Source organism: Etheostoma spectabile, chromosome 23 (assembly GCF_008692095.1).
Source record: "Etheostoma spectabile isolate EspeVRDwgs_2016 chromosome 23, UIUC_Espe_1.0, whole genome shotgun sequence".
In the NCBI taxonomy this organism is placed as follows: Eukaryota; Metazoa; Chordata; class Actinopteri; order Perciformes; family Percidae; genus Etheostoma; species Etheostoma spectabile.
In genome coordinates, this window is record NC_045755.1 from 19,871,461 (window position 1) to 19,937,233 (window position 65,773).

Below are 65,773 nucleotides of genomic sequence, written 5' to 3' on the forward strand. Positions count from 1 at the left end.
TATCAACAATATTTTTGTGTATGGTTATAAAAATGTACATAAAGTTGAAGACACAAAAGGTTTTACTCACGCTTTTAGCTTATCTATCTCATCAGGAGTGTACCTTAGGGAGATACAATTTAGAAGAAATGAATATTCTGACTGAGAAAACAGAGTTTCAGCATGTTTCCCACCATCTTTCCGTCGTAAACTCACTTTCCGACGTGGTTGCGGTTGTCGTACATTCGTAGAACTCGTCTGTAGACGGCGAACAGCGGCCTGTTTAAGCCCAACGCGACGGAGCGGTAGAAATCCTTCCTCTCCTCTTTGGACATCTCAAAAATAATCTCTGCTGGGTCCTCGATGCCTCGGCCCTGAAACGTAGAAACACAGAGGCAGCCACGTAAACTAACGTTAATACGTACAGGACAGACATAATGCTGCATTCACGTGGTGTTGGAATAATCGGTTCATGTGAACACACACCTGTCCACATTATGACTTAAAGCTCATGAACACAAGAAAGTTGGAAGAACGAGTTCCCAGCTCGGGAATTGGGACCATGAAGGAGTACATGAATGCACCATGAAGACAGAAAGTAACGTACTTTAACATATTGATCGATGTTGCTCATCAGAAGGTCGATCTCCTCTTTGGACCACATGCCCTGTTTCCACTTGTGACCTAAAGTGGAAGAAATGTTGAACAGAGGATAGTTCAAAAACCCATCATGACTTTTGCGTAAACATACACGCCCGCTTTCACCAGCCATGTGGCGTGTCAACGGGGGCCAAACGGCGTTAACAAAACGCACAAAAAAAGCGAGTAAATGTCTTGATAACACGCCAATAAGGGCATACGAATCAGCGTGTCATACATCCGCCATTTCATGAGATCAGTGTGAAGAACCATTAACAGAAACCATGTTTAGTTTCCTTGACAAAGACCATAGACTGTATATAGATATATAGATGATATTAATGGACAGCGTCCATTGGGTGACGTCCCCCATTAGTTTTGAGAGGGAGGAGCTGCTTACAGTCTGCGTTATAGTCTACATTATATACTTTCATAGCCACGCCCAACCCCCCCCCCACCCCCCCGCTTTAGCGCCGATTTTCAAAATCAACAAGACCATGATTGAAAAATTGAACATCTTTCTGTGTTGCACAAGACTTAAAACTAGCGATTGAGACCATAAACTCATAATGAAAATGTTTCTTGAGGTAATAAATCAAGAGAGAAGTGGGTCACCTTCTCACAGACTTCTACAGAAACAGACTTCTTTTTGCAACCGCACATAGACGTAGATGTATTTATTTGATTAGGACAATGCACATTAATCACACATTTCTGTAAATGCGCCAGTGTTAGCCGACCGGCTAGTTTTCAACTGTAGTCCTACCTCGCATGCATGGCTTTATGGTGGGAAGAAACCGGAACACCGGCACTTCGACCAGTTATTCATAAACATTTCGTCAAAATGGCTATAATTTAATGGTCTGACTCTACAAACTCTTTTATTATTTCTTTTTTGCACATGTCACCCCCTGCCGGAATTCAGATAGAAAGCAGGTTTAAGGCACTTCCTCAGTTGCAGCTTTTCACCGAACCGGATGCGTTGTCCATGACTATTATGCAGTTTATGATAGCGTCTCCATGTCTTAAGTCTCCATGAGGCCCCAACAACCTCCATCATGAGGCGGAGCAGCCTGTGGGTGTGTGAGTGGGAACTGATGCCCGCCGTGTGTCTACCTTTGTTAGCCAGCGTGTCTTTGTCTTCTTTTGTAGTGAACCAGGCCTGACTGACAGGAGACACCTCTGTCTTCTGATCTGGCGAGAGAGAGTCCTCATCCTCCTGCAGAATCTACACACACACACACACAACACACACACACACACACACACACACACACACACACACACACACACACACACACACACACACACACACACACACACACACACCAACCAATGTGTAACGAATATACACAATTGTTTGTTTTCACTTAATATCCCTCCCCATTTTATTTTGTCGTTACTGTACTGTTCTGTTTTATGTACTTATTTTATGTAAGTTTTGTGTATAATTTCAAGAGCTTTCTAAAATGTGTTTTGCCGTTGTGTTGATGACGTTTAAGTAGAATAGGCAGTTTTCACCGGATGTGTTTTGAGTGTGATTTGAAACGTTGGAGTGAATCGATGTTTCTAAGATGAATTCCAGAGATTTGTTGAGCCTGCTCGTTTTTTGCTGCATTGTATTTCCTATCTGCACCGATGAGCGCCCCCCCGAAAAAAGGGGCCGGGGGGTCCCACCCCAGCTTGTGTTTTTAACCTGGGAAAGGGGGGGGTTTTTTGGGGGAATATAAAGGCCCCCGGTTGGTTTTTATTTTTTTGAAGGGTTGTTTTTTTTTGTTTTTTTTGTTGTTTTGGGGTTTTTTTTGGGGTGTGTGTGTGGGGGGGGTGGTGGTGTGGGTGTGGCGGGGGTGGGGGGGGGGGTTTATGACAGGTGCACAGGGGGGAAACCCCCGGAAGGTGCCACAAAAGGGGGCTGTGAGCCCCTGTTCTTGGAGGGCCAGTTTCTTCCCACACCCACACACACACCCACACACCACCCACCACAAACCCCACAAAAAAAAACAAAAATAAACAGGTGTTCAAAAGTAGTTTTTAGGGGGAGTTAGCGGGAGTTTTAGTAATTTTTTTAAAATTTTTTTCCCCTTATCGTCGATTATTTACCCTGATAACGAGGGTTGGGTTTTAAAGTCGAAAATGAAAATTTAAAGAGCCCACCGACGTAAAAAACGAAAACAGTCGAACCTCAATTTTGGGGGTGGACGATACGCTTGGCCCCCATTTGGCTTTCACGATCCGGCGGGTGACGATTTAAAGTGGGTTTCCATTTTCTGCACTCACAAATAATAACAATATTAATAATACATTTTATTTAACAGCGCCTTTCTGAGCACTCAAGGTCACTTTACAGACAATAAAAGACGGATAAAGGGAACAGAGAAGTATAAACAGTTATGAGAAAGAAAGAAAAATATGGAGTATTGCGATTTGCTTTTCCTTCTTAACAAAAACTAAAGTTGAATAATACACTTCCGGAGGCAATATACCATGAGACATTTCAAAAAACTAACTTTTCTGAACCGAATGCACATCACATGTCCGTCTGACATGTAGTCCATTTAAAAAAAAAAAAAAAAAAGGATTTTCTGCCTATGTTTCGCTGGACACGAATATGATGTGTCGGCAGCATGAGCACAAAACATTTAGGTGAATCAGTACAGAGTTTTTTAGATAGGTTAGCGAACAACAACAAAACCGGCGATACATATGATTTCCGATTTATTTATTTTTTTCTACCCCTAAAAGATATTCAGCTTAACATCGCATACAATAAACACAATTCTGACAATTGTGAAGTTTTTTTTCCACTTAAAAAGAGACGAAAATAGTTCCAGATTGTTATTTAGAACCTACATTACTCCGGTAAAAACGTCACCATTTTAATTCTAATATTCCTGATGTTTGCGTAAAATGTGGTGTAGATAAGGGCACTCTTCTTCACTGTATGTGGCAGTGTCCGGAACTTCAGACTTTTTTGGAAGGAGGTTACTGCATTTATTCCCCGTTTGACTGAATGTAACACGACGGTAAACTCTGCTTGCTGCACATCTTTCCTAAAGGGACTACAAAAAAAGAGGACTCTTGTTAGTTTCTGCTTATTGCAGGCTAAACATGTGATCGCTCTGAACTGGAAGAACACAGAAAGACCAAAGGTAAACCAGTGGATCAAACTAATGTCTAACAACCTGGCCCTGGAGAAACTGACCTACATTGCGAGAGGAAAACTTGAGGAATTCAAAGATATGTGGTCGCCTTTCTTGCACCTTGTAAAAGCCTGTGACGTGTAAACTATAATTTCTTTTTCTTTTTTTTGCTTATGGAGTGAGCACGGGGTTCTAGGGTAGGGGGGGAGGCTGTGTTTTTTTTATTTTTGTTTTATTTATGCTCTCTATTTTTTATGTTTGTCTTTATACATTCCTTCTTTTGTGTGTGTCTGGAAAACATTTAAAATTCAAATAAAGATATTTGTGACGTAAATAGTTCCAGATTAAATTTTCTAACGGCTGCAGCTCTGCATTAAACACCTCGTCAACCGTGGGTTTAATCAGCATCAGATTCAGATTGATAACGTCTGGTATGCGACGTGGACTTTGCTTCGTTAATGAGACTCAAAAAAGGAAACGTGTGTGTTGACCCACCGTTGGGGGGGCAGTGCAGTATGATGCTCCCGTCGCTGTCCCGCGTGAGCGTGAGCGACTTGACGGTTTCTGACGCCGAAGCGTCCTCGTCCTCGGCTGCTGAACTCATCGTGCACCTGGAGAGGAATGACCACATCCAACACCTTTAGACCTCTCCACCCGTTCACCACAGACCGGCGGGAACCAGCAGAACCGGCAAAGGTTGGAGACGTGAACCTGACTCACAGCTAGAGCTCGACCGATAAAGGATTTTAAGGCCGATACGAATATATCGCGATTTACCAATCCGATATGCCGATATTTAATTTAAAAAATATCCAGAAACACATTATATAAAATGTAAGCAGACTTCCCTGAAATTAGTTATATGTAGTTATTTATGAATTCTCACTAATAATAATAATTTGTTTTATTGTCACAACAGAACATCAAAATGTATTTAAGTTCTGATAAATAAAATGAATAAAACTACAAACTTAAGATATGAAACTTAAAGACTATGCAACGCCATCGCTAACGGGGACGTTGTAGAGCGTCCTCTGGTGGACAGACTATGCAACGCCATCGCTAACGGGGACGTTGTAGAGCGTCCTCTGGTGGACAGACTATGCAACGCCATCGCTAACGGGGACGTTGTAGAGCGTCCTCTGGTGGACAGACTATGCAACGCCATCCTAACGGGACGTTGTAGAGCGTCCTCTGGTGGACAGACTATGCAACGCCATCACTAACAGGGACGTTGTAGAGCGTCCTCTGGTGGACAGACTATGCAACGCCATCACTAACAGGGACGTTGTAGAGCGTCCTCTGGGGACAGACTATGCGACGCCATCACTAACAGGGACGTTGTAGAGCGTCCTCTGGTGGACAGACTATGCAACGCCATCACTAACAGGGACGTTGTAGAGCGTCCTCTGGTGGACAGACTATGCACGCCATCACTAACAGGGACGTTGTAGAGCGTCCTCTGGTGGACAGACTATGCAACGCCATCACTAACAGGACGTTGTAGAGCGTCCTCTGGTGGACAGACTATGCAACGCCATCACTAACAGGGACGTTGTAGAGCGTCCTCTGGTGGACAGACTATGCAACGCCATCACTAACAGGGACGTTGTAGAGCGTCCTCTGGTGGACAGACTATGCAACGCCATCACTAACAGGACGTTGTAGAGCGTCCTCTGGTGGACAGACTATGCAACGCCATCACTAACGGGACGTTGTAGAGCGTCCTCTGGTGGACAGACTATGCAACGCCATCACTAACGGGGACGTTGTAGAGCGTCCTCTGGTGGACAGACTATGCAACGCCATCACTAACGGGGACGTTGTAGAGCGTCCTCTGGTGGACAGACTATGCAACGCCATCACTAACGGGGACGTTGTAGAGCGTCCTCTGGTGGACAGACTATACAACGCCATCACTAACAGGGACGTTGTAGAGCGTCCTCTGGTGGACAGACTATGCAACGCCATCACAAACAGGGACGTTGTAGAGCGTCCTCTGGTGGACAGACTATGCAACGCCATCACTAACAGGGACGTAACGTACGTTAGTTTCTATACAAACTAGTTATAAAAATGGCCAAGACAGTTCTCTTGCAAGGCATTCCATGCAAGTGGAAGTAGGAATAAATATTAAGATTGTATTACTACTGAGTAATTTTAGCAAAATTATTATATAAAATATATACATGCTGAGTGAAGAGATTAGATTATTTTAGTGTACTTGTTGGTTGCGGTACCGTGGATACAGGTGCTTTATAATAGTAGACACAAGTATTAAATGCTGAAAAACAGCAGTGTGACACACCTAAAATAAGTAGAGTATTTTTTAAAGCTCACTCTGTAATGTATAATGACAGCAATTCCAAAACAATTTTAATACAATTGTTTATTGTCTTGCTTAAATATACACCAAACTCCATTCACAAATGTACCAATTTAAGCCAAATTGCAAATCAGCAACGACTTTCACCTCCTATACTACTGCTGTGACATTACACTCGTCAACAGATGGGATCGGCTAACTTCGGGTGAAAAATATTTAGTTTTTATTATCATGACATAGCTATTTAAATAGCTACGTCATTATAATAAAACTAAATATTTTTCATACGCAGCACTGCCAGTAGATGTGGGCTAAATATTTGTCAAAATGCGACAAATTGCAGACAGAATCACTTCTAAAAAGCTTCTTTATTAAGTTAAAATCAGTAGGGTTTATGTTGTTTATCAATCAGACAGTCTGTGTAGAATCGGCCTATTTTTACATTGAGTTTGGCGTAAGATTCATGCGCCGCTATTTAAAAAAAAACTGACGTAAAAACACAGGGATTTGGCGCAGATGGATGCGTGACTTTACGTGATGCAGGCTCCAAAAAACAAAACAAAACCCTTTTTCATTCACACAATCATTCTAGCTGAGTACACACAATCAGTAACTGTGGTAAATGTTAAATGATGTTTCCCTGGAGACAGACAGACAGACAGACAGTTAGCTCCGATGCTAACCGTTAGCATCCACGAAGCTAACCGGCTAAATGAAAGACAACAAATCTCCGGCGCCATGTTCGCTGACAGGGTAAAGCTTATGGCGTCTGTGTGCGGGTTTTGACTGTCTTTTGGCGCTTTATTCTCGTTTTTTCTCCCGCTTGCGGTGTCTCTGCGCCGCCCCGGGCTCCGACTAGCAAACAGAAAGTGAATTTTACTTTTGATTTGGCTACTTACTTCCTGTTTTTGGTCCGGGGACTTGCGAGTTACCAGGATGAAGGTAAATGCCAGGATGGAGGAGTCGAGGGCCGACGAGGTTGCCAGGTTTGAAGATAATCCGTAAACTAGATGCGTGTTCTGCGTGTAAAAAAAAAAGAAATAAATAAATAAAATAACAAAATGGAAAGAAGTCATATTACATTTTTTAATTTAAGAAGTAGTTTTACTTCCCTTGTGTACATATTTTTTTACATTGCGGGATTAATAGGGGATTTTGAATAGGAACTAAAATTACAAAAAAAGAAAATCAACAACTGATTCGTTTTGTCAATAAAAAAAATGAACACTGGCAACCATTTTGATAATTTATTAATTTATTAATTGATTAAATTTAAATACTTTTGTTTCTGGCAAAAATTACAAATAATTGGTTGCAGGGGTTTTCAACTGTGATGAGTTTTAGTAATAATAATATATAATTTTATAATATAATTAATATACAATATTAATACACATATAATATATACACCATATAATATAATTATTAATACATATAAATACACATATAATAAAAATATATAATACATATAAAGTAAATATACAATAATATAATACACATAAAAATCAATATACATAATAATATAATACACATATAAAAAATAAACATATAATACTAATATAATAAAATATAATATAATATAATATAAAACCCCTATAAAATAATATAATACATATAATATAAACACATATAATATAATATAACAATATATAACATATAATATAATACACATATAAATAAAAATACATTAATATAATACACAATTTTATATATAATATCCCTATAATAAATACACATATAATATAATACACATATTTAATATACATTAATATAATATATAATACAATTTAAAATAATACCATATAAATAATATAAATACATATAATATACATATAAAATACCCCTATAATATAATACAACAAAATAATATAAGATATATATAATAATAATATAATTAAAAATCATATAATATAATAAACCCCAAAATTTAAAATAATATAATATACACATATAATAAATATAATATAATATAATATATAATACATATAATTAAATACAATAATTAATATAATATACATAAATATCAATATACATATAAAATATAATTATTTTACATAAATAAAAATCTACATATAATATAATATACATATAATATAATACACATATAATATAATAACATATAATTAAATATAATAACCCTATAATATAATATACATTTTAATAAATACACATAAATAATAACATATAATATAAATAATAAAAATACCCATAATATATATATATAAAATAATCAACATATAAACCTACATATAATAAAATAAATTAATAACATAAAAATAATATAATAACATATAATATAATATCATAATTTTATTTATTATAATACACATTAAAAAATAATAAAAATACCATATTAAACATAAATACCTATAATAATAATATAAATACACATATAATAAAATATCCATATAATATATAATATCATATAATAATATAATATACATATAAAATTTAAAATATAAAAATACACCTATAAATAAAATACATACATATAATATAATTTTTATAATACAATATAATATAATATAATTTTACAAAATAAACTATAATAATATAATATAAAAAACACATAAAAAATCAAAATATAATTAAAAAATATACTAATTAATAATATAATATAAAAATACATATAATAAATACATAAATAATAATATACATATAAAATATAATAAATATAATATATATAAAACATATATATAATATACATATAATATAACCACAATAATATAATAAATATAATATAATTAAAATAATATAATTTTAAAATATAAAAATAATAATTAATAATAACATATAATAAAATTATAATAATCAATAAAAATAATAATAACATATAATATTTAATTATACATATAATATAACACACATATAAAATAATACACTATAAATAAAATAAAAAACATATAAAATAATATAATACATTAATATAATACAATATATATACAAATATAATATATACATATAATATATATACATATAATATATACATAATAAAATACTAAATATAATATAATATAATATAACACACTATAATATAATAACTCTAATTAATAATTTAAAATAAATAATTATAATACACATATAATAAATAAATAATATATACATATAATAATATAATATAATATAATACATCAAAATAATTAAATATATAATATACCATATAAATATAACCAAAATAATAAATATAATATATAATATAAATAATTAACAAATATAAAATAATATACATATAATATAATAACAGATAAATTTAAAATACATATAAATATAACACATATAATATAATATACATATAAGATAACACATATAATAAATATAATATAAATATACATATAATATAATATACATATAATATAAATACATATTATAATATATACATATAATAATAAAACCCTAAATAAATATAATATATACATATAATAAAATATTAAATATAATAATTACTATAATATAATACATATATATAAATACACATATAAAATAAATTACTATATATAGAATATAAATACACATATAATATAATAACATATAATATAATATACATATAAATATACATATAATATATATCATTTAAATATAATACTTAATAAAACAATAATATAATATACATATATAATAAATAAAAAAACATATAATATAATATACATTAAAATAATATCATATAATAAACTACATATAATTAATACCCCATATAATATATATACATAAATAATATATATATTAAAATCATATATCAAATAATACCATATAATTAATATACATATAATATAATATTAATAATAAATTAAAATATACATATAATATAATACAAATATTAATATAATATAATAATATCATATACATAATAAATAAAAAAATATACATATAATACATATAAATATAATAATATAACCCCTATAATATAATACACATATAAACTAATAATATACAATATAATATAATATACATAAATAAATATACATAATATACATAAAATATATCATATAATATACATAAATAATAATACATATAATATATACCATTAATAAAATATACATATAAAATAAAACAATATATAATTACTATAATATAATAACATATAATATAATAATATATATACATATAATAAATAACAATAATTTTAATATACATATAATATAATACACATTATATATACATATAATAACATTTTAATATAATAACATTAATATAATATACATATAAATTAAATAAATCACATATAATATAAACAAAATAATATTATACATATAATTATACATATAATATACATATAATATAATACACATATAATAATATACATATAATATAATATACATATAATAATACACATATAATATAATATATACATATATATAATATAACATATAATAATATATACATATAATATAATATACATATAATATAATATACATATAATATAATATATACATATAATATAATATTACATATATAATACATACAGTTGTGGTCAAAGTGTACATACACTTGTAGAAACATCACAATGTTATGGCTGTCTTGAGTCTTCAATAAGTTCTACAACTCTTATTTTTCTGTGATAGAGTGATCGGAACACATACATGTTTGTCACAAAAAACGTCATAAAGTTTGGTTCTTTCATAATTTATATGGGTCTGCTGAAAATGGTCACCAAATCTGCTGTGCCAAAAATATACATACAGCAACATTAGTATTTGGTTACATGTCCCTTGGCCATTTTCACGGCAACTAGGCGCTTTTTGGTAGCCATCCACAAGGTCCTGGCAAGCTTCAGGTCGAATGTTGACCACTCTTCTTGACAGAATTGGTGCAGTCAGCTAAATGTGATGGTTTTCTTGCATGAACCTGTTTCTTATGCACTGTCCCAATGTTCTCAATGGGTTTAAGTCAGGACTTTGGGAAGGCCATTCTAAAACCTTAATTCTAGCCTGGTTTAGCCATTCTTTACCACTTTTGATGTGTGTTTTGGGTCATTGTCTGTTGGAACACCCACTGCGCCCAAGACCCAACCTTCGGGCTGATGGTTTTAAGTTTTTCCTGCAGAATTGGAGGTAATCCTCCTTCTTCATTATCCCATTTACTTTCTGCAAAGAACCAGTTCCACTGGCAGCAAAACATCCCCAGAGCATAATACTACACCACCATGCTTGACAGTAGGCATGGTGTTCTGGGATTAAAGGCCTCACCTTTTTCCTCCTCCAAACATATGTGCTGGTGCTGTGGCCAAACAGCTCAATTTTTGTTTCGTCTGACCAGAAACTTTCCTCCAGAAGGTTTTATCTTGTCCATGTGATCAGCAGCAAACTTCAGCCGAGTCTTAGGTGCCTTTTCTGGAGCAAGGGCTTCTTTCTTGCACGGCAGCCTCTCAGTCCATGGCGATGTAAAACACGCTTGACTGTGGAGACTGAACCCTGTGTTCCATCAGCTTCCAAATCCTTGCAGACCTGCTTCTTGGTGATTCTTGGTTGACTCTTGACCATCCTGACCAATCTCCTCTCGGCAGCATGGTGATAGCTTGCGTTTTCTTCCTGATCGTGGCAGTGACACAACTGTTCCATGCACTTTATACTTGCGTATAAGTGTCTGCACAGTGCTCTTGGACCTGTAGCTGCTTTGAAATGGCTCCAAGTGACTTCCTGACTGTGTTCAAGTCAATAATTCGCTTTTTCAGATCCACACTGAGTTCCTTTAACTTTCCCATTGTAGCTTTTGTAGCTGAGTCTAATCCTGGGTCAAATGAGCCCTATTTAAATGGGCTCATGAGAAGTCAACAGCTGTAGTCAATCAGAATCACTTAGAAGAAGTGAAGAGGCCATGACATAAAGCTAATTTGATTGACACAACTCGCTACATCACCAAATTGACATATTTTGTTGCTGTATGTATATTTTTGACCCAGCAGATTTGGTGACATTTTCAGCAGACCCATAATAAATTTATGAAAGAACCAAACTTTATGACTGTTTTTTGTGACAAACATGTATGTGTTCCGATCACTCTATCACAGAAAATAAGAGTTGTAGAACTTATTGAAGACTCAAGACAGCCATAACATTGTGATTTTCTACAAGGTATGTACACTTTTGACCACAACTGTATAATATAATATACATATAATATAATATAATATAAGATATAATAATAACATATAATATAATACACATATAATATAATATATACATATAATAAATATATACATATAATATAATATACATATAATATAATATATATATATATAATACACATATAATATAATATAATATACATATAATATAATATATATATTAATACACATAAATATAATATAATATATATATATACACAAATATAATATAATATAAATATATATAATACACATATAATATATACACATATAATATAATATACATATAATATAATATATACATATAATATAATATATACATATAATATAATATACATATAATATAATAAATATATATATAAATACACATATAATATAATACACATATATATAATATATACATATAATATAATACACATATAATATAATATAATATATACATATAGTATAGACACAAATACAAATTAACAGAATAAAAGCATTAACATCATTTTCTGTAAGAATAGCAAAGGAAATGTTTGTAAATAAACAAAAAAACATTTATAGTTTTTAACTAAATTGGGAATAATCCAACCTGGCAACCTCCTTCTCCGCCGTCACATGTGTCCGGGTAACCACTTGACTTGTTTTTCTATTTCAGACTGACTGAGGTAATGGGATTTAGCTGTCAACAATCTGCTTTTACATTAACTAAATAATCTCAGGTGTTTTATGTTCGCGGTGCAGCTACATTTTGTAGTTTAAACAACTTGCGCTGTCGATGGTAAACAATCGGGATTTGCTGAGACGGGAATGGTTCCGCTGTTGTTTCGATCGGACCATTATCAGCGACGAACCACACGTTCAAGTTGCAACAAAAAAAAAAATCCAAATCGCGTATTTTAAACAATTGCAGCAGCTAATATTTAATATTTGGCCAAGACATGGCGGAACAACCGATAAGAGTGTAAGTTAAACTTGAGTATTACTTAAAATGTGCCTTTAATGTCGTGTCATCCCATTAAATGTTTAATATGAGATGTTTTTCTCTAAGCTGTGTTTCATTTTCACCATGATGTGACATGTCGACATGTAGTAAAACGTGTTATATAATACTTAAAACATCATAACAATGTTGTTTTAAATATACTGGACTGTTGACGGTTACGTATTTCTATTATTAAGCAGGTAGATTTTGCCATTTTTGTACCAGAATCCGATTAATTTGGTACAAAAACGCGACGACCGACCGAACCTCATTCACAATTTACGTAATTTAAGATCTTGTTGCTCATTAGCGCATTTATAAACATCGTAAGATGAGAAAAAGATGCATAATCGTTATCAACAGTGGGAACCGAAAATATCGGCATGCATACACTTCACCAAAATAACTGAATTATAAGAGATTTTCTAATCTGACCCCAACAATATGTGAGAGTTTTAACCAGTTCCGTTACAGTCTTTCTTAATGATGCCGGTGTAAAGGGCACGTGTTGTTCATGTTGTGTGTGTCGAATTAAAATGTTGTCTTTTAATATCCACCTGTACATTTTTATTTACGAACAACACCTTAAAAGTAAATGAAATAAGTAATTAAAAAGTCTTATTTAGGGTGTAATGAAAACGCCCTTGCTAACCTAAGTGTTTGAGGAGAAAATAGAGAATTGAGTTTGAGTTTTGAAAATTGAAAATCAACAATTTTAAATTTTTCTTACGTTTTTGTCCCTTTTTTTTTTCAACACTTTTGATGCTTTTTTTTCTTCCATTGTTTGTCCCTTTTTAGACGTTTTCAACACTCAGTAACACTAACTTATTAACTTTAGTTTTACAGTTATTTTGGGAATTTCTGGTCAATAAACCTCATTTGTAGGAAATTATACCTAATGCTTGAGTTAGAAAAGCAGAAATTAGGAATTATTGAGACTAAAGTTAAAGGAATGGATGTTGATGATAATCCCAGACTGGAATATGTCAACTTTTACTCAACACTATTTCAACAACACTTCACTTTGTTTTACAATGCTATAAAATATAATAAGACCCAAAATTAATGAAAGTAGAGATGTGTACTTGGCAAAGAGCGTTGTGTGGAATCAATCATGTTATTTTGGGGAATTAAAAAGAACATTGATATAGGACAACATGGGGGACAACATGGGGACAACATGAGGACAACATGAGGACAACATGGGGACAACATGAGGACAACATGAGGACAACATGGGGACAACATGGGCCACATGAGACAACATGAGGACAACATGGGCCAACATGAGGACCAACATGGGGACAACATGAGGACAACATGAGGACAACATGGGACAACATGAGGACAACATGGGGACAACATGAGGACAACATGAGGACAACATGGGACAACATGAGGACAACATGGGGACAACATGAGGACAACTGAGACAACTGGGACAACATGAGGACAACATGAGGACAACATGGGACAACATGGGGACAACATGAGGACAACATGGGGACAACATGAGGACAACATGAGGGATAAAGGAATATTGTGTTTATTTGGACAAAGAGTGACTGTATGTTGATTTAGAGTCCTTACTGTTTTATGTCCGATGTGTTGCTGTGCGGTTTATATAAAGACACATTAAAGTATTAAAGGTGTGTCTGTTTGCAGCTTGGCGTGTGGAGATGTGGAGGGCAGGCTGACCGCGCTGTTCAATCGAGTCCAGACCATCCAGAAGAAGGCCGGACCGTTCGATGTGAGTCAGTAAAACTGCGTTTTCAAAGGTGCAGATTATGTGTAATGTAATTCTGATGTTTTGGTGCTGTTTTCCCTGCAGCTGCTGCTGTGTGTTGGGGAGTTTTTTGGGACGACGCCGGAGGCCGAAGCAGAGTGGCAGCAGTACAAAACCGGAGCCAAGAAAGGTAGGACGAACATCTGGGTAACCAGACAGCTGTAACACTCATTTCAAAATGCGTGAACTTTCCCAGGAAACATTTTAGGAGTTACGTAAAGCTGGTTAGACATTGTGCATTTGCAGTTTTTATCTGAGGGAAACTATTGTGCAGCAGTTGCAAAACAAAGTGGGAAGAACATTGCAAATATACAGAAAAATGAAAACTTTGCACGGGCTTTAATATCACCTGTCAGATATTTGTACATTTTGAGTTCATCCAAGAGACAAGTGGAAAACAGGCTAAGTGAATTCTGGATTCCACACTTTGATCGGCTGATATGTAACTCAGTTTTCTGTTTCTTTGTGTTTTTTTGTCCCTCCTCAGCTCCCATCCACACGTACATCCTCGGAGCAGCGAGCCAGGAGACGGTGAAGAGTTTCCCCAGCGCCGATGGCTGCGAGCTGGCCGACAACATCACATATCTGGGTAAGGGACTCCACCCTCTCCTCCGTGAACTCTGGCTTCTGCATCCAACTGTCCCCAATCCGTGAACCCGTTGATCCCTGCGTGGTGTAGGTCGGCGCGGCGTGTTCACGGGCGTGTCGGGGTTACAGATCGCCTACGTCAGCGGTCGGGAGGCCCTGCAGGAACCGGCCCCGGCTCACTGCTACACATCCAAAGATCTGTCGGCCCTCGTGGCCCCGCTGACCAGCAGCTCCAAGTTCAGAGGGGTGGACATCCTGCTGACGTCACAGTGGCCCCGGGGCGTGTGGCACTATGGAAACAACCCGGTAACAAGTCCTGAATATATAAATATTATTTATTTTATTTTATTTTATTTTATTTTATTTTATTTAATTTTATTTTATTTATTTTTTATTTTTTTAATTTATTTTTTTAATTTTTTTGTATTTATTTATTTTATATTTTTTCATTTTTTGTATTTATTTATTTTATTTTATTCTATTTATTAATTTTATTTATTTATTTTAATGTTATTTTTTATTTATTTTATTTATTTTTTATTTTTTTTATTTTTTAAATTTATTTTTATTTTATTTTATTTATTTAATTCAGGACAATGCACATTAATTAACAAGCACAACAGTACACGTAAATGAGCCAGATTGTAGTCCGAGGGCTAATTTCCATCTGCAGTCCAATAGGCAGGTTGGAGATACAGTAAAAAAAAAAAAAAAAAAGACACAGGATAGAAGCATTTAGTATGTAAATACAAGAAGAAACAAAAAGAAAAGAAGAAAAAAATAAAAACTGGACAATTCATTAGTAAAAGAATGAAAACACAAGTTATCGGTGGTGAGCTCTAGGCCGCAGCTTTACCCGGCTCTTAAAGGAGGCCTGAGTGGGACGCTCCCTTATAGTTGGGGCAAGTGTTTCCCATAATGCACTGCCTTTAATATATTATTATTATTATTGGCAAACATACAGTGTTTTCCCTGGCATGTGGAAGTCTTAGGTGCACTTGTGTATCTTCACACTTATACCACCGCGTGGAAGAAAGACCACCAGACTCTTTCCTGACTAACTGGCACCACTATTATATCATATTGACTGTCGACTGCAGGGGTCTTCAACGTTTTCCAGGCCAAGGACCCCCAAACTGATGGCGAGATGGAGCGGGGACCCCCTAATTATATATATTGTATAACATTGTGTTATATCAAACTGGTCCTATAGTGCCATGTGTGCATTGATGACTGAAAGACATCTTCTGCCTCCATTTATCTGTTTACTACAGTGTGTCGAATTCATGTTAATGTGGATTTAAAGACATTTCAATTAGGAAAAAATTGCAGAGGGGGGGGGGGGGGGGGGGGGGGGGAATATAAAAAAAAGTCTAATCAACTAAAACTTTCGCGACCCCCCATCCCAGTACCTCCGCGGGACCCCCTAGGGGTCGCGGACCCCCTGTTGAAGACCCCTGGTCTACTGTATGCGTAATTGCACATTTTCAACTCAAATTTTGGTGCTCTTATTTTCCTCATTGTATGTGCCTTCTTATGTTTTACTTTTTATATTGTTTACTTGAATGTTATGTTTTGTCTGTGGACCTAATTGGTTAAAAATGTCTCGTCTCCACCGTGGGAGAGAGGGAAACGCAATTTCGATCTCTTTTGTATGTCTTGACATGTGAAGAAATTGACAACAAAGCAGACTTTGACTTTGAAAAAAGCTTTTAAGACAAAATAATATGGCTGTAAATGTATTGAATTGTTTGATGTGCTGCAGGAAGTGAACACAAAGTTGTGTGGGAGCAGCTCCGTCGCCTCCCTGGCCGACAAGCTGAGACCACGATACCACTTCGCTGCACTAGAGGGCGCTCACTACGAAAGACTCCCATACAGGTGCTGGATGAATACTTTTACTTTTCGCCAAGAGATTTGTTTTTTACATTGTTTTATACTTTTACTGAAGTAAAGACTTAAAGCGTCCATATTCTGCTCATTTTCAGGTTCATAACTGTATTTTGAGGTTGGACCAGAACAGGTTTTTACATGGTTTCATTTTCAAAAAACACCATGTTTTTGTTGTAGTGCACATTGCTGCAGATCCTGTTTTCCCCTTGTGTGTGTTTAGGTCTCTGTTTTAGCTCCAGAGTGAGACATGTCTCTAGTTTTATCTCCAGAGTGAGACATCTCACTAGATTTATCTCCAGAGTGAGACATCTCACTAGTTTTTATCTCCAGAGTGAGACATCTCCCTTCTATCCTATCTTTGTTGGGAGCTGCACATGCTCAGTAGCTCGGTAAGATCCATCAGCTGAGAACTCTTTCTCCAGCTTTGGTCAGTCCAAGGCAGGATCAGCTGGGAGACTTCTTCTAGACCAGGGACACAACAGGGACAGGAAGTAGACCAGGGACAGGAAGTAGTTCTTTTGGAGATTATGGTCAACTAGTGGCTGTTGTAGCAGTGTTTTGCCATTGAGAACGAGCTAGCATGCTAACGCTAGCATGCTACGGTTAGCCGCCTCGTCTCTAGTGACGTAGAAAGCCGTGCAGATGTTGGACAGCTCACCCGGAGACTGAAGACAGAGGACACTCAGAAACCAGATCAGAGGACACTCAGAAACCGGATCTCACTCAAAACAGCATGGATGTTTTTTTCCAAGTGTGTCTGCGTGTGGACGCACCAGAGACACAAAATAACCCCCCAAATCCAAGAACAAGGGATTTTTTTCATAATATGGGCACCTTACATGGGTCTTCCACCGCTTTTGACTGACTGACCAATTTTTATTCTTCCCTCTGTGTTATACTCTGTGTGTGTGTGTGTGTGTGTGTGTGTGTGTGTGTGTGTGTGGGTGTGTGTGTGTGTGTGTGTGTGTGTGTGTGGTGTGTGGGTGTGTGTGTGTGTGTGTTGTGTGTGTGTTGTGTGTGTGTTGTGTGGTGTGTGTGTGGTTGTGTGTGTGTGTGTGTGTGTTTGTGTGTGTGTGTGTGTGTGTGTGTGTGTGTGTGTGTGGGTGGTGTGTTTAACAGTATTGTACATGTGTTTTCAGGAACCATGTCATTCTCCAGGAAAATGCCCAGCACGTCAGTCGCTTCATAGCCCTGGCAACCGTCAACAACCCGCCAAGAAGAAGGTGCTGTGTGTGCGTGTGCGTGCGTGCGTGTGTGTGTGCGCGTGCGTGAGCGTGTGTGTGTGTGTGTGTGTGTGTATGCGGCGTGCGTGAGCGTGTGTGCGCGCGTGTGTGTGTGCGTGTGTGTGCGTGTGTGTGTGTGTGTCCGTCCTGTACCACAAAGATTGTTGATCTTTAAGTCAGTCAAATCTGAACACACAGACGTAAGACACATATTTTCAGATTCAGGGTGACCTACACTTCCCCAGGACAACATTGTCTCCGACGTCCATTGAGAATAAATGTCCAGAGAGTCCAGTGATAGTTGTCTGTACGTCCATGGGTGCACCACAAAGACGAGCTGCTAATAGATCATTTGGCATGCTTTTATTGGTGCCAGTTTGCCGAAATGTGAACAAATACACAACACACAAGGGGGGGCCCCACAGTGCTAGACTGTGAAATCCTCCTGTGATCAACATCACATCCTGAGCTGTCTGTCTGGTCTGTCTGTCTGTCTGTCTGTCTGTCTGTCTGTCTGTCTGTCTGTCTGTCTGTCTGTGTGACGGCTGCAGTATTTGTACGCCTTCAACATAATCCCCATGAAGACCATGGATCCATCGGAGCTGGTGAAGCAGCCGCAGGATGTGACCGAAAACCCCTACAGATGCCCCACGAAAGACAAGACGGACAAACTGAAGACGGGCTTCAGCACCACCGAGGAGGAGGAGGTGTGTGTGTGTGTGTGTGTGTGTGTGTGTGTGTGTGTGTGTACTTTTGTTAACCTGCTAAATGTTTCCCTTGTTAATTTTATTTAAGTTATTACTGCACAGTAGTATGTCAGTAGTATGACTTTCTTCGCCTTATGTAAATCACATTGAATTTCCTCTGAAAGGAGCTATTCACATGGGCTTGCCTTTCCTTTCCTAGGCTGAAGGAGGTAAGGAAAGGAAGCACTACAGCTCGGGTTATTTTAGCACGGAAAGATTACGACCATGTGGCGGGGTTAGCTAAGTTGGCACATATACATAGAGGTTTATTACTTGACCCAGGTTGCGGGTTTGACGCCGACCCACGGCCCTTTACAGCATGTCATTCCCCCCTCTCTCTCGCCTTTCATGTCTTCAGCTGTCCTGTGGAAATAACGGCCAGCTCTTGTGATGGCTGACACTCCCTGTCCTCCCTGTCCCCCCTGTCCCCCCTGTCCTCCCTGTCCTCCGTCCAGGAGCCAGGCCAGCAGTTCTTCTTCGACCTGAGCAAGAAGCAGGGCGGCGGTTGTTTCCGGGGTCGCGGCAGGAAGAGACAATCGGACGGAGACGGACGAGGACGAGACCAGCAACGTGACGGAGGAGACGAGCGTCACCAGGGACATCCCAAGCAGCCCCGCAGGCCCCGTGAGTCCGACCATTTGTTTTGTTGATTGTTAGAAGAAGGTGGTTAAGTATGTAAGTAACAGCAAAGATAGTGGACTATAAAGCAGTGGTTGTTAAACCGGTTTTCAATAATATATCCCCTTTGAAATATTGTGTTATTTAAGTTCCCCTTAAGCGTTCCCCCTTAAGCGTTCCCCCTTAAGCGTTCCCCCTTAAGCATTCCCCCTTAAGCGTTCCCCCTTAAGCGTTCCCCCTTAAGCGTTCTCCCTTAAGCATTCCCCCTTAAGCGTTCTCCCTTAAGCGTTCCCCCTTAAGCGTTCCCCCTTAAGCATTCCCCACTTAAGCCTTCCCCCTAAGCTTTTCCCCCTTAAGCATTCCCCCTTAAGCTTTCCCCCTTAGCATTCCCCCTTAAGCCCTTCCCCCTTAAGCAATTCTCCCCTTAGCATTCCCCCTTAAGCATTCCCCCTTAAGCATTCCCCCTTAAGCATTCTCTCTCTCCCTTAAGCATTCCCCCTTAAGCGTTCTCCCTTAAGCGTTCTCCCTTAAGCGTTTAAAAAAATGGCTTTATAAAGAGGTACAACACACAGCGCTGCACCATCAGTGTCTGATTTACTAAACAACACCTTTGTAACCTGAAAACCCTTAAATGCTACTAATTCGTAAATAAATTCACGTAATTAATATAGTATAAATATTTTAGGGAATTATGTATGACTGTTATTTAACCCTCATTATCATCTTTCAACCCTGTATAATGACAATAAAGGTATTCTATTCTATTCATGTTGTCCTAGGGTCAGATTCACTATGTTTTCCTATATCATTGTTCTTTTTAACTACCCAATTGTAATTCCCCTAAATGAACATAGCAAGTACAAATCTCTACTTTCATTAATTTTGGGGACGTCTTATTTAATTTTAAAGCATTTGAGGTTCATTGACCATAAATTCCAAAAATAACTGTAAAACTAAAGTTAATAAGTTAGTGTTACGTAGTGTTGAAAACATCCACAAAAAAAAAGTGACAAACATTAAGAAGAAAGTGTTAAAAGTGTTGAAAAAAGGGACAAAAATGTAATAAAAAGTACAAAACATTGATAAAAAGCGTCAACAAAAGTGTTGATTTTCAGGAAGACAACACAAGGGTTAAATTAGAGATTTAAAAAGAAATTACACATACTCCAAAGTACCGCTTGGGGTACACGCACCTCCATTTGAGAAACGCTGCTATGAAGGCAAGGCAAGGCAGCTTTATTGTAGAGCACATTTCAGCAACAGGGCGATTCAAAGTGCTTTACACAAAATCAGTTAAACAGATAAAACACAAGGATCCTCAGACACCGCCTACCAAGAGCCTGGGTCTGGGTCTGGGTCTGGGCCTGGGCCTGAGTCTGGGCCTGGGCCAGGGTCTGGATCTGGGTCTGACCGAGGTTTCTGCCTTAAAGGGAAGGCAAGGCAAGGCAGCTTTATCTGTAGAGCACATTTCAGCAACAGGGCAATTCAAAGCGCTTTACACAAAATCAGTTAAACAGATAAAACACAGGTACAAACAGTTAAAAATCATAAGCATTAAAAACCAATAAAACACATGAATAGACAGTTAAAAAGTAGACACATAAATCACAAGAATAAAAGTTACAGTGCAGCATAAGAAATTTAAAGAAATGAGCAGTCATTTAAAGAAAGGCAGCATCAAAAAGAAAGGTCTTCAGCCTTGATTTAAAAGAACTGAGAGTAGCAGCGGATCTACAGGTTTCTGGGAGTTTGTTCCAGATATGAGGAGCATAGAAACTGAAAGCTGCTTCCCCCTGTTTAGTTCTGATTCTGGGGACAGAAAGTAGACCTGTCCCAGACCACCTGAGAGGTCTGGGGGGGTCATAGTGTAGTAGCAGACCTGTCCCAGATGACCTGAGAGGTCTGGGGGGGTCATAGTGAAGATGAAGACTATAAAAAGATATTTTTTGCCTTGCTGCCTGTTTTATTCTAGATTTAAAGAACCCTAAAAAATGGTTGAAATGGTCCCAACAGGGTTCTATGGCGGTAAACTGAAAATCTTTCAGCTTTGGACTGTGAGCTAGACAAAAACAAGTAATTTGAAGAAGGAATACGTTTAAGGGAAAGTCGTCAATATTTTGTGAAAGTTCATACACGAAAAGATGAGCAGTGCAAGATAAATAAAAAAAAAGCAATTATTTAATAATCTAGAATCCAATATAATTTACTTGCAGCCTAAATTGAACAGCTGAAGTAAATATAAAGTAAAACTTCTACTAAGACCTGGATACACACACACACAAAACACACAACACAACACAACACACACAACACACATACACACACCCCACGACACACACACACACCATACACACCACACACACACACGCATACACACACACACACACACACAACAGCACACACGCACACACACATACACGCTACACCCCGCATACACAACCACACACACAATACACACACACACACACACACACACACACCACACACACACCACACACCACACACACACCACACCATACACACACACACACACACATATTAGTTTTCTTTCTGCAACTATTATTTTGCACATTACGTTTACACTCGTTGTGTCTTGTGTTCTGAATGACGGATTTATGACACAAGTCGTATTGATCTGATTTCTTTTTTTTTTTTATTTGGACTTTATTCACTTGTTTTCAAAGATTGTGAAAGTGTGCTAACGTTTGATCTAATTTTGTTTTATTATCACTACTATTTAAAAGTTTGAATATACTTTATTATTATTGATTTTAAGGGGAATTCAAAAAATTCAAACAGAAAAAGTATTAAAAAAAATTTCCCCAGTTAAGGGGTTTTCCTTTTGATTGGGGTTGACTGTTTTTTAACTTCAACGGTGACGTTGTTCTTTGTAAAGAAAGAAAATATAAAGTAAAATTCACCCAAACCATAAGTGGGGGCCCAGGACAGCCCCCGGGTTTTGGGACCCCCCTTTTTTCACTGTGACTGACCCCCCAAAATTTGGGAAATAAAGAAAAAAAAATCTAAAAAACGTACCGAGGTCGCTCCCCCACACCCGCGATCAAAAGCCAACCCCGCGGTGCTCAGAGTGTTCTAGAAAGCCGTTTTTTACGTGCTAAAACCCCTGATTTTTTAATGAGTCGGGGGGTTTAGCCAACGAAATTTCGCGGACTTTTTTTTTTTAAAAAGCTCAATCTTTAACAGAAAGGTCGCCCTCCTTAAAACCTTCCAGAGTTTAACATTGAAATTAATTAGTTGCTAGCAAAAGAGCACTTTTATAACGAAATACAAGTGGACAATTCCCATAACTCACGCGGGGGGGGGGGGAAGCTCTAGGTCTAGGCCCCCTTTTTAAGTTTTACAAAAATAAAAACATGACTTTTTTGGAGGAAAAATACGCCTCGAGCTGAAAATGTCCCGGATTTTATCTGAGAAATTGGTACCTTCGCAAAAGTGAGCCCCCGTAGGGGCTTTAGGGGGCCCGGGGCGAATCCGACCCTGCCCTTTTTCTTTGGTCATCCCCTTCTTTTCTTTGCTTCCCCTTTCCCCTCTTCCCCCCACACAAAAAAAAAAAAAATAAATGCTGTATTTGTGTTTTTCTGGCGTGCGCCCGCCCCCGGTCCCTGGGTTTTTTGTTGGCCTCCTCAGGTGGGAAAACCCCGTATCAAATAGGAACACCGGGGGGTTTTAACCCCCCAATTTTTTAACTGTGACTTTTTATGCGGCCTAACGAATCTTTTTTCCGATACCAATTTTTTTAGAAAAAAATTTCCTTCCTTTTTGGCCCGTCCTTTTTTTTGTTCTCCGGGCCGCCGTTGTGTTGGGTTTAGGGTGTTTGCCTGTCTTGGCGCAATCGCACATTTTTAGGTCTTTGTAGAAGCTGCCGGTGTGATTTGGCCACTGCACTGAAATTACTCTTTTGGGTTGAAAAAGGGGGATTTCATGCAGGCTTTGTCCCCTACCGATAAAAGGCCAATTTTGGGTTTTTTAAATGGTAAAAAAGGAAAAAATTAATTTAGTGTACCCCCTCCAAAGGAAATTTTTTTTTTTTTTTTTTATTTTTACCAAGAGCCCGGGTTGGGGGGGTTGGGGGGTCTGGGCCGGGTTAGGTCGGGGGCGGGGCTGTCCCGGTTTCTGCCAAAAGGAGTTTTCCCTCCCCGGGCCTGTTTCTTGCTTGGAGGGAACTATAACCCGTTGGGTCCTTTAAATTTTGGGTGTGGTCAACCCGGGGTTTCCTGTAAAGGGCTCCAAAAAAATTTGTTTGATTGATACTATAAATAAATTTAAAAGAAATTTTGTTAACATCAGAAAAAAACCTTTTTTCTTTTTTTTTTTACCCTTTTTTTTTAACAAAAAAAAATTCAATAAATATAAAAACACAATAAGTGCGTAGCAACACGCCAAAAAGGAAAAACAAAATCTGTAAAGTGTCACAAACAATACGTTCAATCAGTCTGAAAAGGAGCAGGACGAACCTCGTTATTCCCACTGGATAGATTATATATTTTGTATGTGTATTCCTCATATATTTTGTTATACAGTATATTCATAGCAAGATAACATATGAATTATTTTAAGTTTTTATTTACATTTTACAACCCCTTATAATGACTTACCCTCACAATCATCTCCCTATGTCCTTTTAATAAAAGTTTATATACAACTGTTAAAACTTTCCAATGTTGATAATGCATAATAACCCCATCGCGCACGCTAACCGGAGGGCTGTTTGTTCGGCAGTGCTACCTGGCCCTGGCTAAAGGCAGCCTGACCCCCCACCACATGCTGATCCTGCCCATCGGCCACTACCAGTCCGTGGTGGAGCTGAGCTCCGAGGTGGTGCTGGAGATGGAGAAGTACAAGTCGGCCCTGAAGAGCTTCTACCAGAGCAGAGGGGAGCGCTGTGTGCTGTTTGAGAGGAATTACAGATGCCAACACCTGCAGCTGCAGGTAGAAACGCACGCACACACACACACACACACACACACACACACACACACACACACACACACACACATACGTACACACACACACACACACACACACACACTACTGTACACACACACACACACACACATACTGTACACACCACACACACACACAACACACACACACACACACACACACACACACATATACTGTACACACACATACATACCACACACACATACTGTCCATATACACACACACACTACTGTACACACACACACACACACATACTGTACACACACATACTGTACACACACACACACATACTGTCCACATACACACACACACATACTGTACACACACAACACACCACACACACACATACTGTACACACACACACACACACACACACACACACATACATACACACACACACACATACTGTCCATATACCAACACACCTACTGTACACACACACACACAAACACATACTGTACACACACACCACACACACACACACACCACACCATACTGTCCCACACACACACACACACACACACACATACTGTACACACACACACACATACTGTCCCACACACACACACACACCACACACACCCACACACACACATACTGTCCACACACACACATACTGTACACACACACATACTGTACATACATACACACACACACACATGCTGTACACACACATACATACACACACAACATGCTGTACACACACATACATACACACACACACATACTGTCCACACACACACACACACACACACACACACCACACACACACACACACACATAGACAAGATCACAATGGCTCTGACATGATTAAATATTAAATACAAATTTTTTAAAGACAAATATTCCAACATTTTGCAGTGTTTGGACCTTGGTTAAAGAGTGGTGTTAAATGAATATTCTTTTGCAACTTTTTTATATAGAGAATTATTGCAAATTGCAAATTTACTTTTTTGGGGGCTGTAACTCATTATTTTCTTACATTTTCGACTAACTTGCAGATTTTTTTTCTCCAGTTAATCATTTGGCCGGAAAATTGGGAAATCCCAATTTGCCGTAAAATATTCAAATTGATTGTTTTGTCCGATCAACAGTCCGAAAGTCCTACAAATATTCCCATTTGAGACACTGGAATCAGCGTGTGTGTGTTTTGACATTTTTACTTAATAATTAATAAAGATAAATTACAGTAATCGATTCATTGATTATCAGCAGAAGCTGATTAATTGATTGAGATACAGTATGTTGGGTAGATGTTACTTGAATACACACTCAGTTGCCAGTTAATTAGTAGCTTAATTAGTAGCTTAATTAGTAGCTAACTACTAACTTGTAGTTTGGATGAATGCATTCTAGTCTCTCACAACAGCCCTTCAACCAGTCTTACATTCAAAATAGTTGTGATAATAAAACGTTGGATTTGAAGCAACTTCACGTAACTCAGGCACACGTCACATAGAACAAATGGTTACGACTTCATTAGTAAAACAATAAGTGACAAATGGACTCATTGTGAAGGTCGTAATGTTCAGTTGTTGTTGATTCAACGTCATGATCATTTTGGAGGATGTAGTTTGTTGAGTTGGCAGGTGTTGCTATTATTTTGTCCACCCCATGTATATCACTCATTGCTCACCCGAGGGTTGGGCTGTTCCTCGTGTTGACATTGTGTGCGTTCAGGTCGTGCCGGTGCCGCTGGACCGCTGCACCACGGAGGACATCAAGGAGGCGTTCATGGTCCAGGCTCAGGAGCAACAGATGGAGCTGATGGAGATTCCTCAACACACCGACCTCAAACAGGTTGAGACACGCTCGCACGCACGCACGCACGCACGCACGCACGCACGCACGCACGCACACACACACACACACGCACACGCGCACGCGCGCACGCCTGGATCACACACGCGCACACGCCTGGATCACACACACACACACAAACACACAGCCTGAATCACCACACACACACACACGCACACGCCTGGATCACACACGCGCACACGCCTGGATCACACTCGCGCACACGCCTGGATCACACACACACACACCCCTGGATCACACACACACACGCCTGAATCACACACACACACACACACACACGCACAGCCTGGATCACACACGCGCACACGCCAGGATCACACACAAAAACACAAACGCCCCTGAATCACACACACACACACGCACACGCCTGGATCACACACGCGCACCACGCCCTGGATCACACACACACCACACGCCTGGATCTCACACACACACACACACGCACGCCTGGATCACACACGCGCACACGCCTGAATCACACACACACAACACCAACACACACGCCTGAATCACACACACACACACACACACACACACGCCTGGATCACACACGCGCACCACGCCTGGATCAACACAAAACACACGCCTGGATCACACACACACACACGCACCCTGGATCACACACAACACACGCCTGGATCACACACACACACACGCACGCCTGGATCACACACACACACACGCACGCACGCACGCCTGGATCACGCACACGCCAACGCACACACACACACACATACTTTGTTTTTCATCTGTAGAAAGGGTTATTTTGCACATTACATTTACACTCATTTTGTCTTGTGTTCTGAATGACAAAAATCAGTTGTGATCTAATTTTATTTTTATTTTTTTCGGACTTTATTGTTCTCAAAAGATTGTGAACGTGTAATAACAGTTGATCTTATTTTGTGTTTATTCACTACTGTTTAAACGTTTGAATATATGTTATTAATATTGATTTTAAGGGGAATTCAAAAAATTCAAGCAGAAAAAATTATTAAAAGAACTTTCCCAGTTAAAGGTGTTTTCACTGTTGATTTGTTTGACTGTTTTTTAACTTTTTTAACGGGGTGTGTGTGTGTGTGTGGTGTGTGTGTGTGTGTGTGTGTGTTGTGTGTGTGTGTGTGTGGGGTGTGTGTGTGTTTGTGTGTGTGTGTGTGTGTTGTGGGGTGTTGTGTGTGTTCAGATTGCTCCTCCAGGGAATCCGTACTTCTACGTGGAGTTGGACTCGGGGGAGAACCTCTACTACCGCATCCAGAAACATTTTCCCTTTTCCTTGCAGTTTGGAAGGAAAAAACAGTCGGTGTCTGTTAAGGGGAATCTTTACAAACTAACAAACTTAACCCTCGTGTTGTCCTCCGGTCAAAGTTGACCGGTTTACAAAAACTTTCTACATCAGAAAAGAACGTTGAAAAAAAATTGACAAATGTTGAAAAAAAAATACAAAAAAGCTGGGAAAAAATCAACAAAAACATTGTTAAAACGCTGAAAAAGTGACCAGAAAACATCAAAAACACTGGAAAAAAAGACTAAGAAATTGACAAAAAAATTGACTAATAAATAAGTAAAAAAAAAACATCAAAAAGTGACAAATAAATAGAAATTAAATTGACAAAAACGTTGAGAAAAGTGTTGAAAAAGGACAACAAACTGTCAAACTTCAACCCAGAAAAACACAAAGTTGCAGGTCAACGGGAAGACAACACGAGGGTTAAAGAGTTTAAATAAAACCGTAATCTTCAGTCTACGACCGTGAGATACGGATGAGACAAGAAGATGCAGATTTAAGGAAATACTTTGGTCACATCATTAAAAATCTTGAGGCGCTGATAAAAATGTATTTTGAGCCTAACATGATTCCATATCACCAAAAAAACGTTCTAATTTAAAATGGTGTGAAATGGCACAGCGATATGAATACATTTGAATAAAAATGATATAATTGTGTTTCCATTCGAACGGGATTAACATAGGGGAAGGTTAGAAATCATTTATATTTATATTCTGTGCTGTGTGACTGATTTTGCTGCTGTAACACTATAATTTCCCATTTTGTTGGGATCAATATCTATCTATCTGTCTATCTATCTGTCTGTCTATCTATCTATCGTCTGTCTGTCTATCTGTCTATCTGTCTATCTATCTGTCTATCTATCTGTCTATCTATCTGTCCATCTATCTATCCTCAAAACTATCTATCTATCTATCTATCTATCTATCTCTCTATTTATCTCCTTTTCTACATATCTATCTATCTATCTGTCATCTGTCTATCTATCTGTCTATCTATCTGTCTATCTGTCTATCTTCTGTCTATCTGTTTTGTCTGTCTATCTGTCTATCTATCTATCTATCTACATATCTATCATCTACTATCTATCTGTCTTATCTGTCTATCTTCTATCGTCTGTCTGTCTATCTATCTACTATCTATCTACTATCTTCTATCTTCTTTATCTTCTATCTATTGTCTATCTGTCTATCATCTATTTTGTTTTCTGTCCCTTTGTCTGTCTATCTATCTTCTATATTTTATCTATCTCTCTCTCTATTTTATCTATCTACATATCTATCTATCTATCTATCTATCTCTGTATTGTCGTCTACTATCTCTCTATCTTTTCTATCTTTTTCTGTCTGTCTGTCTGTCTGTCTGTCTATATAATATATAATATATATATATATATATATATATATATATTTTATATAATAATATATAATATTTTATATTTATCTTTATCTTTTGATCTTGTGTGATAAATCATGATCCCTTGCTCCAGTATTATCAGTCCCTTTCTAGAAGTGTGTGTGTGTTGTGGTGTGTGTGTGTGTGGGGTGTGTTGTGTGTGTGTGTGTTGTGTGGGTTGTGTGTGTGTGTGTGTTGTGTGTTGGGGTGTGTGTGGGGGTGTGTCTGTGTTGTGTGTGTGTTGTGTGGTGTGTGCTTATGTGTGTGGGGTGGTGTTTAGGGAGGGTCTGGCTAGCGAGGCTGCTGAACATCCCGACTCGAGCTGACTGGAGGGAGTGTAAACAGAGCAGAGAGGAGGAGGAGGAGAGCTGCAAACAGCTGAGAGACGAATTCAGCCGTTTGACTTCGCCTGGGAAGACTAATACCACACACACACACACACCCACACACACACACACACACTCTACAAAATCTCCTCCTTTTAACTGTTAAAGGAATAGTTCACTGATTCACTCCCTGGCGAACATGAGAAGGGTCTCAATCTTCTTTTTCTAACTCTCTGCCATCTCTGTTTTTATGTTTTCTTTTTAATGTTTTGAAGTGATGGAAGGAGCGAACTGAGGTTTTTTTGCAGCCAAGTTTTACAAGAACGCATCCTGAAAGCCCCTCTTGTTTTACGGTTTATTAAAGTGTCTAAATCTTTCGGAATTTATCTTTCAAAACATGTTTTTTATTTTGAGAGACTTAAAATTCAGTTAAAATTTTCAAAATGTGTTGAAAACCAAGACGGGAAGCCATGCTCGCAATCAGTACCAGTCTTAAAATGTCAACAGTGAGTGGGTCGGATTGCTGTGTGTTGGTTTGAGAAGATATCTGTCTTTTAGTTAGATAAGGAAAAAATCCTTATTCCATTTTGTGCAACCCCTTCACAATAAAAGCTGAAATCCACACAGACTGAGGCTCTAAAAAACCTTTTTATTAATTGATCGTCGTAAAAACTGCTCAGCAACGTTTTCTAAAGTTTCTATGGAGGCTCTTTTGTTTTAACCTCAACTCTGGGGGAACTTGTTTTTAAATGTATTTTGTAAACGATTACAATTAAACTCTTATTTTCAGTTTCTGGTGCCATGTTGTTCATTATTACCACGTAGTTTAGACTATGATCTTCACACATTTTGGCTGATGTTTCACTTGTAACAAATAATAGAGAGACAACGTGAGACCCAATCAACTCGGGTAAAATCCCATTGTTATTTGTAACTATTCTCATGATTAAAGAAGCTTTGGAACAAAGATTGTCTCAGCGGTATGTTGTGTGGCTCACGTCATGTTTAGATAAGAAAATTACATCTGAAAAGGAGAGTTTTACTGCAGTCTGGATCAACAGAAGTAATCTTTCTGCTCTCTGGTTCTTGTCGTTGGCTTCAGGGAAATAACACTTTGAACTAGCAGCCATAGAAATGCAGTACTATGCAAAAGTCTTAGGTGTGAAAAAATGCTGTAAACTAAGAATGCTTACGAAAATATAAATAATGATTGTTTGTTTATATCAATTTACAAAATGCCAAGTGAGCGAGCTAAAGAACGGTCTAAATCGCATCAATATTTGGTGTTGCTACCCAGCGTTGAGGAGCTTAGACGCAGCGGTCAGACAAGGAACCCTGGAAACCTCTGACGTAGAAACAAGGCCAAGTGGCTCAACTGTGAAAACAAAGTTGGAGGTCTGGCTTTTTGGCTGCAACGCTACCATGAAGACCACTTCTGGCCGGACGTCTCTGGACAGTTAGATGGGTGTACCTGGGTCCCACCGGGTTCTGCTAGAAACAACCATCGAGAATGAGTTTACGGCATTTTTGGGACCGATTGGTGGGATTGCTGTGGACAAAGTACACATGGCGATACACTGCTAAAAGCAGATGAGGTTTAACCATGAACCCAGCGAATTTAAATAGCTGACAGTCGGCTTCATTTAACATTGTATGTGGCGTTTTCTTTTGCGGGCTGCCTATGTTCCACCAAAAAGCTCCTTCCCAAGACTATTTAGCAGAGCCACCGTCCCTGCTTCCGGTGCTTAGTGCACCCCAAGAGGATTGTGATTGGTTTACCCTCCTATCCCAGACTGCATCTGTGATGTAGCCAGACCTTCGTTCACAGTGCTGTGTGGAGATCGCTTAAAGATCCCATGACATGGTGTCTTTTGGATTCACATCAACCTTAGTGGTCCCTAATCTGTATCTGAAGTCTCTTTTTATATAGACCTTAGTGGTCCCCTAATACTGTATCCCGAAGTCTCTTTATAGACCTTAGTGGTCCCCTAATACTGGGATCTGAAGTCTCTTTTATATAGACCTTAGTGGGCCCCTAATACTGTATCTGAAGTCTCTTTATATAGACCTTAAATGGTCCCTAACACTGTATCTGAAATCTCTTTTTATAGACCTTAGTGGTCCCCAAAACTGTATCTGAAGTCTTTTATATAACTTAGTTTGGGCCCTGAAAACTGTATCTGAAGTCTCTTATATAGACCTTAGTGGTCCCCTAAACGTATCTGAAGTCTCTTTTTTATGACCTTAGTGGCCCCTAATACTGTATCTGAAGTCTCTTTTATATAGACCTTAGTGGTCCCTAATACTGATCTGAGTCTCTTTTATATAGACCTTAGTGGTCCCTGATACTGTATCTGAAGTCTCTTTTATATAGACCTTAGTGGTCCCCTAATACTGTATCTGAAGTCTCTTTTATGTAGACCTTAGTGGTCCCCTAATACTGATTCTGAAGTCTTTTTATATAGACCTTAGTGGTCCCCTAACACTGTATCTGAAGTCTCTTTATATAGACCTTAGTGGTTCTTTATCATGGGTGGGCAAGGCAAAGAAAGGGGAGGTAACCTTGCCCCTTATGACCTCATAAGAGGAGACATTCCAGATCGGCCCATCTGAGCTTTCATTTTCTCAAAGGCAGAGCAGGATACCCAGGGCTCGGTTTACACCTATCACCATTTCTACCCACTGGGGGGGCCATAGGCAGGCTGGGAGGAACTCATATTAATGTTAAAAACCTCATAAAGTGACATTTTCATGCCATGGGACCTTTAATAAATCCATAGTAATCCTAGTGGTACTGTAATTTAAAAATAGAAGAAGTATTCAAGTAAAAGAAATAAAACCACCACAGTGGACAAATACTCTGTTGCAAGTAGAAGTCCTGCATTTAAAATCTTATTTATATAAAAGTACAAAAGTATTTGCATCAACATATACTTTAAGTACAAAAGTATCTCAGAAATTGTACTTTTTTTTACTTTAGGACATTAGGCTACTTAAGTAAATATGCTTAGTTATGTTAGTTAGTTAGTTATTATTAGTTATTAGTGGCTGATAGTTTGAGATACTAGATAATCTTTGGTCAAGTGCCCGAAGTGGGGGGAAAACAACAACACAAATGCTCAAAGCTGATTGGCTGTTGCACTGCTGCGATTTGATTGGCTCTTCGCTAAAGGAGCGGACGTTCTCATTGGCTAGCTAGTTGCTGGCGGCCGTTGTTAGCTACGTATTTTTTTTAACGGGAGATCGTAACTGCTGTCACCTTAAACGATGTGGATTATCATCGACAAAACACATTTAAAAGTCTGTCTTTAGAAAAGAAAATTGTGAATAAACTCTCCAGTGCCCACTAGTCTCGGGATGTTGCTATAAACCAAACCTCTGCCATAAAAAAAACAGACAAACTTGTTTACCGTGTAGCTTGGGTTATCAGGAGCTAATGGGGCTAGCTAGCTAGTTAGCTAGCTGCTAACTGCTAACTTTAGCTTGCAAGAGAAGCCCGTGTGTTTTCTTCGGATTCGGGTTGACCGGGTCGTACTGAACAGGCGTTCAGGATCTCCAGCATCTTTCTGAAGGATTACCAAACACGAACGCAGCCAAAGGACGCGGTGAAATTGGGCGAACATGGCTAACTTTACCCAAACTGACACTGACAGCGCACACACAGCAACCCAAGGAGAACAGGTAGGCGCCCATTCACGTTATCACCTGTGTTTAACTGTAAAAATGTAAAAACCCATTAACAGTCCAGGCTAATAACGCATATGTGAGTTTTGCATTCGAGCAAAGTAAACGTTAACGTGTGTCCCACCATTTTTATTCCACCTAAATCCGCCACTTTGAATTTTCAAGTGACGCATGCAAACATATGTTTATCTCATAGAATATGATGCATTGTTGTAGTTTAATCGACCCAACAATACAAAAAGGAGTTTAAAATGAGCACAACCTCAGTCAAACACACACACAGGACATACACATTAATGCAGCAGGAATATACAGAAGCATCACTTTTCAGACAGGAAAAAAATATACTGCATAGTGAGTACATACTGATGCTTTAAGTACATTGAAATACTTTCATTTACAGGAAGTACCAGTTGCTGCATGCATGTCTTTTGTGTAGAAGCATAAATACACAGCGGAGTTACATGTGGCCCAGTGTGGTCATTTAGCCTAATTTATTATATATATATATATATATATATATATATATATATATATATATATATAATATATATATATATATCTGTAAAAATTCTGTTTATAGTAATAGCCATCAATGTATATTCATAGTACATATTCACCTGTAAACTCTGTTATAGTAACAACCATCTGTATATTAAGTTCATTGTACATATCTGTAAAAATTCTATTTATAGTAATATCCACCTGTAAATTATATTCAGTACATATCCAGCTGTAAATCCTGTCCACAATACTAGTTATCTATATATTATATTCATAGGACTAATCTATCTGTAAAATCCTGTTGATAATAGTATTCATCTCTATATTTATTCAGTACATATCCATGTCCTGTACTTATGGAACCAGTGTATATCCTGCACCTGCTGCTATTGACCTTCTGGTTAGACCTGAACTGCATTTCGTTGCCTTGCACCTGTGTAATGACAATAGAGTTGAATCTAATTAATCATCTAATCTAGAGCTACAATTACCTCAGGTAACCACCAGAGGGCGCTGTTATCAACATTATTATTATTAGTTTTTTTCAAAGGTTATTTTTAGGGCATTTTTAAGCCTTCATTTGACTGGACAGCTGAAGACATAAAAGGGGCAATAGAAGGGGGAAAGACATTCAGCAAAAGGCTCCAGGTCGGAGTCGAACCCGCTGCATTGAAGAGCAAACCTCTCTCTCTCTCTCTCTCTCTCTCTCTCTCTCTCATCTCTCCTCTCTCTCTCTCTTTCTATATATATATATCCCCGTATCCGTGTTTTGTTGCACTCGGTATTCTCCAGATGCTTTATGTCTAACATTTCCCCCCCTGGGGTGCTTGGAGGCTTGAACAATAAGCCAACCTCACTGTGAACTGTGAGCACATTTTTAACCTTTGGCAGAAAATCGTTCCAAATAAAAACTTAACGCAGTGAAGTCTGTGGATTACTTATAGAAAAATAACTTTTAAATGCAAACTTTAATGAGTGCAAGCACCACAGAGGAAGTAATTGTACTGGGAGAGAGGCAAAAGTCAGTTGGATATCTCAATCATCTAAAACTTATATGTCCACTAACTATTTTAACTTTTAATACCCAATTCTCCTCTCTAGTCAGGAATGGCTGTAATACTCTGTCTTTTAGCCTTTGGGGTTTAATGATACAATAACACTTGTTATTGTATTTTTATAGCATCCCTCCCAGGTGAACCTGTATTGCTTTTTTATTGGTTTTATAGCTTTTGCCATATCTGTAATCCATCATTGTTCTGCCCTTTTATTTGTCTTTTCTCCACAGAACATGGCTTCAGCTGTACATTTCATTTAACACTTCAGATCTGATAGGTCGTGAAGGGTCTCATGCTCTTAAAACACAAACTTCTCTCCGTGTTGTTGTGTGTAGTGTCGAAAAAAATCAGTCTCACTCTCTTTTCTTTCTGTTAGCAGGAGCCACAGGGCGAACACTGTCCATATCTCTTATGGAAAAACCCATTACATGGTTAAGTATCGTTCCATGAGCCACAATGCACCTGCACACTTTTATGTAGTTATTTCAATGTATGACTTGCCTATTGAGTTAACTCCTCTTAAAAATTCACCATTACATGAAGTCCATATACTGCCCAGGATTTCATGAAGGGAACATGTTGTCTTAAACTCATATTTCATAATCCTCCCTAATACATTCATATACTCGCAGAACTTTCTCATGTAATATACAAACAACTTCAAATAAAGCCAAATATTTCATTAGAATCTGTGTTGTGTTGATGCCATTTTCCGAGAGTTTATATAAAAGCCTTGAACTCTGATTATCTGGACAGGTCTTTAAAGAAAATGAATGCAACAGAGAAGGGATTTCTCTATCTCCACCAGTGGTTTCCAACCTTTATGGCTGAATGAACCGCCCCCCCCCCCCCCCCCCCCCCCCCACAGCCCTATCAGATCAAACCAACCCCTTCTCTTTAAACCTACACCACAAACACTCCATGTATTGCAGAAGAATTCATGGGTAAGGCATGTGCTATTAATCAAATCTAAATTTTGTGAATGATTTTGTCTCCCAATGAAAACATAAAAACAATTATTTTTACATTTTGAAAGTAAGCTCTAATTTTGTGTTGTGTTCTGAATACCCACAACAGTAAGCATTACAGTAAGCAGTACTAACCGACTAATTTGACAGAAATCTATGCATTTACCTGTTATTTCTGCAAATTTGATATTTAAAAAATGTATTATGCTTGAGTAAATTAAACCCCAATCAACAAAACTGGTTAATAAAATTATATTAATATTTGATTAAATCACAGGGAGAGTCCACTGTTGTTCGGTAAAATGTTCTGCAACACATCTAGAATGGATTTTTGTTTTTTTATTCTCAAGTCTTGTAATTTTGGTGCTAGTGATTTTCCTTTGTGGTTGGCTAAAACCCCTTGGGGGGGGGGGGGGTCGCCAAAAATTCCCCTATGCAAGATAAACCCTGTATTAAGGGAAATTTCACAGTTCACGGTGTTTTTCACTGTTGATTTGTGTGTTTTTTTTCTTCAATAAATGTGCATCTTTCCAACGACAATGAGGGATCTTGTTAAATGATCGTGATGTGTATATTGACCAGTATAGTCGTGATTATGATTTTCTTCCATAAATGGACAGCCCTATTCATGGGACACGCGTTTGTGAGTCCCCGATCTACACCTTTAAGTTTAAACCTGGGGTGAACTACTGCAGCCGATGATGGAGATCCTGAGTGAAGTCCTTTCAGCGCCCACACAGGATGCAGGGACTCGGATCACGGTGGTCTGATCAGATTATGACGGGATCTTTCCAACGGACTGTTTATAGTTACTGTCAGATAAGGTTCAGTTTGCAGGTTGGTACAATGCGAATCTGATTGCTATTTATTGGCCTATCTGGACTGGATTTACCACCGCTTGACAGGCGGACACATGAGGCCGACATTTGTTGCTCATTAAACATCGCGTGTGGTTCTTTCCGCGTTTCCCCTTTGATGATTTGTATTCACCTTTTACACATCGGACATTTTGTCGTGTTGTAGCAGATGAAGTACAGGTGATAACTGTTATTATTGATATTTTTGTTACTGAGTAGACCTGTGCTCTTCCTGCTTCTTCCATTTGCAGTAGTCTGGTGCTGCCAAGTCTGTAGACCATCTTCCACAGCGCTGCGGAGGAGGGTCTGGCTAGTCCACATAGCCTTCTGGGATGGAAGAAAGACGTGCCCTGGTTTATTGGCATTTCTTTAAACCAATCACAATCGTATTGGGCGGTGCCAAGCACCGGACGTAGCTGAGTTGTTTTGGTGGAACATGGGTACGTTCAAAAGTTGTTTTAAAACTCCGATTGGACAGAATAGAATAGAAAGCCTTTATTGTCATTATACACAAGTACACAGTACCTGTGCAATTAGATTGAAGCAATCCCTTTACAGTGTTGACACAAAAATATAAGATAAGAACATAAAATAAAAATGTAAAAAATGTAAAATGAAGGTAGTGCAGAGAAAAAGAAAAAGAGCAACTCTATGCATATATAAAATGGCTTGAATACACATTGTGTGAAAGGAGATAAGTATAAAAAATTAAATAAATATTGCACTGTAATGAAATGGTTAAGTACTAAGTATAGATAAATATTGCACAGTAATGAAATGGAATGGTTAAATATTAAATAATAAATATTGCACTGTATGAAATTGCACAGATTCCAGTGACCTTTTGAGGTAAAATATATATAACAGTATAACAATATTCAGATAGTCTAGCTAGCGGTCTGGATTTACCCTGCAGAGATCTGAGGAGCAGACCAGAGTCCTCGAATCCACCTAGAGGTTAGAAATCCACCAAAGAGATGAGAGCATTAGAGCACTAGAGGGTGTTCAAAACGTCTCATTCACCTCACTGACATATCCTCATTAGTGTTATTACGTATGGATTACTGTATATAGGGAACGAGCAAACGAGATTTCAGAAACTCACTAAAAGTATTGTTGCCGTTATTTTGTGCGACGGAGGTGGGGTCATGTAAACAAACCGAAACAAAAAATAATTTTAATACGTCCCTAAAACAAACGGCATCCTCTACGCAGCGCAACTGGGCGAGCTCATGAATATTAATGAGCTCAGGCAACATGACATCAGACTGACAAGCTGTTGTGATTGGTCCGATTTCTTCGTTTATGTATTTTCAGTGGCTAGAGCTTAGGGCTGTGCAATTAATTGAATTTCGGTTTCGGTTTCGATTTCGGCTCCCAGCGATTACCAAAATAGTACAATCGAGTAAAAACGATTATTTTGCCATGTTCTGTTTTGTAATTACCTCGTGTGTTCTGAATGGCGCGCGCGCACACGCGTCATGCGCACATCCGCCCCCCCCGAAGCCAAACGCTTTCAGCCTACACGGTCAGGGAGGCAGGTCGCGTGCATGTGCCCCGCTGGAATTTAAAAACTCAGCGAGAGTAAAGATGGCCGCAGGAGGGCAGCCACAGCAGCGTTTGGTAAGCAAAAAAGGCAAAACCAACTCCATTGTCTGGGAACAGTATTCCAGCTACAAGTTCCTCTTCAGAGAGGGTCTGTAGCACAAGTTCCTCTTCAGAGAGGGTCTTTAGTACAAGTTCCTCTTCAGAGAGGGTCTTTAGTACAAGTTCCTCTCCAGAGAGGGTCTTTAGTACAAGTTCCTCTCCAGAGAGGGTCTTTAGTACAAGTTCCTCTCCAGAGAGGGTCTTTAGTACAAGTGGAAACATTGTCACCTGCTTGCGTTCATCTCTTAAACCAGATCATGTTAACAGATTGGTGTGTCTGGCTAGAAACATTTAAGAGATTATTTTAGCAACCCTACTAACATGGTGACTTAAATCATTTTGTTGTCTCTAGTTAACTTATTTGCTGTTAATGCTGGGCCAGCCTTTTATATTCGTGGATTGAGTTGCTGGAATTTGTTTATATTTTGCCAAAATGTTGCCTACTTGTTTTAAAGAGATTGTGCAAGTAAATACAGGGAATAAATACTTTTATACTTTGATTTGAAATTTATATTTATTTTAATAGTTCAAAAAGTACAATAAATGTTCAATGTTTTAAGAATTGTTGAAAGGTGTCTTTTTAATAAATGCAACACGTTTCCAAAGTCATGTGAAATAATCGTGTTACATAATCGTGATTTCAAATGTTGACCAAAATAATCGTGATTATGATTTTTCCCCAAATCGAGCAGCCCTACTAGAGCTGACAGAGGAGGTCGCAGTTCATCTACACATTCACAACATTTAAAAAAAAAACAATGCAAGTAAAAACGGTTGTGTGTTGGCAGGGCACCTTTAAACGGAGGCACAACAGTATCCAGTGATGGCATCTTATCGGCTATAAAGTCGAGCAGCAATCCTCCTGCGATGTAGAAAACAGTTGTGAGGTGTTAAATCTTTCCTGTTATCCCCGGGTTCAGTGCTCGGCCACGACCCCTGCTGTTCTCGTTCTGCTGGTTCGGATTAATCTCCTGCCAGACGTGTTTAACGAGAACCTTGTCATGTAAACTCAAATTGACACCGCCACCCCCTACAAACAGTCATCAAGATGGCTCCCAGATGTGAGCACATCAGCTCCGTGTCGCAGAGCCTTCTTTGACTCTTCGTGGCACTTTAATTTTCTCAGTATTTAACCCTCATGTTGTGAAAACAAAAAAATGGACCATTGAAATTAGCGCTGAAAATGTCAACATTAAAAATATCAAAAAACATCGAGAAAAGCTCCCACAACATTGAAAAAGTGACAAAAATGTTGGAAAAAGCGATAATAATGTTGAAAAGAAATGTTTTTTTTTTCATGGTTGACTGGAAGACAACACAAGGGTTAACTCATTGCATTCTTCTGCAGAAACACCTCTCGTATATTTTACTTTAAGGAACGGTTGGGCACTTCCCCGTGGCGTGTTTTTAGATGAAGATTTACATCTGTACTTATGTGCACAACATATAAGCATGCAGGCAGGGTTGATGGTTTAAAGATGGTGCTACTTGCTTTCGTCTTAAAGTAAGATAAACGTAGCTGTTGTTGGCCTTCCTTAAGTATTTGTTTGTCCCCGGGGCCCGAGGTCTGCGATAGGGAAACCACTTCCTGAATGCACAGAGATATGGCACATAAAAGCCATTAATGGAAATGCTCGATTTGCACACATTTGACATTTGAAGTTTTTATCTTCTGCTTTTTTTTAAGAGACGTGCTTTTGCACTATTTTCTCGATTAAAATAAGAAATCTGGCACGTGTGTCTTTGTGTAATTTTGGATCACGATGCAGATTCAATATTTAAAGTAGGTCTCTAATCTCTCAGGAGGTTTGCTTAAAAAAGGTAAAGAACTATGTAGTCTAGTACTAATTGTAGGGGAAAAAATCTGATATGGTTCTTTTCATAGATATAGAACATGTCTTTCTATATCTATGGTTATTTTAGTGAAGTTGTGACCTCAACGTAGCCTTGAGTGAAAACAAAATAACTGAAAGTCAACCACTTGTGCTGTTGAAACTTCTGATGCTTTTATTTTTTCACATTTTATTGACCAAATAAACTATTTATTCAAAGATTAGAAGTGTCCAACCTCAATGAAGATCAAAGTTGGTCGCTGCCGGCGCTCCGTGGGGCCTTCTTGGCAGTGCCTGATTTTGCCCTAACTCCCAAAATAAACCAAATATGGGCGAATAGGTGGAGCGTTGATGGAGATGAGGCGGGCTGAAGGAAGCCTGCAGTCTATGCTCACCTCCTGGGACGGCAGCCACCTGTCAATCAAAGCGGCACGATGTTAATTATGCATAACTCTAAGCCTTAATATAATTTAAACGGGAGATTTCAACCGTGGTCATGGAAGGGGGAGCTAGCCTCGCTATAGAGATCAAAACTGTTTTTGTACCTGGCTGTAATCACGTTTAATTCTGCTGTAAAGTTGGGGTATTTAACATGGGGTTCCATGGGGGTTTCCTATTTGGAGCCAGCCTCAAGTGGCCATTAGAAGAACTGCAGTTTTTGACACTTCACGTTGGCATTTCCTTTTTATAAGTTAAGTATTTTAAAAATGTACTTAGTTTCATTCCCCTACCGTATCAGAACCAAGAGTCAGCGTGATCGCGTGATCGCGTGATCACCGAAGCCAAAGGTGTTTGTGTCGGCCGAAGCTTCTTCATCACTCGTGTGAACAGGTGTAAACAAACCAAAAAAAATGTATCGCAGGAAGAAGAAGCAACGTTTGGGGTTACAGAGATGGACCAACCGTCTGAATGTAAATGAAGGAAAAGGAGTCTGGGTGATGGCTAGAAAGATAGAGGCCACTTAATCTGTAGCACAGGATGGGGCTCCACCCGAGGTCATTTAATGATAAAAGCTGCTCCATTCTACAGCCACATTCATCTGCGCTTCCTGTCTTTAAACAATGCACTTCCTTTTTCACAATTTCCTGCATTCAGCTCTTTGATAGAAATATATCCGTGTGGACACTGTCATCTGTTCTTAAGCAGATAGGAGGCTGGACAGTCCCACTCTGTGGGTTAAAAAGGGAAACTATAGCAACCATGTGGATACACTTTTTATTTACTCACAGTAGTTTGGATTTAAAGTACTTGTAGAGTGATTTCTTACCTCTGTAGCTGTCGGTTTCTATGACAATGACTTTGTAGATAATCTCTTTTTACACAGCCGGGGCAAAGGGGGGTAATATTTGGATAAAATACTCTGAATGGCTCCATCCTCCAGTCCAGTTGGACACTGACAGCAGCAGATCAGTGAGTTGAATTATAGTAAAGACTTTTATATTTCTTAAATCACATTAACGTTTTTTATGTTTCTGTGCCCCTCGCTCAGCTGTTTAACGTCAACTCCTGAGTTACCTGAGTCAACCTGGGTTACTCCCAAAGTCCACCTCACTGCACCATCTGCTGTGTCAACGTGACTCATTTTTACACCAAAGAAATCACACAAAAACTGAAAAGAACACACGTTTGTCTGGTGATGAGTCCTGGAGTAAGAGGGTTAAGCAAGGACAGGATGTGGGGGAGGTGGGGGGGGGGCCTGCAGATCCCCCAAAGCTTTCAAGTATCCGGTTTTTACTTACTTTTAGTTTTTTTGTTATCAGGTTGTTGGTCCATTATTCTGTTCCTTGCAATCCGACTCGCTGCAGTTCAGAGTTTTTCTATCAAACACGTCAAGGTGTTTTTAAAGTCACTAAAGGCAAGGCAGATGTGTTGATATAGCTGTATGGAGAGCACATGATTTAAGTGTAATTGCCTCCCCCGAGCAGTGGTTCTTACATTTCATTTGTACAGTCGGTGGTACAAACTATTTGAGGTAGTTCAAAAAGGAAATTGTTACACTTTTCATCAGCACCTCTCAGGTTCAGCGTGGGGTTATATTAAGCCTTCAGACTCTCGGTTTAACTCAATCAAGATGCAATGGGTGATTGCTGCACTGACGGCTTTTTATTTCCCCTTTTCCATTTCTGTCAAATCAAGTCCAGACAGTCGAAGCCGTCAGACCGTCAGTCGGAGAGAGAGAGAGAGGGAGAGAGAGATAGAGAGAGACTCATCATCATAGATCTACAGCATAGAGAAGATCTGTATCTCGCTGCCATTCTGTGTCCACTTTGGATGCATCTTTGTTCTCAACTCGTTTTCCATGGTAAGTAAAAAGGGAAAATCTCTTTCTAGTAAAAGGATATGACATGGTTAATAGGGGTGTATTGACTGTGTAACATTGATCTGGATCGATTAAACGATCAACGATTCCAATATCATCAATGCAAAGGCAAAAAAATACATGCGCATTCATTTCAAAATGTCCGCTTTATATTCTTTTTATTGTTTGTTTTTCATTTAAATCGTCTGGAGGAGCTCCGTAATAAAATTGTCATATCATATTTCAGTTGATTTTTGTGAGTGGATATAAATGTAACTGATTGTTTTAAATGGGCTAATGTCGATCGCAGGCCCCTGAATTGAATCGAATCAAATCGTATCGTGGCTAACTTTGTGATATCAGCAAATATCGTACCGTAGTACAAAGGATCGAGATATAAAATCAGATTAGAATGAAACTTGTGATTTATGCCCCTAATGGTCCAGGGGGTGTCGGGTGGTGATGAACCTCCACATAATAATCCACTGAATCTGCAGCTCCTCTCTGCTCTACAGGGCTGTATAGTTTCAGCTTATTGTTCAGCTGTCCGATTCAACACTTCAACACTGTTCTGGTTCACTCGCAGCGTTCTCGTAGCGTCGTTTTTAGAGAGAGAGAAAAGCCACTGCACACTTCCTGCTCAGCAGCCAGACCCCGTTGGAGACGAGCTGTGTCTGGCTGTGAAGCATTTAGCAGCTAAAGAGACAGATGTTTCCCTCGGGAGTTGGTGGAGCCCAAAAACAACAAAAAGAGAAAGAATAGTGCACCGACATTGATCGGGTGGACACAAAAAAACAAAGATTAGACAAGCAACTGTTTGCTAACAAGTACATCAGCTGCATAGGTGGTGATATTAGTGAAGATATATAGTGTTTTGATAAATTTAGATATGCATTTAAAACAACAAAGTTCAACCTCATGGTGACCCTAGAGGAGGATTACCAAAGTCAATGGTATTCATTCTCTAGAACAGCGAGTCCCAAAGTGGGGGTCGGGACCCACAGGGGGGTCGCGAGCCAGAGAGGGGGGGGTCGCAAGTTGATTTCCAGAAATAAAACAACAATTTTAAAACGATTAGAAATAGCATAATGTTAGCCATGATTTTAACACAAGATAAAACTAGTGGCTAAATTTAAAATAAAACCAAGCAAATAAATAAAAAGGGAACAACTCTTTTGATTTTCACGCCTATAGTGCGTGTTTATATATATATATATATATATATATATTATATATATATATATATATATAATGTTTACATACGTTTATAGTTGGGTCGCTAGTCACTTGCACCGTTACTTTGGGGGTCGTGGGCTGAAAGTTTTTGGAACCCCTGCTCTAGAAAACACAAAATGTCTGTACAAAATGTAATCAAAATCCAATAATAATTGAGATATTTTAGTTCAGACCAAAGCGGTGGACCGACCATCTGACAGGCTGACATTGCTATGAACTCACGGCACTAGCATGGCTAAAAAAAAAAAAAAAAAAAAGTAAACTAAGAGCTGTCGTTTTTTTTTCCTCTTACCAAGAAATGCTGAAAGCAGCTGTGTCACGCTCCCAGAAGGGCCCCCGTTACATAAGGTGTGTTTTTGAATGTGCAGACAGAAACCAGCCACACATGTGATGATACAAGAAAGAACATTTATCTTTCTTTGCATGTGAAATATATATATATATATAGATGACAGGAAACGTTACACTGATGAAACATATTTACAACAACAACACATCTGGGAAATCTAGATAGAGAGTTAACAAGCCAGCGCAGTTACATCATTCCCATTAATGCAAAGCTCTGTGTGTGTGTGTGTGTGTATGTGTATGTGTATGTGTATGTGTGTGTGTATGTGTATGTGTGTGTGTGTGTGTGTGTGTGTGTGTGTGTGTCTCTTTGTGTATGTGTGTATGTGTGTGTGTGTGTGTGTAATGAGACATCATAATCAACCATGTTTCAAAAGAAGTGTATTCACAGGGTTAATGATATTTGTGCTTTCATTATCTTAATCACCTTTCCATTTACTAGCCAAAGCGATCATAATTTTGATAATGTTCACAACGGAAATAAGCTAAATTTAATATGCTTGTAAAAAAAAAAAGGAATTACATTTCAGGACAGTCAAATTGCAAACTAAAAATATAAATCCTTTTTTTTGCACATTATAGGTTTACAAAGAGAAAAAGCTTACCATCTCCAATACTGTTCACAAACTGCTCCAAACAACGAACGTGCGTCACTTTGTAACACACGTTGTAATGCTCACCTAGCACGCCCTCATGCTCTGCTCCTGACTGGCTAGTAGTCCTTACCTAGGTACTGTCAGGGCCCTCATGCTCTGCTCCTGACTGGCTAGTAGTCCTTACCTAGGTACTGTCAGGGCCCTCATACTCTGCTTCTGACTGGCTAGTAGTCCTTACCTAGGTACTGTCAGGCACCTCATACTCTGCTTCTGACTGGCTAGTATCCTTACCTAGGTACTGTCAGGACCTCATACTCTGCTTCTGACTGGCTAGTAGTCCTTACCTAGGTACTGTCAGGACCTCATACTCTGCTCTGACTGGCTAGTAGTCCTTACCTAGTACTGTCAGGACCCATCTCGCTCCTGACTGGCTAGTAGTCCTTACCTAGGTACTGTCAGGGCACGCCCTCATGCTCTGCTTCTGACTGGCTAGTAGTCCTTACCTAGTTACTGTCAGGACCCTCATACTCTGCTTCTGACTGGCTAGTAGTCCTTACCTAGGTACTGTCAGGGCCCTCATGCTCTGCTCCTGACTGGCTAGTAGTCCTTACCTAGGTACTGTCAGGGCCCTCATACTCTGCTTCTGACTGGCTAGTAGTCCTTACCTAGGTACTGTCAGGGCCCTCATACTCTGCTTCTGACTGGCTAGTAGTCCTTACCTAGGTACTGTCAGGGCCCTCATACTCTGCTTCTGACTGGCTAGTAGTCCTTACCTAGGTACTGTCAGGACCTCATACTCTGCTCCTGACTGGCTAGTAGTCCTTACCTAGGTACTGTCAGGGCCCTCATACTCTGCTCCTGACTGGCTAGTAGTCCTTACCTAGGTACTGTCAGGGCCCTCATACTCTGCTTCTGACTGGCTAGTAGTCCTTACCTAGGTACTGTCAGGGCCCTCATACTCTGCTTCTGACTGGCTAGTAGTCCTTACCTAGGTACTGTCAGGGCACTCCCTCATGCTCTGCTTCTGACTGGCTAGTAGTCCTTACCTAGGTACTGTCAGGACCTCATACTCTGCTTCTGACTGGCTAGTAGTCCTTACCTAGGTACTGTCAGGACCTCATACTCTGCTTCTGACTGGCTAGTAGTCCTTACCTAGGTACTGTCAGGGTCCTCATACTCTGCTCCTGACTGGCTAGTAGTCCTTACCTAGGTACTGTCAGGACCTCATACTCTGCTCCTGACTGGCTAGTAGTCCTTACCTAGGTACTGTCAGGGCCCTCATACTCTGCTCCTGACTGGCTAGTAGTCCTTACCTAGGTACTGTCAGGACACTCCCTCATGCTCTGCAATAGAGATGGTCTGATACCATTTTTTGCTTCCCAATACTGATTCTGATACCTGAACTAACTAACATAAGTACTGATCCGATACCAGTGCGACATATATTTTAATATGTTTTAACAGCTGTGTACTGCTATCCCTGTATGGATATGATATGATATGATTTCTATCTTTGTTGTCGGTCTGGCTCAGGTTAAGCTCTTTGTGAAACATGAGCAAACAATGAAAGCCACAGAATTTTCTTTTGTAATACAGTTTGACAGTCAGTTATAACAGAAAAATAACATAAATAAACTACTTTAACATAGATTTTCTTTAGGGCTTTATTACGTGGTTTCGGATCGGTGCATGAACTCCAGTACTTCTTGATACCAGCGTTTTAGGCAGTATCGGAGGCGATACTGATACTGGTATCGGTATCGGAACATCTCTACTCTGCAACTGATAAGCTAGCGGTACTTACTGCTCATGAGACTCTCAACAAAGATGGTACAGAAGTGGGATGCCTCACTCTGTGGCTAAAACAGAGAGCTCAACACACAGGGTGAAAAGAGGAGCTGCAGCAATGTGCAGTGCAACAAATTTATGGTGTTTTCTGAAAATTAAACCACATAAAAAAAAAGAATTCTGGTACAATGTCTAAATACAGTTATCAACCTGAAAATGAGCAGAATATGAGCACTTTAATAAAATTACTCCCAATTCCAGCTCCTCAAACATAAATAATTTGGTTTTCTGACAACAAGCTTTGACGTTTGAACTGATTGTTCTACAAAATCGAGGATTTGAACATGTAAACTTTTTTGGGAAAATACTGTGCTGTATTTTTTAACTATTTGCTGAGAGTTTCTAGACCAAATGATTAACCAACAATCAAGAAAATAACTGTCGAATTAATTGATAATGAAAGTAGTGATTAGTTGCTGCAGCCCTAGTACCTTTTTTAAAGCATTGAGACTGTGCTGTGATACATTTGTGTGTAATACTGCAAATATTAAGAACTACAGTACATTTGGAAAGTTTGACATGATATATGATATCGAATATCAAACATGTTTTGTCAACAAAATCTGTATGAGTGCGACGTGCAGCAAGTGGACCTGAAGACTTTACATTAGACTCTTTACATTTCACACATTTAATCTGGTGACTGACCCAGACTGGAACAGACCCGGACCGGTCCAACTTGGTCCAAGCAGTCATCATGCCCAAATCATTTTCACAAATAGCTTGTCCTTATGTGCGAGTAGTTATTTTTGTTATACCAAGCTCACTCACTGACTATAACCTCAAAGACCTAAAGAAAACAACCCCACATGCAGCATACGAGCTCATGGGTAAAGAGCTGGGGTTTTAAGCCAAGGACCCCTTAACTGAAAGAGAGACGGAGCGGGGACCTCCTACTACATATGTTGTGTAAAATTAAGTTGCATATTAAACTGGGCCTAAAATAACGTGCAGGGCAGCCTAAAGCATTTATACACACCTTTTTTTGGATAGAATACTAAGCTATTAAAATAGCCTTATAGTTTATGGCATGATTTTATAAATCATGTTTTTATGTCAAAACATACACTACCTTAAAAGTTTGGGGTCACCCAAACAATTTTGTGTTTTCCTGAAAAGTCACACTTATTCACCACCATACGTTGTGAAATGAATAGAAAATAGAGTCAAGACATTGACAAGGTTAGAAATAATGATTTGTATTTGAAATAAGATTTTTTTTACATCAAACTTTGCTTTCGTCAAAGAATCCTCCATTTGCAGCAGTTACAGCATTGCAGACCTTTTGCATTCTAGCTGTTAATTTGTTGAGGTAATCTGGAGAAATGTCACCCCACGCTTCCAGAAGCAGCTCCCACAAGTTGGATTGGTTGGATGGGCACTTCTTGCGTACCGTACGGTCAAGCTGCTCCCACAACAGCTCAATGGGGTTCAGATCTGGTGACTGCGCTGGCCCCTCCATTACCGATAGAATACCAGCTGCCTGCTTCTGCTCTAAATAGTTCTTGCACAATTTGGAGGTGTGTTTAGGGTCATTGTCCTGTTGTAGGATGAAATTGGCTCCAATCAAGCGCTGTCCACTGGGTATGGCATGGCGTTGCAAAAATGGAGTGATAGCCTTCCTTATTCAGAATCCCTTTTACCCTGTACAAATCTCCCACCTTACCAGCACCAAAGCAACCCCAGACCATCATATTACCTCCACCATGCTGAACAGATGGCGTCAGGCATTCTTCCAGCATCTTTTCATTTGTTCTGCGTCTCACAAACGTTCTTCTTTGTGATCCAAACACCTCAAACTTGGATTCATCCGTCCACAACACTTTTTTCCAGTCTTCCTCTGTCCAATGTCTGTGTTCTTTTGCCCATCTTAATCTTTTTCTTTTATTGGCCAGTCTCAGATATGGCTTTTTCTTTGCCACTCTGCCCAGAATCCCGCAGCCACCTCTTCACTGTAGATGTTGACACTGGTGTTTTGCGGGTACTATTTAATGAAGATGCCAGTTTGGGACTTGTGAGGCATCTGTTTCTCAAACTAGAGACTCTAATGTACTTATCTTCTTGCTCAGTTGTGCAACGCGGCCTCCCACTTCTTTTTCTACTCTGGTTAGAGCCTGTTTGTGCTGTCGTCTGAAGGGAGTAGTACACACCGTTGTAGGAAATCTTCAATTTCTTAGCAATGTCTCGCATGGAATAGCCTTCATTTCTCAGGACAAGAATAGACTGTCGAGTTTCAGATGAAAGTTCTCTTTTTCTGGCCATTTTGAGCGTTTAATTGACCCCACAAATGTGATGCTCCAGAAACTCAATCTGCTCAAAGGAAGGTCAGTTTTGTAACTTCTGTAACGACCTAAACTGTTTTCAGATGTGTGAACATGATTGCACAAGGTTTTTCTAATCATCAATTAGCCTTCTGATCCAATGAGCAAACACATTGTACCATTAGAACACAGGAGTGATAGTTGCTGGAAATGGGCCTCTATACACCTATGTAGATATTGCACCAAAAACCAGACATTTGCAGCTAGAATAGTCATTTACCACATTAGCAATGTATAGAGTGTATTTCTTCAAAGTTAAGACTAGTTTAAAGTTATCTTCATTGAAAAGTACAGTGCTTTTCCTTCAAAAATAAGGACATTTCAATGTGACCCCAAACTTTTGAACAGTAGTGTACATGTGGCACAGTGAATCCTTAGGATGAACTGTATCTGGGGAGGGATATCTAAGTGACTACCTATAGGCCAGGAAGCCTTTCACCAGTGGGGATTTACATTTGCTAAGAAATTGTTGGATTCATGTTAAGACTTGTCAATTTTTGGAAAGAAAACATTGCACTAATTTGAACTTTGAAGATCCCTGGTACAGAGACATGCATGTAGACTCATGAAAGCTATAGTTTACTCATGCACCACAAAATGAATCTCAGTGTGAACAGATGATTCTAAAGAAGTTACATTACAGCAGAGAACACAGACATCATCCATCATGCTAATGGCTGATGTGGATTTGTTTTGGCTCCGTTTATCGCCAAAAAAACTCCAAGCTGGCAGACTGAGGAGCGTTATTAAAACTCGTTTTCTAGCAGCCGTGTGAAGCTAAAAGCAACAAGCGAGCTGTGGATTTGACCGCGCCCTCGGATGAGATCATACCTTCCCTCGCCACGAGCCAGCAAACTGAGACCACTTCATGTATTACAGACACAAGGGTCGCGTTTCCAGTGTTCAGGATGCAGACGGGAGCTGCGGAGAGGGTCCAGGGGGTGGGTTGAGGTCTCTGAACGGCTCGGAGAGGCGCGGACCCTGCAGGCGGGACAGCAGCGTGGTCCGGCGGCTGCTGCTGACCGAATCCTGTTGGCTCAACTTGGCCTTCAGCGGGCGGCAGCAAGGCATGCTGCTCGCAAAGTCCGAGAGGAGGTGGCCGCTGAAGATCATGTAGATCCAGGGGTTGCAGCAGCTGTTGAGGCTGGCCAGCAGGGCGGTCAGCGTCACCGTGGTGTTCTCGGAGTCTGCAGGGAAACAAAAGATTTATGAGGCACCCACTGAAATGTTAACAACTAATCAGAGGTGTTTACTCTCACTAACATGCCTGCCAAATGTTTATTCTCCCCTCCAGACCCAGCGTGAGCCTGTAATTACTGGATTTACAGTTTAGGACTTTTGTATTTAGGAGTTTTTTCCAGTACACCGGAACTGTGTTCTTGCTCCGACATATATTGGCGTTCTATCAGAATATCTGTTTGTATACAACTATAAGATCTTGTAATGTTTTCAGTTAGTTTAATGGTGTAACACTAAAATGTAACTTCTTTCCTTTCTAACAGAAGATCATTTTAAGCATTTACACTAGCTTTGTCTTTACAAGAGTCTACCTTGGCTATGTTGAGACAGTCTTATTTCTCCATTGTAAAAACTCACTGGGCACTGGTTGGTTTTCGGGGGGGGGGGGGGGGGGGTGTTGTGCGTACTTGTTCTTCACAATAACATGGCATGCATCAACAACTCCAACTAAAGTTACACCAACCACCTGAGCATTGCTCAAGTGTTCTTACTGCTTTCGCTTTTAAAAGTCACTTTCCTTCACTGATTAAACATGTAAATGTCCATGTAAGTACAGGAAAATTCACGCTTAGATTCTTAGATGTGTATAAATTACTTCTATATGCACTACGGGGACGATTGCCCAGGGAAGGCACGTGTCTGGACATGACCAATGACAGTGAACACACCAAACCTGGACACAGTTGCATTACCTTCTTATACACTGTGTGTGTCTGCAAGTGCCAGTTATTTCCATTACAGAATCATTGTACAATTCTTTTCTCAATGACTTTGTAGTATTTCTCCACTTTGTGGAAGCAGGTATAGCGGATCAAAGGCAACTTTATATTTACCAAACACATCAGTTAGTCCTCATCTCAAAAACCTTCTCTGTTGTAATGATTCAATTAAAAACATACTGTTTATAGATACCAACAAGTATGTAAGCTGAGGAGCATTTTTTTCTTATGCTTATTATTTGCTGGCACTGCAATACAAGCACAAGCATGTCTTTTACATGGATCGTATGGTGAGGATCCTGACTTTTTGCCTCAATCAACATCGTGTATGTGGACAAGAAAGGTCTCCTTTTACAAGGTTCTCGTTTTAAAACAAGGCAGCTGGAAGCATTAAAAGTTAGCCTGAAACTGTTTTTTCAACCAACTTATGGAGATAATTTTCTAATGTGAAAAAACAGCTGATGAAATCTGCTCGTGCCACTTATGATTTCAGGTTGGAAAAGAGAAGCTGCTTTTGTCTATAGTCTGAAATTGTTACAAAAACATTCAAAAATGATCTAAATCTTAATTTTAAAAACCTTTTTATGAACGCCGTCGTATCGATTGTTGTGGAACTGAAGGGAGGATCTTTTGTGCATTTAGAGAGAAAATAAAACATGCTGTATATGGTTGATTTAAATGAATGTGGACTAACAGTGGGGATCAGTGATTGGTCGTTAGGTATGCACGTACACAGCTTATTCATGTTTCTGTCTGGCTGCTGATTGGTCGACTCCCCCTCTCACTGAACCAGAGCCAGAGCATGTTGTGGTTGTGGCTTGATTACATTTTGATCAGTACATTTTTGGATTTAAGTGGCTTTTCAACATGTTCGGTTTCAACTGTTCCTCTGAAAATGAATTCCTTTCAGAGTCAGAAAGCCTCTGAAAGCAGCACCTGTGAACTCTCATGAGTCAGTAAAACTCTCTTTGGAAGCCATAATGAAATTCTGTAGCTCTTTGAGCAGCAGCTCCTGCAGACAGGTTTTTACAGGCTTTGAGGCGGCAAAGTAAAATTCTTATCCTTAGCTCCATCGTATGAAGATCACACCAGGCTGACTGCACAACTATTTTATTATTCTTTGGAACAGTTTGGCCTCATGCAAAGTTTACAGTTGAGAGTTCCACTTTTTCAGTGTGACATACTACACTTGTATAATTTTTATACACTTTAACTGATGTGAAGAGAACATTTTACACGTTATGAAACTGTTTCAAAGGTAGGCTCAAATAAGAATGCAGATATTTGACCTATAATTAAAACTAAAACATGATCAGTCAGTGTGGTGACAGGTTATACATTTAAATATATTCCACTTTTGCTTCGTGATCTTTCACACCTGCTTATTGTTTGAGAAAGTGGAAATACATCAGTAATTGGTCGACATTTTAGGGAAATATCGCAATTTTTCCAGCCTTTTAAGGTACAATAAAGTGCTGCATTTTAGGAGGAATTATGTGTTAATAAGAGGTGTATATCCACACAGGTTGTTTCTTTTTAGCATATCGCTTCGTCTAACGTTAGTGGCGAGATGGCGTCCTCACAGCAGGACACTCACCGTCCCAGGAGAAGGTCTTGTCCCACACGGACCACATCTGCACGGTGAAGAAAGGCGTCCAGCACACCACGTACGCCAGCACGATCACGAAAGTCATCTTCACCGTGCGTAATTTGGCGCGGGAGATGGTGCTGACGCTGCTGACCGAGCCGCGGTTCAGAGCCCCGTTTTTGGACTCCGCCGCCGAGCCCGCGGTCTTATTCCTCCGGGTCTTATACTTGAGGTTCATCCAGATGGTGCGGCAGATGAGTCCGTAGCAGAACACGAGCACGACCACCGGCACCAGAAAGATCCCGGCCGTCATCCAGGTGATGTACGCGCGAAGCCCCCACGGCTCCACGAAGTGTCCCCAGCAGTCGTAGACGGCCGAGCCGGGGTGCACCTCGCTCAGGGAGAAGATGAAGTACTGCGGGATGCTGAGCACCAGGCTGCACGCCCACGTCGAGCCGATCATGATGTGCGCGCGCTGCGTCGGCTGCTGGAGCGTCTGCAGCGGGTGGCAGATGGCGATGTAGCGGTCCAGGGTCATCATCACCATCATGTAGGTGGAGGCGAACATGCCCAGCACCTGCAGGTGCTTGACGATGCGGCACAGGAAGTCCGGGCCGTGGAAGCGGTAGGTGATCTCCCAGCAGAGCTGCGGCAGCACCTGGAAGAAGGCCACCACCAGGTCCGCGAGGCTCAGGTGCTTCATGAACAGGTGCATGCGCGACGGTTTCCGCCGCGTTTTGTACATGGCCAGCAGCACGCTCACGTTCCCCACCACTGCCGCGAGGAACGCCAGGCTCAGGACGGTGATCTCGAGCTTGGCCACGTCCTCGTTCCGTCCAAACGGGTCGGTGTCATTTCTCTTCGCGCCGATGTCTCCGGCGGCTGCACCGGACTCCAGCGCGTGCGTCGAGTTGAACCCTTCGGTGCAGTTTGTGCCCGTGGAGTTGCAGGAGCTCTCCCAGGGGAAGAGCATGGTGACCGCTTGTCCTCCGTGCGCGCGGAAGTGGCTGCCCGGCTGTGCGCTACCTTTACCCCCGGGCGACTGTGACTGAAACTCCACGGTTACTCCACCATGAACGGGACAGTCACCGGGTTGCGCGGAAAGGGAACCGCGCAAAAGTCATAAACAAAAATGCACAATTATGTTTCCACCCGTGGCGCACAGCAACAACAACACTGCTGCTGATCCAGCCTCTTTTAAAGACTCCGGCTCGGAGACTAGAGACCAGCCCCCTGTACCCACACACTCAAAACCCGTACCCACACACTCAAAGCACACAACCCGTAGACACACACCCTTCCTCTTCCCTTCCACTTAACAACACACAAGGTAAACTGGAGCCTGCAGGGAGCAATCTCTGATGTAACTCAAGAGTCTGTGTAATGAAAAAGCCTTTTTTGGGGGATAATTTTACCCAGAATTAAAAGTAAAAGGGAAAGACATTAAATAGCAATTGGAAAATAAAAATAAACGCACATTGGAGATAAGAAAATTAAAAAAAAAACCATAGGCAATGTTTTCATTTGAGAGCTTTGGCTTTTAAGGATTTTCAGGATTTTAAAGTTCACCTTTTTTGTTTCAGGTGAACAATAATAATTTATATAATAACTTTTAATTTGTGAGATTCCAGTTTGCCCATCTGTGCTACACTACAACAACCAGATCGTTTTCAATGCCAGAAAACCCTGAGGCGACTTAAAAAATGTCTAAGCAATTTATCATATTCCGCACAAGCTGTAACCACTCGGTAACAGATGAACATCCATGGAACAGATGTAATTAGCATATTAGTAACGCCGACTCCCCCACCCCCACCCAATTATCGATTTAACCTTTTCTTTATTCTGACCATGACCAGACCCATGGTGGGTCTGAGCGAGTCTGTGCCACACTGACGTGTTTTTGTGGCAATTATCTCAGACAGCGCTCATTTCCTCAGCACTGAGCGGGAAACCAAACAGAGAGAGAAGTAGAAAACTTCTGCAGTCAGTAACATAAATAACATTAAATATCACAGCTACAGCTTTCCTCCCAAAGTTTTTCTAGAGAGGCCTACACATGATGTTCCATTGTTTTCCTGTGGGGAGAGCCGGGAGAATGAGAGGGGGAAACACTAGAGCAGGGGGAATAAGAGGGAGAAATGCCGGAGCAGGGGAATGAGAGGGGGAAACACCAGAGCGGGGGGAATGAGAAGGAGAAACCCCAGAGCAGGGGGAATGAGAGGGGGAAACACCAGAGCAGGGGGAATGAGAAGGAGAAACCCCAGAGCAGGGGGAATGAGAGGGGGAACACCAGAGCAGGGGAATGAGAAGGAGAAACCCAGAGCAGGGGAATGAGAGGGGGATACACCAGAGCAGGGGGAATGAGAGGGGGAAACACTAGAGCAGGGGAATGAGAGGGGGGAATGCCAGAGCGGGGGGAATGAGAGGGGGAAACACTAGAGCAGGGGAATGAGAGGGGGAAACACCAGAGCAGGGGAATGAGAAGGAGAAACCCAGAGCATGGGGAATGAGAGGGGGAAACCCCAGAGCAGGGGGAATGAGAGGGGGAAACACCAGAGCAGGGGAATGAGAAGGAGAAACCCCAGAGCAGGGGGAATGAGAGGGGGATACACCAGAGCAGGGGGAATGAGAGGGGGAAACACTAGAGCAGGGGAATGAGAGGGGGAATGCCAGAGCGGGGGAATGAGAGGGGGAAACACTAGAGCAGGGATAATAAGAGGGAGAAATGCCGGAACAGGGGAATGAGAGGGGGAAACACCAGAGCAGGGGGAATGAGAGGGGGAAACACCAGAGCAGGGGGAATGAGAAGGAGAAACCCCAGAGCAGGGGGAATGAGAGGGGAAACCCAAGCAGGGAATGAGAGGGGAACCCAGAGCGGATGAGAGGGTAGCTGACCTTTCAAGGCACAACCATAAGCGCAACCAAGTCCAGGATGTTCCTGCGCTTTGCCTCTTTTCTCTGTGCCCTACCTCGCGGTTTTGCCACAGATCATGTGTATAGACGGCTTAGCAACAATAATGTCATTTTGTCATTTGCCTCAATGAATTCCTTAAAATCCAAACTTCACAACAAACCAATAAGTCCACCAACATGTATAACAGAGAATTACACACTGAAGAGGTTACATATCATCCTACACACCATATATTGTAATTTCCCGCTAATGTCCTCCGGAACGATGAACTAAATTACAGAGGAGAGGAGCACAGTGAATATTTAGTTCCCCACCTTCCCCTGTAGTGTGAATCCTGTCCGAATGGAGCTGAAGCTCTTAGCTGCTCTGAAAACAGTTTAAGTTGCGGAGTTGTGGAACGTTTAACCATAAGTAAAAACAAGTCCCACATTTTGGGAACTAAGATTATTCCCTTTCTGGTGAAAAGTTGGATGACAGGCTCAGAAGATTGATACCACTCTAATGTCTCTGTTAAATATGAAGCTCCAGCCAGCAGCTGGTTAGCTTAGCTTAGCATAAAGACTGGAAAAGGGTAGAAACTGCAAGCCTGGCTCTGTCCAAAATGGAGAAAATCCAACTAGCTGTGCCTCTAAAGTTTGCTAAACTAACAAGTGCTATCTCAGTTGTTTAATCCGTTAAAATTGTCATATTGTCGTTTTTACTGTAAAATTCCTTGAGTCCGACTCCAATAAGTTGGTAGTTCCAGCCCGGAAGCAACAAATTGCCATTTGTTATTTTTTTATTTTACAGCGCATTTCTGACAGTTTATAGACCGAACAACTTATTGATTAATAGAGAAAATAATCGACAGATTAATCGACTGTGGAAGTAATAGTTAGTTGTTGCAGCTCTAATTCTGTTATTCTAACAATAAAAATAGCCCACTATTACAATTATTAAGACTTTTTACTTGTTTATAAGTGCTTCTTGCACCTTGTTTGCTAAGCGGTAAAGATAACAAGGCTAACCTGCTTCAGGAGCCTTTAAATCGTCTTCCTCTGGGACAGAACGGGGTTTTCCCACCGTCCTCTGATACTGGAGGAAAACCACGCCAGGATTCCTTGCAACCGCCTCCCTACAAGGCCACAACTTTTGTTTCTTAATGTTCAATCTATATGCAAGACGTGAGTAGAGGGATTTGAAAGTCACGGAGGCTGACTGTGTTTTTCATGTCAAGTAGTTGAGTGGAGGGAGAGCAAGCTGCTGATGCAGACCGTTACATAACACGCTGTGGTTAAACAATGGTGGGTAATGGTCGGGGCTGTCAGGGGGTTGTGATTTATTACGCGGTGATTATGAAACTTGTCGGACTCGCACAATAATGAAACATATCCCCGGCTAGTGTGCACGCTGATAACGGCTGACAACAGCTCGGGGACCGGTATTTAATCACAAAACACTCTGTTTTTAGATAGTTATGTCGCCAACATTTACAAAAGTACATATTTTCCCATTTGGTTTTGTTCAATTCCACATACCACATACATATAACACACTCAACAAATATTCACATACAAAAACTAACAAAATGCAAATTAAACAAAATAAAACAACACATAGACATTAAATGACCCTAACAAGGTGCATAAATTAAAGCATTAAACATGATAAAAATTCGTAAAAGTTAAATAATTTTAGTCGTCCTTATCCACCCCAAATTCCGAATAGATAGAAAGGCTTTACTACTACTACTACTACTACTACTACTACTACTGTTTTGAGTATCTGGCATCATCTGGTAAACTGTTCCAAATTTTAGTCACAGCACAACAAAAGTATTTTGATGTAAAATAGCCAAATATGATGAATTTGACCCCACCAAAAAAGACAAAATTTAAAGCCATTGTTATAACAAATGTACATTTTCTTTGACAGACAAACGATCCATGCATGTAGTGTTTTGTTGTGTAAATAGATAGAATGTTGAAATCATTCTTTACATGAGATTTCCAAATTATCTAAATGTTTTTCCTTTTATTTAGCACGGGTTTCAAACGTGGCGGAAGAAATTTCTAGTAACAACAACAACACACACTGCCTGCCATAGTGGCAGGGAGGGAAAAAAAACCCAAAGTTACATTCAGACCCTGGTTGCAGGTCAATCATGGGTATTGATCTACAACCCTACCCGGACCCGCAGATGTGGCTGTTTTCTGCTATGAGACCATAAATACATCCCACTTACTGCCCCTCTGAGTTCACTTCTCACTGTATTTAATTAACTATACATTATCCTAGTCTGCTGGGCTTCTCTCTCTCTCTGATATCTACCTGGGTCCTGTTTGGACACTTCAGTACACTACAGTAATTCAATACTAGCAGTCCCTGGGGCAAAATGTGAGGAGCCAGAGAGGGTAAATAAAGAGGAAATACAGCAGTGAGAGGGAGTAGGCCTGAGCTACCAGAGGTGGACCTCTGAAGCTAAAGTAACAAACCACAGTAAGGAAATGGGCCTTAACGGGTTAAAGGTCCGCATTTATAATAAAAGTAGTATTAGCAGAAAAAGTCAATGTCAGTGAGGAAAAAATGAGATAATGAACATGGCCAAAATTGGCGATGTTTGGATTTTAGGAATATCACTATTGTCATTACCTTGCAGATCAGGATTTTACATTACACATGAGACCATATAAAGTAGCTCATGAATCAAGTTAAAGGGGGGGGGGTTTACAAAATATTCCTCCAACCTTTCTTGTTTTTCCACTTAAGTCTTCGAGGACATGTAAAGTTTACTTATAATACTTTTTTGGTACTGCGTGAAATTGATAGCAAGGCGAAATCTGCGAAGATTTAGTTTGGAAGCAAATGAAACGCGTCCTCAACGAACACTGGGCGGTTTTCCAGATCAATAAACGACATCAGCTCACAGGGGCGGCCGTGGCTCAGTGGCAGAGCGGTCGCCTGCCAGTAGGAAGGTTGCTGGTTCGGTTGCTGGTTCCTGGTCCTGCTGTCCCGGGTTGACGTGTCCTCGGGCAAAACGCCGAACCCCCAGTCGCCCCCGATGCTGCGCCATCAGTGTGAGTGTTCGTCTGATGTCTGACGGCAGGTATTTAGTTGTGTGAATGGTTCCTGTACTATGTGAAAGCACTTTAAATAGTCGTTGAGACTAGAAAAACGCTATACAACAACAGTCCATTTACATTATGTAGATTATCATTCATTCTATGTGTTTATATATTATATTATATTATTATTATATTAAATATATTAGATTAGGTTTTTCGGTTTCAAACCTATTTGCAGCTGCAAAATAGTTAAATTAATGTAATTTCCAGTGAGGCGTAGGGAGAAGGTTGGGTGGATGTACAAAGTGCTGGATTGAACTGAAGGGTTAGTTACATATTTTGTATAAATATAGTTTTCTATTAGATATTTTGTACCATTTTACATATTTTGGTTGTGATTGGTCCATGCATATCTCTTCAACATGACTCCCGATGATCACCTAATCTGACCATGTTGAAAGACAAAAAATATTGTGCAGTCTGATCCCAGGGGCATTTAAATTAAAAAAAAAAAATGCTGACTTTTTCTGGCAAGAACAGTCTCCAAGAGGTTGGTTCTTCTTTTCTATTGCTCTTTATTTGTATAAAAAAACCTCTTCACATAACAAACATTTTTACAGAGTTAAAAACAAGTTTTCTGAAAAAATATACATTTCAGAGATAGAATAGAATAGAAAGCCTTTATTGTCATTATACACAAGTGCAGTACCTGGGAAATGAGATTGAAGCAACCCCTTTACACTGTTGACACGAAATATAAAAATACAAAATATAAGGAAATAAAAATATAAAGTATAGGTAGATAGTGCGGAGTGGAGTCCTGAGAGTAACTATGCACCATTTGTACCTGACAGCAGTGATACTTTTATTATATTCAGTTGAACTCCAGCTGTCAACGTAATTTCCCTCTGTTATCACTACAAAAAAAGTACAGATGAAGTATATGGCGTCCAAAAAGCACCTCCAAACTGTGCAACCTACTTCTGCATAATGCAGTGTGAAAAGGGCTTCATAATGAGATGTGTCTTGTGTCTCAGCTGCAGGACTGAGAAAGTCACTCCTCTGTGTGAGACTCACTCCTCTGTGAGAAAAATCTAAAGAATAACCAGCTCTGGGTTTGAGTGAGTTCAACCTCAGAAAACCTCCCAGTGGGAAACAGCCTATATTTAGTGTTGATCTTCCCAAGTAGGTATTGTTTTCTCTGCATGTGATGTGTGTGCATGTGCTGTGTGTGTGCATGTGCTGTGTATGTGCTGTGTGTGTGTGTGTGTGTGTGTGTGTGTGTACACTCTCTTTAACTACATTTGTGGGGACCAAAAACCGGGAATACAGTATACTTATGGGGTCCTGACAGCTTTGTGGGGACAAAATGCTGGTCCCCATAACGTTAAAGGGCTGTTTGAGGAATAAGACTTGGTTTTAGGATCAGGGTTAGAATTAGGTTATGGTTAGGGTGGGGGTTAAGGTTAGGCATTCAGTTGTTATGGTTACGGTGAGGGTAAGGGTTAAGGTTAGGCATTTAGGTTTGATGGTTAAGGTTAGGGTAAGGGGCTAGGGAATGCATTATGTCAATGACTGGTCTCCACAAAGATAGTGAGACACACGTGTGTGTGTGTGTGTGTGTGGTGTGTGTGTGTGTGTGTGTGTGTGTGTGTTGGTGTGTGTGTGTGGGTGTGTGTGTGTGTGTGTGTGTGTGTGTGTGTGTGTGTGTGTGTGTGTGTGTGATATGGGAATTTATGTGATGTATGGGAGCTGAAACCATGGAAGGAGCTGTTCACACATCTGACCTCACACTGTTATTCTCTAAAATCCTTGAGCCTCCATTAGATTAAGTATCATATTTCAAGCTGTCAAAAAATACCATGAATAGACACTTAAACAATAACAAGGACGCTCTCAGAAGGCCGTTCATTTCTTTGATTGGATGGTTTCCCATTTTCCTAATTCAATACATGTACAGTATGAGTACATGTGTGTATTAATTTAAGATTTTCATATTAACCACCATTTTATTGGGTTCTCAAAGTATTTTTTTATTTTATTTTTTTGTATTTTTTGTGCATTTTAGAGGGGGAAAGACATGCAAAAGAGCGAAAAGTACACCTCTAAATATGGGGGCGCACGCTCTACCAAGTGAGATACCTAGTGCAGGTATCTTTTCTAGTATGGTCAAAAATAGAAATTCCTTCACTGTTTTAATTACTTTCTATTAATACTAATTAATTAATGTAAACAGTCATGTATTTCCTCTTTTTTTTTTTTTTTAAGTGCTCATATTCTGCTCATTTTCAGGTTCATAATTGTATTTTGAGGTTGTACCAGAATAGGTTTATGTGGTTAAAAGTTTCATAAAAACATATTTTTGTTGTACTGCACGTTGCTGCAGCTCCTCTTTTCACCCTGTGTGTTGAGCTCTCTGTTTTAGCAACAGAGTGAGACATCAACACTTCTGTTGGGAGTCGCGCATGTAGCTAGGTGAGGACTACTAGCCAGTCAAAAGCAGGGTATGAGGGCCCTGACAGTACCTAGGTAAGGACTACTAGCCAGTCAGGAGCAGAGTATGAGGGCCCTGACAGTACCTAGGTAAGGACTACTAGCCAGTCAGGAGCAGAGTATGAGGGCCCTGACAGTACCTAGGTAAGGACTACTAGCCAGTCAGAAGCAGAGTATGAGGGCCCTGACAGTACCTAGGTAAGGACTACTAGCCAGTCAGAAGCAGAGTATGAGGACCCTGACAGTACCTAGGTAAGGACTACTAGCCAGTCAGAAGCAGAGTATGAGGGCCCTGACAGTACCTAGGTAAGGACTACTAGCCAGTCAGGAGCAGAGTATGAGGACCCTGACAGTACCTAGGTAAGGACTATTAGCCAGTCAGAAGCAGAGCATGAGGGCCCTGACAGTACCTAGGTAAGGACTACTAGCCAGTCAGAAGCAGAGTATGAGGACCCTGACAGTACCTAGGTAAGGACTATTAGCCAGTCAGAAGCAGAGCATGAGGGCATGCTCTCTAAAAACCAGAGAGAAATATGTTTTTAAAAGTCTCTAGGATGGCACAAAGCACAGAATAATTAGGTGTTAAGAAAACCAGACGCCATCCGTTTTTGTCATCGGTTCCCTAGCAACAACATATCGTACACTTGACTTCTCACATCGAAACACCTGACCAAGGCGTTCAGTTAACAGCATTAAAAGCTGCTTGATGATAGATTGAAGAAAAACAAATATAAATGTTAACCTCCAAACCTCATGTGACAAACAATTACAAACAATACACTGAGACGAAGAACGCGTCCCAGGACCCCAAAAAAAAATATTAATAATAATTAAACAGAGGAAAGATGGGAGGGAGTGAGGGAGACAAAACATTTTTTTTTTTTTTTGGTCTTACATTTTAGGTGTTTTTTACCAATTTACTGTTAGCTATATAAAATAAGTATCAATTTAAGCAATTTTAACCATTTATTTATAACTTGTAGCTAAATGTTTAGCCCTCTAACTAGTTTTCACTCATTCTCAATCGCACCGAATAGTGACGTGATGTCACAACTGAACTCAATACGGGGATTTAAAAAAAATATATATATATTTTTTCTTTCATTTTCTTTTTTCAAATGACTTGTGCTGCTCCACAATCGCTCCACCCACCGACTGGATCTCCAGAAGTACAAGTACTGTACCCCAGGTTGTGAATTACTGGTATAGTGTAGCTGATCTGGGAGTGGGGGAGCTCCGTTAAAGCAAAAACAATGTGTATTACCACGAGGCTTTACTGCATAATATCCCTTATATTGTTTCTATAATAATAATAATATACCCAGTTGATATGTGCGTTATTTCACTAAGACACAGATTCACACAACTTTAATTTGCACCACTATCTACAGAAGAAGGTTGGATTCATCCCTGTCATTCAATACACACATCAATAACCTTCAAGCAAAAGTCAAAGCTAGACTAGCCTTTCTTTTCCGTAATAAAGCTTCCTTTACTCATGCTACCAAATGCACCCTTGTTAAGATGACAGTACTGCCAATTTTGGACTATGGTGATATTATCTACAAAATGGCACCAAACACAGCCCTAAAAAAACTTGACACAATCTACCATTCAGCCATCCGTTTTGCTACTAATGCCCCCTTTCACACTCATCATTGGGACCTGTACAGCCTGGTGGGATGGCCCTCCCTTTATACCCGGCGGCTACATCGTTGGTTTCTCTTTATGTACAAGACGATCATGGGCAAGACACCTCCCTATTTGTTATCTCTTCTTCATGCCGTTCATAACACCTATAACACAAGATCGAGTAATTTGATTAAATTTAGTACCCCTCCTACTTCTACTACCTTTGGACGTAATGCCTTCCGCTTTGCAGCAGTACATGACCGGAATACACGACAGAATACCCTGAAACTTACATCTCTGATCCCAATCTCCACCTTTAAGCAAAACCTCCAAAATTACATTGCTGACTCTTGTTCCTGCTGACAATCATGAACCATATTTATACACACATATTTAAGCTCTTATTCTTTATCTTTTTTCGTTGACTGTCTTTTTTAATTCAGTTGCTTGTTCTGTGTGTCATGTGTTTGACTATGTAAAGTTGTACAGTATGTTCCTATTTATTTCTGTAGCCTCTTGGCCAGGTCATGTTTGTAAATGAGAATTGGTTCTCAAACAGTTCACCTGAAAAGCTGTTAGATCATAATGCGACCGTCTGGACAGCGTGTTCATGTCCAGTTTGAGCTCAGGTGGTGCGTCTGGCCTGAGTCCGTGGTGTGTTTGAGTGTCAGACATGAAAGGACATTAGCTGGTGTGTGCAGTTGGCTGTGCTGAGGGGAGGATAAGAGGTTAGTCTGATCAGCCGTTCAACAGTGAAATGTGTCCAAGCTGATAATGCTCGACTCTGTCGAACACTTATCCACATCATGGGTTCGCTTCATGGAAACAAAGGCAGACAGAACGTCTAACCTGACTCAGGTTGTGCCCAACGTCAGCAGACAATGATTTGGCCAATTAAAAACATTCAAGTTGACATGCCATGGAAACTGTCCTAGTGTCTTCTGGGTCACGTCAAGTCATTCAAGATCGCAAATTCAAGCAAACATGAAGTCTTTTAGGTCTTTAAATCACATGTCATTCAAAATGTTCCTTCTTCAAAGGCATTAATGGTGTTTACACTTGGCTGACACACGGCCCATTGAATGTAATATTCATGGTGTTTGGCCAATGTTCAGGAATGTCCTGCTTGAGTCATTGTTTTTTTTTTAGGTTTTCCGGGATTTTACTCCCACGTGAAAGGTGTTTTGCTTGTAAGACAAATCAAGTCCTACAGCAGCCAAGTCCTTGTCGATTCTCAAGTGGTTAAGTTTGGGAATTAAAAGGATGATTCTGGTTTATTATAGGGTAAGTGTAAACTTAGGGAAACAGCCCAGTGTTCAAACAGGAAGTCCCGTTTGAGTGAGTGAAAGTTTTACAGAAGCCAAAACACTGCTCAGCTGTTCGTAATAGTCTGAGAACTAATCAAAGTGTTCACGGCAGCCATTATTTTATGTTTTTTTCCTCACAAAAGTTGCAAGGTAAACAGTGGAAATATGGCGTTCACTTTGCAATCGATACAGCACGTAATCCGTACTAAGTAGTGAGCTTTAGACGTGCTGGTACCTTTAGACATAGCCAATTCAAGTCTTTGTGCTAAGTTAACCTGTACCGTAGCTCTAGTTTTATATTAACCAGACAAACATGAGAGCGGTATTCATCTTATGTACCTCATCTTTCCTAAAATGTCAAACTGTTTCCTTAAGTTTGACTCGAGTATCTAGCCTGTTGTTCAAGAAGAACAACTAATGATCATGTGGCTGTAATTGTGTTCTATGTTTTTACCTGAGCCTCATTCATTTAGGCTGCGAAAAGGAAATTGAAATCAATTTAATCCATGTGTGGGGGGTTAATAATGCCTCTGGGTTCATTAGCACAGCGGCAATTTGATTAAGGGAAACCAGGGAAGAGGTGGGAGATGATGAGAGGGGGAGGGAGGATACTGATGGAGGGAAAATGTTGTACTTTGAATGCATTTAAAATTGCAGTTCACTGGGTTTGTCTGCAGCCGAATCTGCGATTGTGTGAGAACCGAGATGAGAGCGAACTCATCTAAATCTCAAATTTGAGTCAAACACTTCTATGATTGCATGTTGAAATGAAGGAGCAAAACAAATTAATGCTGCTCAGATTGAGAATGGTTGCCCTTGTGAATACTGATGTAATGTGGTGCATCTTAATAAATAGGGACAATACTTAACTGCATGTGCACAATAATTCATTCAAAATCTATTATACTCCTTACACGAGCCTACATCATGGAAGCAGTGTTACTTTTAACCCCTTTATGTTTTCTAAAATCGTAGAAACTATTGTCTGTATGTTTGACCCGTGGTTCGGCCTGTTTCTTCATTAGAAGTGTAGCATTCAGCCGTGGTGGAGGAAGTATTTAGATCCTTTACTTCAGTGAAAGTACTAAAACCATACTTAAAAATGCTCTGTTACAAGGAAAACTCCCGCATTGAAAATATTACTTCAACTAGACAGGAGAAGTGTAAGTACAATCAAGAAATTGTTGTTAAAGTCAACACATTCCCACTCCCACTGCGTCAAAAATAACGCTTGGTCATGTGCCTTTGGCATTTGTTATTGATGCAAAAAGTCTCCATAACCGTCATATTTAGATGCACTTGGTCCGGACTCTTGGTGTCACTTTTTGGCGCTCTGGCTCACGACTCTTAGGCTGCGTCTTAGTCCGTCCCACCGAGGAGGCACGGGAGAGACGCCAGGAAATCATGGGAGGTGAGAGGAAACGAGCAAATGTGTTTTTAGAGGGATGAGACGTCCTTTCCACTGATGCGTCAAGTGATTTCGTCAGCTGTATGGGCGGAGTTAGTTAACGGCTTTCAGCTGCACGGCTTCCGGGAAGGCCGCTCTCTGTGTCCTCGCCTATAGCTCCTCGCAGACTGATCTCATGACATGACGTATGTATGACACGCCAACTCGTATGCCATTATGGCCATGTAATCGAGACGCATACTCACTTTTTTTATCAACGCCCTTTGGCCTCCATTGACTGACATTACCTTGCGATGGCGTGAGAATTTACGCCATAGCGAGTGGAAGGAAAGGGCAAAAATTGGGCGAAAAAACACGGGTATTTTACCCAGGAGACTGGGGATGCTGTCCCGCGTGTCACATTTCCTTCATAAAGTCAACCGTTGGCTTCT

The 65,773-nt window shown here is 39.8% G+C and overlaps 3 protein-coding genes across 3 annotated transcripts in view; 1 reads left to right on the plus strand and 2 right to left on the minus strand.

Moving 5' to 3' along the window:
• The window catches only part of LOC116673477 (cyclin-D-binding Myb-like transcription factor 1), a 14,247-nt gene extending 7,184 nt beyond the window's left edge, over nucleotides 1-7,063 (minus strand). The window contains exons 1-6 of the mRNA XM_032505832.1: nucleotides 6,984-7,063; nucleotides 4,210-4,369; nucleotides 1,735-1,846; nucleotides 587-663; nucleotides 196-353; nucleotides 71-103 (exon numbers count right to left, since the gene is read on the minus strand). Of these exons, the coding sequence (XP_032361723.1) occupies nucleotides 71-103; nucleotides 196-353; nucleotides 587-663; nucleotides 1,735-1,846; nucleotides 4,210-4,362 (533 nt within the window). The 5' untranslated portion in view covers nucleotides 4,363-4,369; nucleotides 6,984-7,063. The remainder of the gene's footprint in view (nucleotides 1-70; nucleotides 104-195; nucleotides 354-586; nucleotides 664-1,734; nucleotides 1,847-4,209; nucleotides 4,370-6,983) is intronic.
• A 5,822-nt stretch (nucleotides 7,064-12,885) lies between these two features.
• On the plus strand, nucleotides 12,886-29,911 carry LOC116673133 (CWF19-like protein 1). Its single transcript, XM_032505279.1, is given in 15 exon segments — nucleotides 12,886-13,130; nucleotides 14,817-14,901; nucleotides 14,983-15,067; nucleotides 15,425-15,526; nucleotides 15,617-15,831; nucleotides 17,291-17,406; nucleotides 18,558-18,648; nucleotides 19,193-19,348; nucleotides 19,843-20,032; nucleotides 21,178-21,194; nucleotides 24,746-24,955; nucleotides 26,651-26,770; nucleotides 27,975-28,093; nucleotides 29,774-29,865; nucleotides 29,868-29,911. Coding segments are annotated over 15 exon segments (1,650 nt in total). The 5' UTR covers nucleotides 12,886-13,107; the 3' UTR covers nucleotides 29,897-29,911.
• Nucleotides 29,912-49,541: 19,630 nt separating this feature from the next.
• LOC116673250 (arg8-vasotocin receptor) lies at nucleotides 49,542-53,728 on the minus strand. The gene is made up of 2 exons (XM_032505433.1): nucleotides 52,551-53,728; nucleotides 49,542-50,182 (listed from the first exon to the last, which is right to left on the minus strand). Exons 1-2 carry the CDS (start codon nucleotides 53,512-53,514, stop codon nucleotides 49,899-49,901), a joined length of 1,248 nt encoding a protein of 415 aa, XP_032361324.1. The 5' UTR covers nucleotides 53,515-53,728; the 3' UTR covers nucleotides 49,542-49,898.
• Nucleotides 53,729-65,773: the final 12,045 nt, after the last annotated feature.

Bases quoted from the DNA above. Each gene is read 5' to 3' on its own strand.
- LOC116673250 (XM_032505433.1), bottom strand. From the start codon at position 53,514: ATGCTCTTCCCCTGGGAGAGCTCCTGCAACTCCACGGGCACAAACTGC. The intron at 50,183-52,550 runs GTGAGTGTCCTG...GTTTCCCTGCAG, and splicing joins CAAGACCTTCTCCTGGGACG to ACTCCGAGAACACCACGGTG.